This window comes from Tripterygium wilfordii, chromosome 11 (genome assembly GCF_013401445.1).
Source record: "Tripterygium wilfordii isolate XIE 37 chromosome 11, ASM1340144v1, whole genome shotgun sequence".
Classification (NCBI taxonomy): domain Eukaryota; kingdom Viridiplantae; phylum Streptophyta; class Magnoliopsida; order Celastrales; family Celastraceae; genus Tripterygium; species Tripterygium wilfordii.
The window spans coordinates 4,675,949-4,741,698 of NC_052242.1; the positions used below are offsets into that span (position 1 = coordinate 4,675,949).

The 65,750-nt window shown below is 37.0% G+C and overlaps 7 protein-coding genes and 1 long non-coding RNA gene across 11 annotated transcripts in view; 3 read left to right on the plus strand and 5 right to left on the minus strand.

Moving 5' to 3' along the window:
- LOC120008701 (MDIS1-interacting receptor like kinase 2-like) overlaps nt 1-922 on the minus strand; it is an 8,877-nt gene extending 7,955 nt beyond the window's left edge. The window contains exon 1 of the mRNA XM_038859083.1: nt 827-922. Within this exon, the coding sequence (XP_038715011.1) occupies nt 827-922 (96 nt within the window). The remainder of the gene's footprint in view (nt 1-826) is intronic.
- A 14,583-nt stretch (nt 923-15,505) lies between these two features.
- LOC120008501 lies at nt 15,506-22,315 on the minus strand. Its single transcript, XM_038858846.1, has 15 exons — nt 22,076-22,315; nt 20,332-20,455; nt 20,085-20,196; nt 19,820-19,972; nt 18,154-18,258; nt 17,642-17,725; nt 17,458-17,573; nt 17,270-17,371; nt 17,083-17,196; nt 16,879-16,935; nt 16,728-16,794; nt 16,593-16,646; nt 16,420-16,494; nt 16,305-16,340; nt 15,506-16,037 (listed from the first exon to the last, which is right to left on the minus strand). Exons 2-15 carry the CDS (start codon nt 20,349-20,351, stop codon nt 15,906-15,908), a joined length of 1,227 nt encoding a protein of 408 aa, XP_038714774.1. The 5' UTR covers nt 20,352-20,455; nt 22,076-22,315; the 3' UTR covers nt 15,506-15,905.
- A 6,895-nt stretch (nt 22,316-29,210) lies between these two features.
- LOC120008702 (serine carboxypeptidase 3-like) lies at nt 29,211-33,747 on the plus strand. Its single transcript, XM_038859085.1, has 12 exons — nt 29,211-29,530; nt 29,609-29,780; nt 30,353-30,472; nt 30,560-30,703; nt 30,779-30,929; nt 31,426-31,548; nt 32,034-32,216; nt 32,413-32,492; nt 32,671-32,713; nt 32,935-33,023; nt 33,114-33,375; nt 33,483-33,747. Exons 1-12 carry the CDS (start codon nt 29,211-29,213, stop codon nt 33,716-33,718), a joined length of 1,923 nt encoding a protein of 640 aa, XP_038715013.1. The 3' UTR covers nt 33,719-33,747.
- A 288-nt stretch (nt 33,748-34,035) lies between these two features.
- LOC120009843 lies at nt 34,036-35,917 on the plus strand. Its single transcript, XR_005470752.1, has 3 exons — nt 34,036-34,241; nt 34,741-34,791; nt 35,724-35,917. It is a non-coding gene; the product is annotated as an uncharacterized LOC120009843 (long non-coding RNA).
- A 667-nt stretch (nt 35,918-36,584) lies between these two features.
- LOC120009899 (SAGA-associated factor 29 homolog A-like) lies at nt 36,585-48,523 on the plus strand. Of its 4 annotated transcripts, none has more exons than XR_005470761.1 (10): nt 36,585-36,871; nt 37,480-37,738; nt 43,345-43,438; nt 43,672-43,748; nt 45,371-45,489; nt 45,656-45,741; nt 47,441-47,494; nt 47,679-47,832; nt 47,951-48,024; nt 48,118-48,523. XR_005470761.1 is itself a non-coding variant. In XM_038860626.1 (10 exons), exons 2-10 carry the CDS (start codon nt 37,621-37,623, stop codon nt 48,218-48,220), a joined length of 819 nt encoding a protein of 272 aa, XP_038716554.1. In that variant the 5' UTR covers nt 36,589-36,871; nt 37,480-37,620; the 3' UTR covers nt 48,221-48,523. The 4 variants fall into 4 exon arrangements, 3 of the variants coding, with proteins under 3 accessions (XP_038716554.1, XP_038716555.1, XP_038716556.1); XM_038860626.1 differs by having other exon boundaries at nt 36,589-36,871; nt 47,951-47,964; XM_038860627.1 differs by having other exon boundaries at nt 36,589-36,871; nt 37,492-37,738; nt 47,951-47,964.
- Nucleotides 48,524-49,579: 1,056 nt separating this feature from the next.
- Nucleotides 49,580-50,811, minus strand: LOC120009968 (agamous-like MADS-box protein AGL81). The gene has a single exon (XM_038860706.1). The coding sequence runs from the start codon at nt 50,687-50,689 to the stop codon at nt 49,652-49,654; it is 1,038 nt and encodes a 345-aa protein (XP_038716634.1). The 5' UTR covers nt 50,690-50,811; the 3' UTR covers nt 49,580-49,651.
- Nucleotides 50,812-53,811: 3,000 nt separating this feature from the next.
- LOC120008943 (GDSL esterase/lipase At5g14450-like) lies at nt 53,812-56,883 on the minus strand. The gene is made up of 4 exons (XM_038859339.1): nt 56,518-56,883; nt 56,217-56,426; nt 55,926-56,104; nt 53,812-54,705 (listed from the first exon to the last, which is right to left on the minus strand). The coding sequence occupies exons 1-4, from the start codon at nt 56,819-56,821 to the stop codon at nt 54,178-54,180; spliced, it is 1,221 nt and encodes a 406-aa protein (XP_038715267.1). The 5' UTR covers nt 56,822-56,883; the 3' UTR covers nt 53,812-54,177.
- Nucleotides 56,884-61,699: 4,816 nt separating this feature from the next.
- On the minus strand, nt 61,700-62,567 carry LOC120008703. Its single transcript, XM_038859086.1, has 2 exons — nt 62,172-62,567; nt 61,700-62,059 (listed from the first exon to the last, which is right to left on the minus strand). Exons 1-2 carry the CDS (start codon nt 62,565-62,567, stop codon nt 61,700-61,702), a joined length of 756 nt encoding a protein of 251 aa, XP_038715014.1.
- Nucleotides 62,568-65,750: the final 3,183 nt, after the last annotated feature.

Consider the following 65,750-nt stretch of genomic DNA (forward strand, 5'->3'; position numbering starts at 1 on the left):
ACACTTGTAATTTTCTTTTGTCACTTGCAGATTAAAAAGAGTTTGGATTTTGATATGTTAATTAATTATATTAATTGGAATTTTTTGTTTAACTTTATGATGCTCAAACTTAATTTTAATTAGGAATGTTTGAACTCTCTTTTTAATTAGCATTTGTGATACAATTATCTTTGTTGGATTCTCTTTATTAAGTCACAGAACCGAATTGTTGCCTTTATTTAAAAATAGAATTTAGTATTTGACTCTTTTTTTTTTCTTTTTTTTTTTCAATACAAGTACAAACACAATATACGACACACCACCGGATCAAGCCTATGAAAGTACACAATATACGACACACCACCAGATCAAGCCTATGAAAGTACACGTGTCAACAGGCCCCACGCATGAGGCACAAATCAAGCCCACGTAGGGGCAAACTATCAAGCCCACGTAGGGGCAGATGAAGCTCACACACCTCCTTGTAAATATTCGGAGGAGGTGAGACTTGAACCCATGACCTCAGTCAGGGACATACAAAGTAATTACCACTTAACCAATGGCTCATTTGCTAGTATTTGACTCTTGTTAGTTAGTAATAGTATATATATACATACTTAAAATGATTATTATTATTGTTGTTGTTGTTTCTATTGTCAGGACCAAATATCGTCATCACCATTAAATCAACGTTGACCACGTATCAATAGATACACAATGTATCATCTAAACCACCATTAATTCATTGTCTATCTGTTATTATGTCAAATACCGACAAACGAGGCCCATGAAGACCAAGGCCCTATATAAACAATTACGGCCCAACAATGTATTAACGCCATCATACCTTGATGTCAACGACATCGAGCACCACACATGTGACACATGCCCAAAGCAATGTTGAAAAAGAAATAGCTTCAATGGTTGAAAAGACAAAGTCCATGGTCCAACAAGAAACCAAATGACGAGCTCACGAACAACAATGACTCAAACGAACGAGATGTAAAGCCTTTGGCCAATCATCCCAGTCCTAGCATAGATAGCTCTAAAGGCAAGGTTCTTGACAATGGTTGAAAGACGTCGGCTAGCACGACTCCTACATCAAGCCTTCTAAAACGGAGAAGAATGCCAAGGAAATATACATGGCCCTTGAAAGCCACCATGTATCATTTTCCTTTGAACAAAGCTCGAGGACAAGAACCGGCGAGTCAGTGCTGCCACACCTAGATGGTTCCAACAGCGCGTCTCCTTTGTTGACAAATTTTCTCGGATCCTTCTTAACAGAAATATCACATGACAATAGAGAAAATTGAAATAAAAAAGTGAAATAATCTCAACACAAGAATATATATTGAAAACATCAAAATCGGAGAAAAATCATGGGTGTTGTCAAAAGACAATCAAAAGATAATTTCACAATATAAAAAATTTGTACAACCACATACTAACAAAAAAAATTTCATCAATAAACTCAGGCAAAATCCGAAAATAAAACCCACAACCCTTTCTTTCTCTACCAAAAACACTCACAAACCACTAGTATTTATAGTAGAACAAAAACTTAGAGTTTAACTCTACCCGTGAGTTTCTCCCCAAGATATTTTTGATTACAAATATGTTAACAATCACATTCCTAATTAGAGATCAACTTGAAAAATGAGTTTCGTCAAAATAGAAACTCTTCGTAGCACAAAAAACTCATTTCTGTCCGGACTGCTACTCGAGCTCTCCAGACAGTTATGCCTTTGTTTGCCTACTATACCTGCTTTTGCACCAGCCGTCTGGACGGCTTCCCTACAAACGCTGCTTGTTTAAATCACGCCGACATGTGAAAACTTTGTCCAAGTTATTCAGACCAAAAACCTTGTTTCATTTTACAAGGAAAACCAAGCATTACACTTTGAAAAAATTTGCCTTCGAAATTATGATCTCACTAGTAGTAGCAATCATTTAATGCTTCGTTGGCGTCTATGCAACAAGTTCAATCTTAACAGTTAACTTGTGTAGATTTTGCCTAAAAGAGTATAACAAGGAGAGTGATGAGAGTCCTATATCGGAAGATGGTGGGTTTGAAATTTAGCGTATAAGGGAGGATAAATTTTCTATTGTCAAGTAGGATTTTCAATAGAGAGTTAAACCCAAACTTGTGATGTTAGACTTTGATCCTATCCTATGTGACGGGTATTCATCAGAGAATCCCATCCTGCCATATCACTTGCACTAGTAGAATTTATTTAAAAACAAAACAACTTTCTTTGTTACCTTCCTTGGACAAAGACTATTTCCCGGTTAAACAATTTCCGAGAAGATTGAAAATCTTTATTCAAACAAGGCGGTTTATATTTCTATAAACATTTCTCAAAGAAAATCAAAATTCCAACCCCAAGTTCCCAACCCCAAAATTCCAACTTCTTAAAATATTTTATTGTTTGGAGTTAACGAAACAAAACTCGAATCTAGAAAACTTGCGAAAACAAAAGAGAGAAAGATGATACAAGATTTAATGAGGTTCGGCATAACTTGCCTATGTTCTCGGGCAAAGAACAAAGAACGAAGAATTCCACTAATATGGAGAAGATTACAAAAGAGATGAGTTATTGATCTCAAGAACTAACCCATTTCTCTAGGGACAACTCTAACTCTCACAAACAAAACCCTCCAGCTATGGCTCACTCTAAAAGTTACGTGAACATGGATTTTTATAGGCTAATACTGCACGTATTTGGACTTCCTTCTCAAAACCCAATAAGAGTCATAATTAGTTTTGTATTTCAATTTACTAATTTAACTTTGAGTCATCTTCCACAAATCTCCACCTTGGATCAAAGTTAAACATTGCAAACACGAATCTAAATAGCACACTATCCCAAAATATTCTTCAACCTCGTGAACATTCTTCCATCAGTTGTCTTCTCCAATAAAATCTCAAACTTTAGAGATTAACTTCAGCCAAGTCCAAACTCCATTTGAACTTGACTATCGGTTCCAAAACATCAACTGATCCACTAGAAGTTTGTCGACTAGTCTCACTTGCCTTGACAACTCTAGAACATGGAATCCCCATTTTCTCTGCCTTAGTAGGTGCTTCCAAAACTGTGTTTCTCATCCGAGAATGAACACGTTGTCTTCTCTGAGAATTCTACCACAAACCGAATTGGAGTACCAACCTGCACTCCACCTGATTCTCTCATCTGAAGCTCCACCTACTTTCGAGACCTCGAAATACCTATAGTATTGACTATACTACCCTAAAGAACATAAGACCATCAATTATCTTCCCCATCATTACTGTCACTGATCCCTTGCTCACCTTCAAACCTCCACCTTTTGGGGAGAACCCGCAGCCTTTGGAATCTGGACTACTCAAAGACACCAAATTCTTCTTTAAATTTGGTACATGACAGACACCTATCAAAGTCCTAATAGCTCCACCATGCAACTAGATCTGAACTGAACCTTTCCCAACAATCTTGTAGGATGACTGTGTCACCTTTGATTGAATCATATGTAGTAAATACATCCTATAAGGAGACACGTGATAGGTGCAACCTGAATCTAAAATCCACTCCTCCTTCGAGTGAACCTGTGGAACTGTAACAAATAAAGTAAAAGTTGAATCTTCATCAAAATTCGCATCACCAATATTAGCCTCTGGATCTGTCTTACCACGACCTTTGAGCTTTGGACACTCTAACTTGAAGTGCCCAAACTGTTGACAATAATAACACTGAACACTCTTCTTTGATTTACTGTGGCCTTTCCCTAAACCGTTCTTACCCTTAGCCAACAGACCAACTGCTTGATCATCACTACCCTCACCATTCAACTTGGTTTTCAACTCTTTCGAGTTCAAAGATGCCTTAACATCGACCAAGGATATTGAATTTCGTCCATATAACATGGAATTAACAAGGAAATCATACGAAATTGGTAGCGAACAAAAAAGAATAAGAGCGTGGTCCTCCTTGTCAACCTTGACTTCAACATTCTTCAGATCCATGTGTTGTTGAGTATAGTGAGAAGAAAGAATATCTCCCGCGGAGGATTAAAATATAATTGCAAATCAAATCTAATTGTGACTCGAGCTAAACGGCTAACTTAGTATAGTCGGTAAGAAGCAGAAACATTTTTGATTCTTATAAGAGAAAGAGTCAAGGGAAAGCTATCCACCACTAACAATCATGTACTGCTGCAACCTTTTTCTGTATTTCTTAATTCACGAATGACGATGTTTAAGATAAAACAATGACATGTTGATTTTATCTTATTGCTCTCTCTTAATTGGTATGTCAAGTGTATGGCATGCACTCCTTAACTTAGTTCTTAAGATGCAATCTAGAATGGCATGTTCATAGATTCAACACTCGAGAATCATTAAGCACAAAGAAGGCAAACATCACTAAATTCATAAGACGTGGCATGCATCTTATATCACCTAGAAATCAATTCACATGAATATGAACTATCTTATTCATTGGTTACTTGAGACTTTATGAAGATATGGGTGATCAATCATATCATCCTAGCAATAGAATCCTAAAACATGTAAGCGTGCACTCAAAGAAACATATCTCAGATTTCATCAACAAGTAATATAGTGAAAAGATTTTCATTCGATCTCAAGAAATAAGATTAATGAAGCATCAATACAATCATGTTCGGGCTTCAACCAGCCCCTTAACTGAATGAATATTAGCCACACATCATCTGTTTTGAAGACTAAAATACATAAGAGAAAGAGAAAACCAAATAGTAGATCTCGGTTTGCTTGCTGTTGGTTTCACCTTCTCTTCGTGCTCTCCGTCCGTCCGTTCATTCGTTCCTGAGAACGTCCAGTTTATTCCGTGAAGTTGACGAATTTGTTCAGGAACTTGACTTGGCTTCAAAATTGTAAACATATTCATCTTTTCTCATTTCACCATATTTTTACCTCTTTAGCTCTCAATCACCGTTAGGGACGTATTCCTTCAAAACTTATACAAAACACATCAAAACAACCAATTTCACCAAGGAAACTAGTGCAAAGCATAGGAATAAGGGATGCAAAATGTGCATAAATATGTGTTATCAGGTACCAGTTACTTTTGGGCATAAAAGTCCACCCCAAAACTCTTTTCCTTAAAACCACCCACTAATAGGTTAATTACATTTGTATCCTTTCCTATTGTCTTCTTCCTCCTTACAAGAATATACACAGTTTCTTCTCTCTCTCCTCCATGTTTTATTCATCTTTTAGGTTGGACTCCAATGATGTGCCGAATATATACATACATTTTTGCATGCTTTATGATAGGTATGATAATACCTATTGTTTTTGGTAGAAATATCCCCCTCTTAAGCTTTCTTTTGATAAATAATGAGTGTATTTATGTTTTGATTTGTATTTCTGATAGGTTGATTGCGGTTTGGATGAAAAGTGATGAAAAAAGGGCTGAACTGAAGAAAATGTCCACCGACCTTCGTGTGTTCAAATACTTATAACTTTTTGTCACGTTATCGGAATCAAGCGAAATAAAAGGCATTGGAAACTAGACATCTCAAGCTTTCCGTAGACGCTAAAATCGTGCAAATCGGACGTCGTATGGAGATTGTGGAATCATTCCACGCCTAGGCGCAATATTTGTGCACGCCCAGTATCACTTGTGCACGCCCAGTCCAGCGAGTTGGGCGTGAATTTGAAGTTGTGCACGCCTAGGATTGCGCCTAGGCGTGCGCCTAGGCGTGCGCCTAGGCGTGGTGCGCCTAGGCGTGAATACAACGCGCCTAGGCGCACAAGACAGTTTTTTGGTATGTTTTAATTCGCGAACTTGCCGAGCGGCAGGAGTTTTTAGACCTAGAACTGAGTTTCTGGAGAGCGAAAGCAGAGGGGGAGGCGACTCTTGGAGCTAGGAGGAGAGATTCTTCAGCTCAACTTGGATCTACTCAACTAATTGGGTTTATTCATGATTTTCTCATCTCTCCTTTTGTGTTTTTCTCTCATTATGTGTAACTAAACCTCTTGTGCCAAGGCTAGGATGAAGCCTTGGGTTTGATGACTTTGTTTATGACTTGATTTACATATATATGAGTTGATTTGGGTATAAATCTTGTGTTTCTATGTTTGATTGCAATTTCTTCATGCTTGTGGTGTTTGGCCAACACTTTAGGTTTTTGGATGAAATTGTTTGGAGAATTTGCTTAGACAATAATATGTCAAGTAGATTATGCTTCTTGAAACACTTGATTATGAATGTGTCTCCCTTTAATTAGGTGACAATTTGTATGAATTCTAATCTCCATAGAACTCCATGAATTCCTATGCATGTTTAGACCAATAAGATGGCTAGAATGTATTTAGGAATATCCGACCTAGACCAATAAGATGGCTAGTAATCGATTTTAGGGAGATTTGGCTTAAGTGCGCTAAAACCGACTTAGGTACGGATTCGTTATGCCCGAATTAGCAAATATGTGTGTGAATTTGTGTCATTGCAAGTCATTTCCCAAGGGGGATTCCAAAGCCTTGGTGTTCATCTCATTCATCTCATTTGCATTAGTTGCATCTTTATTCTAAGAAAATACCAAAAACACTTTGCTATTTGCTTGTCTTAGTTTAATTACCCAACCAAACAATCTTGAGTTGAACTTTACTTTTGTTTGCATTGTCCATACGTACATACAAATATAAATTTGGATTAGATATAACACCGTCCCTGTGGATTCGACCCTTGCTTATCATTGTGCTGTAGTCGCCGACTAGTACACTTGCTAGTAAGGTTAATTTAGACCCAACAAGTTTATGGCGCCGTTGCCGGGGATGGTAGCTTACGTTTGATCCATTTTTATTATTTGTCCATAATATTTTTTTTTCTTTTCCTTTGTTTGTACATAATACTTGTACATAATATTTGTTAACTAATTTTGCTTTTGTTGGCATATGCTTCAAGATGGAATATCCTCCACCATGTGCTTATCAGGGAGCAGGTTTTTATGGGTCGAGCTTATATTTGCAAGGATATAATGCAAGGACAACTCCTCCAAACCATGCCCCATATCCACCATGCAACTCCTTCTCCAACACTTATAACTCTGGAAGGTGTGAACAACCTCAATTCCTATGGAACAACTACCAGCATCAATTTGTTCCTACACAAGCAGCACCACCACCATTGCTTGAGCAAGCACAAGACTCATCTCTACAAGACGTACTAAATGCATTGGTTACGAGTACCCAAAAGTTGAAAGCAAACACTCAAGCTTGTAGAGAGGAGATGTGTCAATGGGCTTCACCACCACCGCTTGAGCAAAGACATGAGTCATCTTTGGATGACATACTCGATTCCTTAAATGCGAGTACCCAAACTTTAGAAGAGGCAACGCATAGGATGGTATCAAGCAAGAATCAACTTTACCAACCTATGATGAAAACAAGTGAGGGGGAATGTATATGTGAGACAACTCAAGCAGTTACATTAAGCAGTGGCAAAGAGTTGGAGCTTAAAGGAAAAGTTGAGTATAATTATGTGGATGAAGAGGAGTATGAGATAATGCTTCTCACTTCACTTTCGGAGATGGATCCACCAATGAAGGAGGGCATGGATTTCGAAGAATCAAAAAATTCTCCATCAGCTGCAGAATGTGAGATAGTTTCAATCGAACAAGAAATTAGCGGACCTACATGGGTTGAGCAAGATATAGAAGAGAAAGCTCTTGTCGATTTTGAAAAAAATTTGAAAGCTGAAGATTTGGAGAACAAGTATGATGATAAGGTGGAGGAAGAATGTGATAACTTTGTAGAGAGGCATGAGGATAACACACTCCACAATCAGGTGCTATTACCATTTGAAGCACAATTCATTGACTTTATTGGAGTTGAGGAGCCTAATGTAAATCTCAGTGCTTCCATAATGCAAATCCTGGAGGAAATTTTGCCAACAAAGAAAAAATGGAAGCTTCAACAAAGCATGGAGAGCTACATTGCAAGATCATTGAAGAAGCTTCCCCTCTACTCAAAATATCTCTTCCATTGGCATGGAAAACTACAATTTCAACCAAGAGGGCCAAAGGAATTTAGAGATAGAATCTTTTTGATGGGCACATCAAAGAAGGATGTTTGTGCCCTATTTATTGAGCCACTGCAAAGTGGTGGATCTCGTCTAGCTGAAGACAAGAGGAGGGTGCATATAGACATTGAAGAATTGTGGCCAGGCCAGCACCCCAATCCACTCGATGCATGACTCCAACCCCCAGGTTGTATTGTTTCAACTTGTCCTCTTTTTAGTGCATTATTACATTGTTATGTTTTGCATTGAGGACAATGCATTCTTTAAAGTGTGGGGTGGTGGACTGCATATGGATTATCTTGTGCAAAATTTCACATGATTTTTGTAGTAGCTGAATTTAAAAAAAAAAAAAAAAAAAAAAAACAAAGAAATTGAAAATTTAAAAAAAAAAATTTAGTGCTTGAATCTTGCATATTTATGGGAATTTTCTGTTGAATTGAGTGCTATATTGAAATGCAGCTAATCTTGGTTTGTGGAACCCATCATATCCTTCTATATGCTTGACGTCTACTCTATTGCACAATCACCGTAATTCACCTGCACGAGAATGTGTGCTTGTGGGGTATGACTTGGGTGAATAGATGTTGGATGTGGACTTTCTCTAAGATGATCTAGAACACCGTGTTAGTTATATTCTTGGCACTAGTTAATTACATGCATGTTAAAAAAAATGAAAAAAAATAAATTTGATGATGATTAAAAGCATGTTCCGCTCTTGTGATCTTACCGAGTAACCGGGGCTCTTGTCTAACCAACTCGAGTTTCGCGTAAAAAGGTAAGACAATCATGATGAACATACTAGGCTAGCTTAACTTCGAAGCCTTTTCAACTCGAGTGATTGATCCGAGGTGTGCTTTATCACATAATGCCCTAAACCAACTGGTTGGGAGTCATTGGTTGAGAACTCGTTACATGGGTTGACTAGAAAGCTTAAAGGAGTGAGCATTGCACGGGCCTAGTAAAAAAAAAAAAAAATTAAATAAATAAAATAAATAAATAAAAAAAAATAATAAGAAGAAGAAGAGAAGTATGTATATAAATAAAAGTGCCTTGGTATTACTACTTGACTGTTCTTGGAATTCTTGGAATGTGACTATGTTTGGCGCCTATGAACTTTTGGAAGCCAAATATTTATACATTTCTTCTTTGCATGCACTTAATTTAGATGAAGTGATTGAGTAGACGGATAATCTTCACTGAGTATATGTTTGGATGAAGTGTGGGGTCTCCACATCTTTTTGATTGCATGGCATTGATGTATATTGTTTCGATTCTAGCAATTTCCCTCACATATGTTTGATTTGAGTTATCTTGAAACGTTTGTGGGTGTCGTTCTTGTAAGCCCTCAGGAGACAAAACTCCTCCACTAGGGACACCTAGGGGTTTAACGGCTTGTTGCATATGCTAAATGCAATCGCGATTCCTGCGTTAGTGAGTTAGGATGTTAGTTGGTAGATGTACTTTGTTTAGTTTTACTTGAGGACAAGTAAGGTTTAAGTGTGGGGTGTTTGATAGGTATGATAATACCTATTGTTTTTGGTAGAAATATCCCCCTCTTAAGCTTTCTTTTGATAAATAATGAGTGTATTTATGTTTTGATTTGTATTTCTGATAGGTTGATTGCGGTTTGGATGAAAAGTGATGAAAAAAGGGCTGAACTGAAGAAAATGTCCACCGACCTTCGTGTGTTCAAATACTTATAACTTTTTGTCACGTTATCGGAATCAAGCGAAATAAAAGGCATTGGAAACTAGACATCTCAAGCTTTCCGTAGACGCTAAAATCGTGCAAATCGGACGTCGTATGGAGATTGTGGAATCATTCCACGCCTAGGCGCAATATTTGTGCACGCCCAGTATCACTTGTGCACGCCCAGTCCAGCGAGTTGGGCGTGAATTTGAAGTTGTGCACGCCTAGGATTGCGCCTAGGCGTGCGCCTAGGCGTGCGCCTAGGCGTGGTGCGCCTAGGCGTGAATACAACGCGCCTAGGCGCACAAGACAGTTTTTTGGTATGTTTTAATTCGCGAACTTGCCGAGCGGCAGGAGTTTTTAGACCTAGAACTGAGTTTCTGGAGAGCGAAAGCAGAGGGGGAGGCGACTCTTGGAGCTAGGAGGAGAGATTCTTCAGCTCAACTTGGATCTACTCAACTAATTGGGTTTATTCATGATTTTCTCATCTCTCCTTTTGTGTTTTTCTCTCATTATGTGTAACTAAACCTCTTGTGCCAAGGCTAGGATGAAGCCTTGGGTTTGATGACTTTGTTTATGACTTGATTTACATATATATGAGTTGATTTGGGTATAAATCTTGTGTTTCTATGTTTGATTGCAATTTCTTCATGCTTGTGGTGTTTGGCCAACACTTTAGGTTTTTGGATGAAATTGTTTGGAGAATTTGCTTAGACAATAATATGTCAAGTAGATTATGCTTCTTGAAACACTTGATTATGAATGTGTCTCCCTTTAATTAGGTGACAATTTGTATGAATTCTAATCTCCATAGAACTCCATGAATTCCTATGCATGTTTAGACCAATAAGATGGCTAGAATGTATTTAGGAATATCCGACCTAGACCAATAAGATGGCTAGTAATCGATTTTAGGGAGATTTGGCTTAAGTGCGCTAAAACCGACTTAGGTACGGATTCGTTATGCCCGAATTAGCAAATATGTGTGTGAATTTGTGTCATTGCAAGTCATTTCCCAAGGGGGATTCCAAAGCCTTGGTGTTCATCTCATTCATCTCATTTGCATTAGTTGCATCTTTATTCTAAGAAAATACCAAAAACACTTTGCTATTTGCTTGTCTTAGTTTAATTACCCAACCAAACAATCTTGAGTTGAACTTTACTTTTGTTTGCATTGTCCATACGTACATACAAATATAAATTTGGATTAGATATAACACCGTCCCTGTGGATTCGACCCTTGCTTATCATTGTGCTGTAGTCGCCGACTAGTACACTTGCTAGTAAGGTTAATTTAGACCCAACACTTTACACATAAGTTCATCCCATTTTGAGTTGATTAAGAGTTTATATTGCCTAAGAAAACTATATTTGCATATTGTAGGTGCCAAGGCAAAAAAAGGGAGGAAAAGAGTGTAAAATGAAGATTTGGACTCCAGAACTGATTTCCGATCGATCGGAGCCATTCCCGATCGATCGGACCTGCCAAAACACTAAAAAACTCGTGGAGGCAGATTGTATTTCCGATCGATCGAACAGTGTTCGATCGATTGGAGGTACTATTCACAGCACGGCAGTTTTATGAAAAAGTTCCGAATTCACTTGTTTTTAAGCCAAAACGACCCCAACTTGTTTTAAAAACGACATAAGAGTTTGGGGAAGTATAAAAGGGCATAAAATAGGGTTTTGGAGGGGTTCTTGGAGGGTTTTTCATTCTACCACCATTGGAGAACTTGGAGCTACCATTGAAGCTTGGAGAAGAAGATGGTCTACAAGGGGGTTTTCTCTCTCCTTTTCTATCCTAGTTTCTATGGTTGATTTCCTTTGTTTAATGATGTATTTTGCTTCCATGAGTGGCTAGATTTCTTACTAGGGTCTTAATGTAACCAAACCTTGAAGATTCAATAAACTTGGTTTCCTTATTTCTTGATTTCTCTCTCTCTATTGATTGTCTATGGGTGTGATTAATGCTTGTGAATGTTTGGCCATCATTCAATTGATTTGCTGCCTAGATTGAGACCGGAAGGAGATATCTAGGGTTTGCCTCAAGGCATAGATGACATAGGGTGCATGAACCATAGGAATATAGGTTTGTGGCTTATGCAATCGCTAAATGATTTCCATAGTTCTTAATGGGTTTTTGATATATTAATCTGATTGTTAGGAATAACAGGGATTTATGTTGAAAATACGTTTGATGTATCTAGGAATAGAACATTGAATAGGTTGGGAAATCGATTGTCATTATAGAGAGAGGAATTAGAGATTAAGGGACTAAGGGAATTGAATTGGATAGGTGAGGTGACGTTAAGTACCCTAGTGCTTTCCATCCTTGATTTCACACTTGTGTTTGATTTGTCTTTGTTCTTTTTAGTTAGTTTAGTTAAAAATCAAAACAAACCGCAAAACCTTTCCCCAATTTGCATAGTTGTTACTAGTTTGACATTGATTTCTATTGCCAACACATCCCTAGTGGAAACGATAATTTACTCACCTCTTTATTACTTGTGCGATTTGTGCGCTTGCAATTAAATCCATATCATCCAACCTTAAAAGTCTAAAATCCAAACGATTTAGACGACGATTCGTTACACCACCACCATCGTTAGACTCCTCTCACTGAAACGCACAATGTTCAACCAGATTCCGTTCAAAACGGCGATCAGAAATGGAAACCCGAAGTTGGCCCATTTTGCTTGTGTAATATTAATGTTTGAAACACTAACATAAACATTAAAAAGTCCATCTACGTCATATAATGTGTCGCAACCGGGGTCATGACGCGGATCGACATTGGAGGATGAAAAATGTTTAGAGTCGTCACCAATTGATTTAAGGTGCAATTGGACACCGTAAAGACCTGCGAACCAGAGAAAAGGGGTACGGGAATCGATTGAGTGTGAGGAAGGTGCTAGGCACCTCACAACTCCTGTTTGAAAACGGTTACCCTAATTAATTTAATGGCTAACTCTTGGAAACTTGCTCTTTGCAAGATATAATTGTTTTGAGAAAAAATTTGTATGAAAAATACTATCAACTTATGATAGTTTTGGAAAAAGATTTGTAAGAATACCATCAACTTATGATAGTATTTAAAAAAAATTTGTAATATTACCATCAACTTATGATAGTTTTTATTTGGAAATTCACTACCAACTTTTGGTAACGTTTAATGAAAATACACTACCAACTTTTGAAAGGTTTAAATGAAAATACACTACCAACTTTTGATAGGTTTAATGAAAATACACTACCAACTTTTGGTAGGTTAAATTTTAAATACCAACTTATGGTATAAATAATCATTTGGGAAAGTGTCATCTATCAATTTAACCTATCATTGCCAACTTATGGCAAATTCATAAATGAAATCAAATAAGGCCCATAATCCAAATAAAGAGAATCAACTTATGATTTCCTTAATTGAAATGACCTACATTCAATTCTAAATTCATACACTCATAGTAAATAAAAATAATTCAAATAATAAATGTCCAGATTATATCAGTCAACATAGATGAATTAAACTACACAACATAAGGGCCAAATATACACGGATTGTAATAAACCAGTAAAATCCTGAAATCGCACAAGCTTTCATTAAATCCGGTCCAAATAGAGTCTAGAAACCTGCCCAAAAACAGCCCCCAAATTGTCCAGAAAAGAAACCACAAACTGCCTAAAAACTGCACAGAAATATGCTCAATACAGCCCTGAAATTAATCAGAAAACTGCACAAAAATCTGCTCAATACAGCCCAGAAATTAACCAGGAAACTGCACAAAAAACTGCTCAATACAGCCCATAAATTAACCAGAAAACTGCACAAAAATCTGCCCAAAATAATATCAAAATCCGATATCGAAACCAAATATTACCATGGTAAGCATACAAAGATCCTAGCTAAGAAATCAAATCTAGATATTCTTTTCAGCAAGGCAAAATAGATGCAAAGAATGTTTACCTATGAAGAACAAAACTCAAAAGATGATAATGCCGGTTGTCCCTTTTTCTTTTCTTTCTCCCTCAAATTCCAAAACCCTCTTTTTCTTCTTTTCTTTCTCCCCAAACTTTTGTGCAGCCGATCCCTCTCTCAATTCTTATTTCTTATCTCTTTAGAAACCCTAAGAAAATAACCCTTTTTGTATTTTTCATGCCATTTGCAAAACCCTAAAAAGCTGTCACATTTTCCTTTTTAAGGTTTTATTTCCCAAAATCTTTTAATTTCCCTATTTTGTAGATAATTTCTAGGGTTTGGTTTTATTGGGCTAATATTTTGGTATTTGTGAACTTTTGAATATCCGTGGACTTGTGGATCAAGGAAATGAGTTTTTGTAGGCTTGTGGGTCCAAAAGTGGCTTTTTGAATTTTTGTAAGCTTGTGGTCTCAAGAACGGGCTTTTGCAATTTTTTGTATTTTTCTATTTTTTCCTATTTTTTTGTATTTTTTGGCCGGACAGAAACGGTTACTACATAATGCTAATATTTTGATGGTATAATTTTACAATTCAAAACATAGAGGATTAAAAAGATAAGTCAAATTATTTGATAGCATAATGTTACATTTTCAAAACAATAATATTAAAACTGTAACATTATAATTGTACGATCTCATATCTAAACTCAGTACATCTCATATTACGATTTCAAATCTCATATTACATCTCAGATCTAAGAATATGAAGACGAAAAAGAATAAAAATAAGAAGAAGAATGAGAATAAGAAAACAAAGAATATGATGGTGGAGGTGCGACGGTGTTGGAGGAGTGACGGTGGAGATGGAGGGGGACGATAGCGGTGGTAGAGGCGGATGGTGACAGTGGTGGAGATAGAGGCGGACGGTGGTAGGGGTGAAATGGAGGGGAGGTTCTTAGATATATGTCTATTGAAAAAGAAGTGCAAATATGAGAACATGAAATTGTTAGTTTTTTTTAAAGAGACACTATGTGAAAAATATGTACTTATGTTGAAAAAAGATTTTCAAGTGAACCTTTGAGTCCAACAGTTATCAAAGTTGGACACATAGATCCACTTGAAAATAGTTGTTCATTCCTTTACATTTCGTACATGGTGCTACATGTCGGTTCAAAATGAAAAGGCCGAAGGACGAGGACGGTTGCCGAAGACGTAGCTGGAGGAGGCCGGATCGACAAGATTTGTGGACATCGTCCTTTGGGTGCTTTTTTTCGATGATACAAGCAACGGTGGGTGGCGTGGAAGGTCGGAAAATGATTGTGGTGGTCGGCCGCTTCCATTTGGTGGGTCAACGGCTCCTATCGGTGGCTGAACGAAAGAGCTACAGTGGTGATGGTGGTGTTTCCTAAGAGTGGAGGGAGAAAAAGGTGAGAGAAAGGGAGGAAAGAGAAGAAAGAGAGAGTGTGACTGTTTATATAGAGACAAAATAATGATGTAACTGTTGATGTGGAATGCCATGTACGATTGAGATAAATTGAGATAAATTTTATTGGGACATTTAACACTACCGTTAAAGGCCTCAACATTCTCGTACGCTGAAATACATCATCTTTCGCCACACAAGATCAAAGAAAACGGGGAGCAAATGAAAGGAGAGAACAATTTGAGTGCCTGCATCGTCAAAGTCATGGCATCGCAGCCTAAAATTTCAGCTGTAATCAAACTGAAGCAAATTAGCTTACTAAGCAACACTGTAAGAAGCATTTCCAGGCGGATTGGCCCCTGAATCTGGAACCATTTCACAATGTTGATGAACAAATGAAATAACCACATGTAAGCGAGCATGGCATAGCATTTCAAGGAAAAAATTCTCCCAACTATTGAGAAAGTATTTTGCTTTGGGGCTGATATTACAAATAAGTTAGTATTTTTGCTTCATCACAGACAAAAAGCTCCAACCTAGTGTTACATACATAAAGAACTTGCCCTGTCCCAAATCCTTCTTCAACACATGCAGTAAGGACTAAAGACCTCCCGAACCCAAATTCAAGGTTCACGTCATAGGTTTGTGAAATACTAAAACAATAATTTTTCCTCTCCCTGTTTTGAAGGAACACTAAAGGGCATAACATGGTATCAGACTTTATCACAGAAAAAGAGCCCACCGTCTTTCAAAATCACCAGAAGACGTCAATAAAAAATAAAGTTATCGACGTAACCCTATTGAACATAAGAGTAACGTTTTAAGCACCTTACAAACAATCAATTATGTGAAGATCCCTATTTCTCCTTTGGAACACCTTGGAGAGTTGAATTAGAAGATTCAAATCCCAAATCCTCGAAATAGGCTTTTTCTGCGCTCACCATTCGAGCTTGGAATATGGTCCATTCTCTTCTACACCTCTCCCTCACCTGTTTAAAAATAAGTAAAATTCGAAGTTAGTTGTCTTCCCAAGTCAAACGTAGTTTGTGATAATGTAAAATCAATATGATATTTAATAGACATAACTCCTTGCCCCAACAAAGAAACAATCCAGTCAAATTTCTGAGGGTAGGTGTGCGTATTTGAGAGCGTTATGTTCTTAACGACAATGTACAAACAATAGAAAAATCCGTTCCACAGACAAACAGAACCCAAAAGGGAAAGAAAAAGAAAATGAGAGAGAGATTGTTACATACCCCTTCCAACGGTGTCCTCCCGGCCTCTGCTTTCCCCTGTGGAAGAAGAAAAGCTTAAGCATTTCTACATCAAACCTTAAAAATGCTCACATAGCATAGAACTGTTTGGTTTTACCTGATTCCCAAGTGAAGGAATGCCTTGATGAACAATCCATTGAGCATCTACAACTCCTATTTTCTCGTGAGCGGGCTGTTTCATCGCAAAGTCACAAGAGTTATGATGAACTTCATAATGATCATCAACAGGTACAAGTTAACCACGGCAAAAGGGTAAATGCAGACACTGACCTCAACACATTTCCTAAGAGCAAAATCTAGGCCCCATCCATGAACCAAGTCATTCTGCAATTGAAGGAACAAACTATTTTAAGACTACATAGGCAGAGTTCATTGTGGCAACTTCTTAAATATATTGCTGTCTACCTGAATCATATACCAAACACAACGCCATGCATCTCGAGAGAATACCGTGGCCATGATCTCAACAAATCTGCAGATTTTAACATATGAGATGACCTGATTAAAAAGCACTCAAAAGCAACACATTCCAACCAAGTCTAATAAGTTCACATACGCGGCACATGGTGGCAAATGGGGATCAGTGCACCAGCCTGGTCTCTCCTCAGTGTCCCTGCAACAAGAGAAACGAAATAGGACGTGGTCAAGCTACAAGTAGAACGATTTATGCATATGGAAACCACACAGATGAAAATGTTCCATAGATTGTAAATCTCAAGTTATGAACATAGTTAGATCAGAGAGCATTTTCTGTCCTTACTTGTGAACCTCACTGCCATCTCTCCTCTTTGTCATTGCCCAAGTTGTTCCTCTGTTTGGTTCCAAACCAGGCTGCGAGATCTCCAAGCCATGTTTCCTGACCAATTTTAAGTATCTGGAGAAACAAAGAATTAAACCTTCAAGTACTGTTTATGCACTAGTAACGAGTAGTGAATGTAAGTACTCACTCCTCAGCATCAAAGTGCTCCACCCCAAGATCCTCGTCCCACATAAAAATGTAGTCATAGGGTGCCACGATATCAGGGTGCAGAAATCGTTTTGCATACCACCTAGAAAAAATGTAGGCTAGGTTTACATGAGAATACTTACTATATGCAAATTTGTTAATAAATTCGTAGCGCAGGTAGTAGCTAACCATTTAGTTTGCTTGCGAGCACTCACGTGAATTGCTCGCTTTGACCACTCAAACTCATCCCATTCACTTGTTCGACCATCATAGTGAAACAACAGAATGGTGAAATTCTCCGAGAACTGCGAAAAACCAGGTTTTAGTGGGTGGGTGCGTGAGAGAAGGTAGGACAGAGGGAGCCTGGACTAACCTTTTTAACTGCTGCATCAATATTTTTTTTTTGACCATAACCAACAGTGAAGGTTACAAGATACTTTGGTTTGATGGTCAGATCCTGCAAGTGGCACCTCCATCAACAACAATTCTGACCGAAAATGCCAAAAACTATAAATTGTATCTCAGCTGTATTGACCCAACTTCTGTTTCTCCAATTAGGTCCCAAAGGCAAGTAAGGAGTAAATTAGTATTGAGATTTAAATGATTATTTGTCTACCATCCACCAACACATCAGTTTTAGGTAATTCCATGTTTCTATTTAGTTTAGTTCATGAGCAAACTGCTAATCTACAGTCAAATATCCAAGCACCATTGTTTTTTTTTTTTTTTTCGTTCTTTCATTCTCCATTCTTATAACAAATCCTTCCAGTTTTTCTTAAAACTCGTTGTCTTCTGTGTCGACTCTCGAGTTCTTCACTAGTAATATTTACACTCCTGTAGCAAACGAGTTTGAATTAACATGACCAATGCTATGAGTTAACACACCTCATTAGGCTGACCCCATAGTCGGCGAAGATAGAAATCTGACTCAGATTCAACTATACCTGGGGGTAGTCTCTCAGCCCCTCGAGGATTTTTTGTAACCCATATCTGCATCAGAAATATGAAAAACTGTTAGTCCAAACGAGAAAGTCAATAAAGAGACAGAAACATGTCATCGATTTAGGTACATAAATAACAAAATTAACCAAAACATAAAATTAAGGAATTAGATTGATAGTTTTTTTTTTTTTTTTTTTTGCCTCTTCCTAATCCTATCAATTCATGAAACAAGTATTTTTATTTTCAAATTCTTCCAGTTCAAGACAACATGCGAACATGTGGCCCAACGGTAGAGTTGTAGGGGTGCAACCTACAGGTCATTTGTTCGATTCCTCGAAACAGGCTCAATAAGGTATGTGTACATCTTGTATGTCCTTGACCGCGCCCACTGCAAGAGCCTTGTACATGGGCGTTGTTTATCTTACCAGTTGAAGATAACTAGCATGGGAAATGGACTTCCCAAAATCTTTGCACTTGAAGCCATCATATTAAGTAGAACTATGCTTCAAGAACCTAAAATGCTTCATCTAGATTAACAAACTCATGTTAACAAGAACAGTTATCGGGGTAGAATAGTGGAATATTGGAATTAAACTTTAGGAAGCACACAGAAGACAGTAAGGCCATAGATGGAAAACCCTTTTCACTCCGCTTAGTCCTATCCATAGTTACCGGGAATGCTCTACTACCCCTCGTACCCTGAATTGGGACGCACGTCTCGGAACAAGGTACACTAGCAACCTGGGATGCTCGGGAACTTGATCTGGGACGCCCAAATGGGTGTCCCAAAAATCAGCTATAGAAAACTTGAGAAATAGAGTGGAAATCAGGTACAATTGACTCAAAATTGGAAGGAAACCCCAAAATCATCACTGATTGAATATAGATAGAGAGAGTTGAGGGAAAAAGAGGGAGTGAACCTCAACATTTTAAATGCTCAAGGACATTAATCTAGATAACCTTTCAATATTTAGTGGCGACCCGAAAAACCTTTCAAACTGTATCACGTTCCCAATAAGCGTACCAACTAATCCTACCCCCCAACGTACCACAAATTAATCAAGTGGCGTATCCTATTCCCGTACCCGTACCATGACCCGGAGTGTACCATGTTCCTGGTAACTATGGTCCTATCCCCCAAGGGCTATTTTAGTGATAGGTTCTATAGGCGCTGAATGATCCCATTCCGTCAAATACCTAGTGAAAAATTGATCCGACACAATTTAAATACATATAAATATAACCTATTTCAAGACAGACAAGCCTCCAATAAGTAGGAACAATCTGGATCCAATTACAATGAGAATTGAGTAGACCTTTGCTTTTACGAAAGTGGAGTTCTATGTTTAAGCGTTATTTATATATATGAATCTGTAATTTCTTAAAGTGACTCTTTGTGATTCATGATCCACTGAAAGTGGAAATGATGCTCATATAGCATATTGGTTCAAGGGAAAAACACCCCAGAAATTTGACACTGTGTTCAGGGGCTGGAGTTTCCCCCTTCCAGTATTGGGCAGTACCAAGAAGAAACACAGTAGCATGTATAAAGAAAAATTTAACACCCAGATTTTAGAGCCACAAGGACATTTAAATAGGGAGAATATACCTTTGTTCCATTGTACTTGTATTGGGTAGAGCTGCCTCTGTTTCCCTTTATTGAAGAAAAAGAATTGAATACAGATTGGGTTGAAAGACCAGAGTACTTGTCCTCAATGTATGTGAGATCAATGGAAGGAAAAAGGCTTGATGGGAGATTCACCTATCACGTTCAGAATTTTAAAAAAAAAAAAAATTTGAGAAACAAAACTTTTAGCACTCTGTATTGAACATTGTCATGGCAAAAAGGTGAGACGACCATAATAGATGCACACCTTTGTCAATGAAAGTGTTGGGAAGGATACCCCTAAAAAGAAGCCAAAAATAACTCCAAAAGAAGTTGACATGATAAGCCTCATTGTTTCATTAGGTTTCCTCATATTCCCACTGCAGCTCAAAAAATGTAACCCACGTGTATCATGTCACTTTCAGATTCAATGAAACACTAATAACTTGTAGAAGTTCTAACTCAAAGGGGAAACAATGGGCATCTCTTTACAATGAATAGTAAGAATTCAATACCTTCGAATGGAGATTCCCATTTTACTCAAAATTTTCTGGCTTTACAACCACAAATATATGAATTGAAATGCAGCAAGAAACAGTCACTCCACGAGCTCATCAATTCTATAGCTTACAGCCAATCCTGAAGATGTAAAAATAGGTAAGAAGCTACAATTAGAAAATTGATTTTCGCTGCAAAAATTGAATGTTTATATCTTTCTGATCCCAACACTGGATAAAACACTAAATTAAATCTGTTGCAAGCTTGCATGGGCAATTGCAATAATAAGACCAGCCAATCTTGCGCAAGCAGTTTATCAATAGTGTTTGTAATAAGTAATGTTTGGGGTTGGAGGGATTTCAGCTTCTTGATGATTAACAATAATTAACTAAAACTACTAAATGATGCAATTCTATTAGGCAATTTCAGTCAAACTGATAATTGCATTATGCAGTGAGTAGAAGAGTGTTTGGTCAACATGATATTTGGTAGAAGAAAATGTTGACAATTAAAATTAAAGAAAAGGATATAACCGATTTTAGGTTAGGTTTATGGATATAGAAGAAAAATATTTCAAACAGATATGATACAAGATTTGTTAACAACTCGGAATACAATAACTCATCCTAGAAACAGCCTCACCACAATGTGGGAGTAAGAGCTGCATACCTCCTACACTGCAGTGTGTGGAGTGTTTTTAGGTATAATGATATGATCATAAAAAACCTACTTCCATCACTGTTACAAAAATCTTTTGGTCAGGACATGTTTGCTTGAAGTTAATGCAACATCTTCCATATCTATAAGACTCGATTTCAAAACAATCCGTTTAGTCATCGTATAGGCTGCCTAGAAGGAAAGAAATTTGAGAGCTTTTAAGGAGAAGGAAAACCTCATTCACATAGTTATTGACACATGGTTAGATCTCCTGGGCTTCTGTTGGTGTGGCTCAAGTAATTTAGAGCGAAAGCTGTTGATTAGTGCGAATGATTTATTTACTTGTAACTAATCGTCCACTCTGTAATGAAAAGAGAAAGACACTGAAAGACTTCAATCGCTTAATTAAGTGCCTCACTGGTCTTTGGGTGGCACCCCCTTGATGCCTTGACCCTTGATTGCATAAACTTTCCTATTTCTTTTACTACTTAAAACAAAATATTCACCATCACATGTTGCCATACTATGGTTTGCTCAAACACGAATTTTGGGCATGCCGCTGCCAGTCCAACATTTCTTTTTTGCCTTTCATCCTACCAAATGCCTTTGAATCATTTCAAGCACTGGCAATTAGGTTTTCACAGCTAAAACAAACATGAGCAATGCTATCTAATGCCATTAGCAGAATCAATACCCCCAAAAAAAAAAAGCACTTAAAATCGCTTGTCATGATTTTATGGTGTAATTCCTTCAACAGCAGGCAAACTTTAGTGAACTCAAAAACCAAATTGCACGAAAATTTTCGAAAGCAAATCTTGTAGCCAAACACTTACCACGAAATGAAATTGGTTTCAAACACCAAATACAACTGATGCCCAAATCTGTTGTAATTTTTGAACATCGAGATAGCTCAGCTAAACTGAGCACAAGCTAATTACGATGTTCTGATTGGTTAAACGGGGTCTAAAATTTCACAATTAAATACTCAGATGTAAACAGCAGCGTCATCAAAGCCCACGATTCATATATGTATATGTATACATGTCTACATACATACGCAGACAGATACAGAGACAGATATTGGAAATTGGCAGAGAAACTAACCTACACGATAGATGAATACGAGAATCCTCTGTCCTGGAAACCCTCGAATGAGAAACAGATCAGTTGAACGAAAAATGAAATCTGTTGACAAATTGGAGCAAAGCAAGCTTGATTTAGCTGGTGCTGGTCAAGTCGACGACCGAGGAGGAAGAACAAGTGACAAAAAAAGAAAAGTAATAATGAATGCCGTTGAAGAAGACGATTCCCTGTAGAGGGAAGGGCTGTCGTGGTAAATTTGGAGATTTTGTCGTCCGAATTTGGAAACCAAATTGGAATCAAGCTCAAATGCAATTTCTCCATTTCACGTACATTACGAGGTGGTCTCTGTCTTGGCCGTCGGATTATGATCAGACGTGGAGCCCACATGAATCTGGTGTTTCATTGGTTGTACTGTAAACTTCAGATTCGAATATTTATCTAGTAATAATGGGTTTGTTTGGGAATGCTGTGAGGTGCTGTGAGGTGTGGTGTGGTGCTGTAAGTTATAAAACTGTGGTGCTGTGAGGTGAGTTGAAACGTAAAAAATCTGTTTGGCGCATAATTTTTAAAACTGTGGTGTGGTGCGGTGTGGTGCTGTGAGGGGCGTTTGGCGTATATAAATTACGGTTATATTAGATGACTAATAATATTAATATAAAATCACTTAAGGTTTACCTTGTACATTAATCTAAAATAAAATAATTGACCTAATTTGATTACGTAGGACAAGTCAACATATAATGTAAGTGTTTGGGAGTGTGGTGAGATGCTGTGAGGTAAAAAGTTGTGGTGCTGTGAGGTGAGTTGGAACGCAAAAACTGTTTGGCGTGTCACAAAAAACTGTGGTACTGTGAGGTGCAGGGACGGAGCTACCAAGGTCCCCAGGGGGGCATGTGCACCCCCTGAATTTTGAGAAAAATTTTACTATGTATATATATTTGTGTAAGTATAGTACTAAATTTCTGTTAGTCTGGTGGAAATGGTGTTTAAGCTTTCACCATAGTGTCCAAGTTCGAAACTCATGAGCCGCAACCTCGTTAGTCTTTATTTTTTTTATTTTAAATAATGCTCTCTTTATTATACATGAGTTTCAAACTGGTTTGCAGCTCCGTTCTCTTTCTTTTTAAAATTATTTTGTGTTTTAAATCATTATCTCTTTATCCACAAAAAATATTTTAAGTAGGTAATAAAATTTGATTTTTCATTTATTATATCTTATACAACTTACTTATAGAATACTAATATTCTAAAATAGAAATACATTCTAAATTAATAATAAAAAAAAAGAACTGAATTTGAATTGAATAGAATAAAAAAAATGGAGTATATAGGTTTGGACATTGGGATGTTTATATATTCGAAGTTTGAGAGTCATATTTCTAATAGATTTATGTTTATAATATATTCTCTTGAAAGGACTACTAAATTAATTGTTCTACGTTGAGTGAACTATGGTAACTCAAGATCATTAAAACTAGTGATTATAATTTTTTTTTTTTGTTTGCTTGTTCTCGTAATAATATAAAATGGAAGCACTACACATCCATAAAATAAACATCCATAAACTTACATAAACATATGACATGCTTATGTGGCTTCTTTAATAAAGTTTGTTTGTTTTTTTTAATCTAAGTGACATGCCTATCAGACTTGCCACCTACATTATGTAAATTTATGGATTGGTCATCTTAGAATATAAAATATGTATAGATTTTACTATTGCATATCAAATTATATTTACTTGACTAAATTTTAACAAAAACATATAAATAACCTAAAAAAAATTTCGGGGACACTGCCCTCGAACCCCCGTGGTGCCCCTCCTCACCCCAAATCCTAGCTACGTCCTTGGTGAGGTGTGTTGCAACTGAACACAATTGCAACACACTCCCAAACTCATACAATGTGGTTGTAGCATCATTGCGTTGGGAGTCCGTTGGGTTTAGTGATAGGTATGATAATACCTATTGTTTTGGTAGAAATATTCCCCTCTTAAGCTTCCTTTAAATAAATAATGAGTGTATTTATGTTTTGATTTATATTTTTGATAGGTTGATTGCGGTTTGGATGAAAAGTGATGAAAAAAGGGCTGAACTGAAGAAAATGTCCACCGACCTTCGTGTGTTCAAATACTTATAACTTTTTGTCACGTTATCGGAATCAAGCGAAATAAAAGGCATTGGAAACTAGACATCTCAAGCTTTCCGTAGACGCTAAAATCGTGCAAATCGGACATCGTATGGAGATTTTGGAATCATTCCACGCCTAGGCGCAATATTTGTGCACGCCCAGTATCACTCCTGCACGCCCAGTCCAGCGAGTTGGGGCGTGAATTTGAAGTTGTGCACGCCTAGGATTGCGCCTAGGCGTGCGCCTAGGCGTGCGCCTAGGCGTGAATACAACGCGCCTAGGCGCACAAGACAGTTTTTGAGATGTTTTAATTCGCGAACTTGCCGAGCCGCACGAGACTTTGAGACCTAGAACTGATTTTCTGGAGAGCGAAACCAGAGGGGGAAGGCGACTCTTGGAGCTAGGAGGAGAGATTCTTCAGCTCAACTTGGATTTACTCAACTAATTGGGTTTATTCATGATTTTCTCATCTCTCCTCTTGTGTTTTTCTCTTATTATGTGTAACTAAACCTCTTTTGCCAAGGCTAGGATGAAGCCTTGGGTTTGATGACTTTGTTTATGACTTGATTTACATATATATGAGTTGATTTGGGTATAAATCTTGTGTTTCTATGTTTGATTGCAATTTCTTCATGCTTGTGGTGTTTGGCCAACACTTTAGGTTTTTGGATGAAATTGTTTGGAGAATTTGCTTAGACAATAATATGTCAAGTAGATTATGCTTCTTGAAACACTTGATTATGAATGTGTCTCCCTTTAATTAGGTGACAATTTGTATGAATTCTAATCTCCATAGAACTCCATGAATTCCTATGCATGTTTAGACCAATAAGATGGCTAGAATGTATTTAGGAATATCCGACCTAGACCAATAAGATGGCTAGTAATCGATTTTAGGGAGATTTGGCTTAAGTGCGCTAAAACCGACTTAGGTACGGATTCGTTATGCCCGAATTAGCAAATATGTGTGTGAATTTGTGTCATTGCAAGTTATTTCCCAAGGGGGATTCCAAAGCCTTGGTGTTCATCTCATTCATCTCATTTGCATTAGTTACATCTTTATTCTAAGAAAATACCAAAAACACTTTGCTATTTGCTTGTCTTAGTTTAATTACCCAACCAAACAATCTTGAGTTGAACTTTACTTTTGTTTGCATTGTCCATACGTACATACAAATATACATTTGGATTAGATATAACACCGTCCCTGTGGATTCGACCCTTGCTTATCATTGTGCTGTAGTCGCCGACTAGTACACTTGCTAGTAAGGTTAATTTAGACCCAACATTTAGTCCGAGACAAGTGTTATTGGAATATATTTTAGTGTTTTTCGATATTTGTTTGGTGTTTTTTCTTCAGTTTTGTAATTCTTTTATTAGTGTATAAGTTCTGGTTTTTTTTTTTTGAAATACCACATAGAAATATATTTACGGTTGAAATCGACTTTTGGATAAATATATGTCTAACTCAATCGATTGTCAATCAAACTATCTCTTCTTGGTAGTGTGTAGATTCTTAAGTTATTAACGTGACGTTAAGTGTAACATTTTTTATTATAAAATAAAAAAAATGTGCGTTTGGCCTGGCTGTCTCACTTTGGATTTTCCTTTGGCTTTTTGTTTTATTTTAAATTCCAAACAATGAGGTCCACCACAAACTTACAGGTCAGACTTTGAAAGCTCAGCCTGAGAAAATTCAAAAGTCCCCATTTAAGTAATTAGTTAATTTATTAATTTATAGGTTAGATTTGAGTCCCTAAATATAAAGTAAAACTACTTTCTTAATCATATTACATAATAAGAAATGTCAATGCTTTGGTTTCAAATTTAAAGTGAAAAAAAATCAGTTCAAAAAAAAAAAAAAATTTAAAGTGAAAATCATAAAGAAATAGTTTTGCTAAAACAGAAGCACTACACATCCATAAAATAAACATTCATAAACTTACATAAACATATGACATGCCTATGTGGCTTTTTTAATAAAATTTGTTTATTTTTTTTAATCTATGTGTCATGCACCTTTTGCTTGTCACCTAGATTATGTAAGTTTATGGGTGAGAAAATTATGGATATATATCATTTTGGTTGCTAAAAAGGCAACATAATAATATGTAAAAGCCCATCTGGTTATGGTATATCAATTTTTAGATTTAAATTTTATTTATTTTCCATAACCTGAACATTTGAATAAATATAAGAAACTCATAAATATAGCAAGGGAAAAAGATTTTTTTAAAAAATCAAAATCAAAACTCCACACAAACACCGATAAAATGGGTTTTTGTGATAAAATTGACGTAAATTTTAAATTTAATTCTTTTTAGTCCATTATCCTTGTTTTCTTGTTTTTTTAGGAACCTACAAACTCAAGTAAATCCATTGATTACCTTTAAAATAAATGTAAAAAAATCTTAGGTGGCATCGGAATACTATATACTTCTTTTATTCTTTAAAGCCAATTGTGCCAGTAAGACAATTGAAGGGTAAATGATACTCTTCATCCCTCCCTCATAGATGGGCTGTGTAACAACTCAATCACTCACGTTTCAAACGTAACAATTAAATCACTGATCTTTGTGAGTCGTAACTCGGTCAATTTTGGGGCAAATCCGTTCAGTCAATTTGTTGATATGTCAAAAAAATTCAAACATAACGTTTTTATAACTGATTTTACACACGTGGCATTTAGGTATAACAAAATAGTCATTGATAAATTCTCAGTATATCAAACTAGTCTCATATAGATTCATATCAGTAGAAGGAAACAATATTGAGGGTATATGGGCATAATGTAATGCCTATCAGTGGATCTACTTTATGGCTTAGGGTGATCGGTGATGTGGTTCTTCCACCAAAATTAGGTCGAATATTGCTGGAGCTAGTACCTCTGCTGGAGCTAGCACCTCTTCTGGAGTTGGTACCTCTGCCTCTGTTGTAACTATTGGAGCTGGAACCTCTGCTTCAGTTAGGTCAAAGATGGCAATGAGAATATCAGCAAATACGATACCTTGAGAGCTGGAACCTTAGGTTCAAGATACAAATCCATGCTCAATGGAACACAAGAATCAACCAATCGTGTGTCGAGGGATGTTTGAAGATACTTGAACACTATATTTTGATGATTTTGAGTATGTTAGAACTACTAAATTGTTTCTATGTCTTCATGCCTTTAGACTCATTTGTTGGATGAATGTTCCTGAAGACTTATTAATATGGTATGTGTGGAATTCGACTGATATGAATCTATATGGGACTAGTTTGATACACTGAGAATTTGTCAGTGACTATTTTGTTACACCTAAATGCCACGTGTGTAAAATCAGTTATAAAAAAGGTTATGTTTGACTTTTTTTGACAGGTCAACAAATTGACTGACCAAATTTGCATCAAAACTGACCGAGTTACGACTCATAAAGACTAGTGATTTAATTGTTACGTTTGAAACGTAAGGGACCGAGTTGTTAAACAGCCCATCTGTGAAGGACCAAAAGCATAATTTCCTCGACAATTGAAAAACCTGTTGGATGCAATAAAAATTACGCTACCAAAATAATTTTTTTAAAAGGGTACCAGAAAATACCAGGGTGACAATACTGTCTCGAGATGAAACCGAACGGACTAGACAAACAAACAAAATATTGTCCGGGAATGATCCGAACATATTAAACAAATAAACATAAAAAACAGACAAACAAAAACAAAAGTCACAAATGATCTGGATCAAGTGTATTGTGTTACCAAATTGCCTCGTGATCTAAGTCAAATTTCTCGTTGGGGAATAACTTATTGTGCAAATAAAATCTCTATCTATAAATATGTTATAATTAAATAAATTCACTAAACTCAATGGTTTTTCAAGGAATAAAATGAAAATTGCCTTCATAATGTTTATATTTTATTTTATTTTCGAGCATTAAACGTCCACCACAAGTCTTTGAAAGCTTCAGCATGAGAAAATTCAAAAAATTCCCATTAATTAATTAATTTATAGGTTAGATTTGGGTCCATAAATAAAATTCTTAATCATCTACATAATAAGAATAGTTTAAAGTCAAAATAATAAAGGAACAGTTTTGCTAAAAAGGCAACATAATTATGTAAAAGCCCATCTGGTTATGGTATATATATCAATTTTTAGATTTAAATTTTATGAATTTTCCATAACCTGAATATATGAATAAATATAAGAAATTGATAAATAGAGGAGTACTTTTCAGCATAACTCATAAAAGAATCTAAAATAAATAAATATATTTATTATATTTAAAAAAGAATGTAAAAAATCAAGTGTATAGATGCCGTATGAGGAATGTATAATGCCAGCATCATAGCAAGTAGATTAATGTTTATATCATGTGCTTAACTGTTAACTTATATAGATAATTTCAGTTTCTAACCATTAACAACGTGTTTTTCTGGAGGAGAACATCAACTCAAAGCGGACAATATTGTTGATGTGTTTCTTGAGGCTTTTGTGGTTGATTTCAATGCAATGAGGGAAAGAGACCAAAAAACACACATAAAAGAAAACGATGAAATTGGTTTTGGTGATAAATTTGATGTAAAATTTTAATCTTTTTTGTCCTTCTTTTTTCCTCCTTGGTGGGTTTTATCTTCTTGAATTCTGGATATTGGGTATTTTGATTTTTAGGATTTTTTTAATGGGGAAAAAGATTAATTGACGTTTCTTTTTTTCAAACAAATATATCCAATCACAAACTTTTTTTTTTTTAAATACCACAGAAAAATACGCTCGCAGCTAAAATCGAACCTTAGATACACATATACCTAACCCAGTCGATTGTCAACCGAGTCACAAACTTGTGATAGTTACAGCTGATAGTAAAATAATGCAAAGATTGGTACGAATTTTCAAAACACATTCCATGTTTGTTCCATTAATATTTTCAATTTAAGACAGTGAATTGTGAATTACTTTTAATTGGTTCTTCACATTTTGGCTTGATCAAAGCAGTACAATATGATCTCTCTATAAATACCACATAAATATTAGCTCTTGACAAAAATGGCTTCAACTTTTCATCCTATATTTCTTTTTCTTTTTGTTTCTTATCTCTCGTTCACTTCCTCCTTAGTGTATGCTAGATTCACCCATTTATCAAAAAGTGTTGCTTCCTCTAAACAGCAAGTAGAAAGGCTCATAAAATCACTCAATTCATTCCCAAAAGATGGTAGTAGTGTCATTCAAACTGACTCATCAGTTGTCAATGTTTCAAGATTGGTTGAACAAAAATTTAAGTTCCCTTCTCTTCCTTCTAGCCCTAATGTTGAATACCTTGGTAGCTTTGCTGGCTACTATCCACTTCCAAATACAAATGGTGCAAGGTAATCTAGAGACCCTTATATTGTTTTATATATGCCGTTTCATCCCAATCTTCACTTTTTTTTTTATAATACTTTTAGAATGTTCTATTTCTTTTTTGAATCACGGAATAAAAAAAGTGAAGACCCAGTTGTGATATGGTTGTCTGGAGGGCCTGGATCCAGTTGTAGCGTGACATTATTTTATGAAAGTGGTCCTTTTCGTATTACAGACGAAGTCTCTCTTGTGTGGAATGATTATGGTTGGGACAAGGTATTATATACTATCTCACTATCTTATGCATTAAAGTAGAACAAGAAAAATCATTGCTTTGTCAAAACCAATTTGGGAGGCTATAGAGACTTCTTGTTGATTTGTCTTGAGAGGCTGCAAACTTCTTGTTGATTTGATTTGGAGGTTACGGAGACATGACTTTGTGAAATAGAAGAAATTTTTTCAAAGAGGGTTTTTCTTTCTGTAGTCTCGATGCTCCTACTTAACGGCGACTTCTCCTTGGCGATGACTCCTATACTTTGTGGTAGTTCCGCCGTGTCGATAGCTCCTCCCACTTGGAGGCGTCTCCTCCTTGGTGGCGGCAGCTCCAAAAACTTGGGGCCATTTCTACTTCTCCAATCAAGGATTTAGAGAGTTTCTAGATAATTCTCTCTTCTTCTCCTTGTTGGTATAGAGAATGAAATAAGGCCTCCTATTTGTAGAGAGCAGCTTAAGGGCATAATAGGAATAAATAGAGATCAATTTTATGTCTTGTATTTATCCTTTTTTGAGATATTAATCTTATTTATTTTAAGATTTATTTCGGGTCAAAATTTATTTGTGAATGATAGGTGTCAAATATTTTATATATCGACCAACCTATCGGAACAGGATTTAGTTATACAACAAGTGAAAGTGATCTCAGAGACAATCATATTAGTGTTAGTAATGATTTGTATAATTTTTTACAGGTTCGCTTCTTTCTCTTATCCTATTTTCTTTTGATGCCTGAAATAAATCTAGTGTCTTACGTTGTCCAATTTCTCCTATAATTGTAGGAATTCTTTAAGGCACATATGCAATTTGCTCAAAATGATTTTTTCATAGTTGGGCAATCTTATGGCGGGCACACCGCTCCTACTCTTGCTTCTCTGATTCACCAAAGAAACCAAGAAAATGTTGGAATTCGTATAAATTTAAGGGTATATATTTGACTCAATTCTCAAACTATGATGTTTTATTTTTTTGAATTTACTTAAAAATATATGATTTTACAGGGATTTGCTATTGGCAATGGATTTACCAATCCTAAAATTCAATACCCAGCACTTCTAGATTATGCAAAGAATGAAAGTTTAATTAAAAACTATGAACATCGACGTATGACGCCGATGGCTGAAGACTGTGTATCGTATATAACAGCTTGTGGTGCGTAATCTTTTTAACTTTCTTTTTTTCCTTTTTGTATATTTATTCGATCATGCTATGTATGTAGCACCCGACCGACTCGAGTGGGCGGGACCATAATTCTTTACAGTGTCAAGTTTGGTGGGGTTATGCGAGTTATCAAATAGTATAGGGGTTAAGTCTCTTGTCCCACATCGCCCATAGGAAGATGTCAAGTATAGTATATAATTAGCTAAACTTCCTAACTAGTAACTAGGAGTGTACATCGGGCCGACCCGATGATTTTTTACAGGTCTAACCCGACCCGGTGAACTTTAACTTTTAGAGATGAAGACCCGATCCGATAACCCTGTTAAGATTTCTTTGATAATCGGGTTCTAGGCCATCAGGTTAGTTGGTTACAGGGTTTGGGTCCCTGGTCACCCGATAACACTTGACAGGCCCTATCCCACGTTCCAAACAAGTTCTCTCCTTTTAAAAACTGTTTCTATGTGTTTTCCTTTGTGGTTTTGTAAAGTGGGATTCCTAAACATCGAATCACCTCATATGGGTTCAAGATGCGCGACTCTTCCTCGTACGATCAAACACCAATATGATATTGTTGAACATCCTTTTGAGCTCACATATCGCACAATGTGTCGTAAATCCACACCCCCATGCATATCAACAATATTATCCGCTCTGAGTTGTCCGGTTCTCGTTGATACATCGGGTCCACATGACTTTATTTCTCCTTAGGTCCAAACAAGTGGATTAGGCCCAACTCACTCAAGCCTAGAAAAAAGCCTTGTTAGTGGTTAAGGGTGGACTTGGCCTTATAAATAAGGCATTAGTGCCCACATCTTTCGATGTGGAACTTTAACACTCCCCGTACTTGTGAGTTGGGTTATGTCATATCCAACCATGTCCAATTGGACAGAATTGTTCCGATATCATGTTGTAAATCCACACCCCCATACACACCAACAATATTATCCGATTTGGGTTGTCCAGTTCCCGTAGATACATCGGGCCCGCAAGACTTTGTTTCTCCTTAAGTCCAAACAAGTGGGTTAAACCCAATTCACTCAAGCCTAGGAAAATGTCTTGTTTGTGGTTAAAAGTGGGATTCACCTTATAAATAAGGCATTAGTGCCCTCAAAATGTGGGACTTTAACACAATGGATGATGGATCCGATGATTATGAGCTCTCAGTGTGGAACCTTTCATTAAAGGAGGAAGCCTTTATGAAAGACGAGAAGTTCCGTTCATCATCACAATCTTGTGTCTATCCCTTTTTATCAATAATAGAAAGCAGCAACTTATCAAGTTGATCCCGTCTAGGCACAGGTTAGGACAAAAGAAGTCCAAGTTTATCTTAAAGAAACTAGATAGAAGGTGAGATGGAGTTGCGGAGAGAGAGAGAGAGAGATAAAAGAAAAAAGTGACAATAGAGAAGAAGCCACGCAAGTGAAGTTTCTTTTGGTCTTATCTTGTAACACACCTGCGAAGTAAATTGTTATAGGTTCTGTTATACCACATCGGTTAAACATAAAGGGAAACATAGGAAAAGAGGCTTTAATTTGTTTTAGACCAGATTATCGGGTAACGCGATAATCCGAAAAATATGAAAACCTTCACCCTATGAGGAAATTAGGCCGGGTCTGACCCGGACCGATCAAAAACATTTCAAGTCTGCTCGATAAGTCGCAGGTCGGTCCCAGTTGGGAGACCCGATGTACACCCCTGCTAGTAACAAATTCTTTTCTTGGACTCAAATTAGTATGAGCTGTGCTGGGTTTGGGAAGATGAAGTTGTGCGGGCTGGTATAGATTGGCCCAAAGCAGATAAAGTGTCACTACTATGAGGGGACAGGGTGTTACCATGCATAATGTATCTATTTGTTTTTCTCCTTTTGGAAGACAAAATATTTGGAAAACAAATTATTCACATAATGATTTTCTTGTTATTTACTAAAATAATTAAGAGAGGTTAGCTCATAAAATATATGTGATGAATAAGTTTTGCACTTTTGATTTCTTATCAGACACGGGTGGCAAAGATGCTTGCCGCACCGCATTTCATTATTGCATGGAATTTTTCCATGAGATCCTACATTGTGCCGGAGATATAAATGTAAGAAAATCATGTATCGTTCTATGTATATATGTTTTACTGAGAAAAATCTGCACAACTTTAACTTCAATGTCTCGAAAATATTCATAGTATTATGATATTCGAAAGAATCGTGTGGGTTCCAAGTGCTATGACTACTCAAATTTGGAGAATTTTTATAGTAAGGAATCGGTAAAGGATGCTTTGAATGTAAGAGGAGACATACCATTCGTCTCTTTCAGCTCTGACGTCTACTCAGCTTTGAAGGGAGACTTGATGAAGAATCTTGACGTAGGAATACCTGCTTTACTAGAAGATGGAATCAGAGTCCTTATCTACGCTGGAGATCAAGATTTATTGTGCAATTGGCTTGGTAAATCTCCACAGTTGAGATCTATTTTCCAAGTTACAGGATCATTTGTTTGGTTAATTAGCTGAATTCTAATTTGGAAATTTTTTTGTGGCATTTGATTTGATAAGGAAACTCAAGGTGGGTGGATGCAATGAAATGGTCTGGGGATGTTGATTTTCGAAGAGCTCAAAATGTGTCATTTTTTGTTGGTGATTCAGAAGCAGGAGAGTTGAGAAGCCACAAAGGGTTATCTTTTCTCAAGGTATTTCAAGCCGGACATATGGTTGCGAAGGATCAACCAAAAGTTGCCCTGCGCATGATACAAAGTTGGATGCATGGACGACTTGTTTCGCACTTGGATTAAACATGAGTTTTCGTGAAAGAGATATGGATATCAATCATTCACTCACCCATATATGTAAGGTTGCAATCTGATTACCAAGAGTTTAAATTTGTTACTAGATACTCATTTTGAGTTATTTTATTAATCATTAAATGTAAAACCTTACACTTTTACCTAGGGGGGTAATTGAACTCAGACGAAAATTTTGGAGGAATTTTGGAACGTTAAGTCAATAGGGTCAAAAATAGAATTTTGATAATACCCAAATACGTAGTTTACGATATAAATACATCTCGTAACCCTTTCTCTTATACAAAACCTAAAACTCACCAAAATAACGCAGCCACCCAAGGAATACTAAACTAACCTCAACCTCAAGCGCCGAAGGACATCACCCAGAGTCGACGGTACGGGGTATAGGAATTGGACGAATTGGTGACTCAGAGATCAAAGGGAATCGTGAAATACAATTACATGGTGGATTGAGACGGAGATCGGGACAGTTTATTTTATAATACTCGTGACTGCGTCTGGAAGAAATTAGGTGAGTAATTCATCTTTAAGTTGTTGTGTTTGATATACACGACCTTGGCCACCATGAATAGTCTTGCAGTGTGATGTCCATAGAAGCGTCATCAATAAAGAGAAAAATAAATTGGTTGGGCTTGGGTTTTGTTTTGTGATCACGTGTGTTAAGTCTGGTGTTGGTTTTAGAGGTTCAAGTGAATATTGGTAAAAGAAAAGTCTATGCATAGTGTATTAATGGTTTTGTTTAAGTCTTTAGGTGTGCAGGTGGTGAACAAAGGCATGTTCTAAGGTGTTTTTAAAATGAACCATAAAAGGGTGGATTTAATAAAAGGGGAGTGAGGTCCACGGGTCAAGGGATTCATTAATTGGAATCAGCCAGGTCTCGATAAATCTGTCCAGAGAATTTGGCCAGTTGAACTTACGGGCTTATTTAGATCCTTGAGTAAAATTTATTTTAATTAATCTAAAAGTTTCTAGACAGTCTCTTAACCTATTATATGCCGGTAATTGTTTAGGGAATCGAGGAGACGCGTTAGACGTTTAACATTGATTGCACTGCTATCGAGGTAGGGGTTCTTCATTTATTGACCTCTATTACCCGATATTACGTGTTCTACAATTTTCTATGTTTTCCTCGCGTGTTAAATACCTGCCTCTTGAATCATTCTTTGTTGGCTCTTCATTGATTCGCATTTCTCCGTGCTTGACTATAATCTTTCCAGCATGTAGATAGGCATGTGAAATTTTGGCTATGGGAAAAAATGGTTGATTTGATTTGATTAGGACTCTTCGTAGAGCTTTGTGCCCCATTTTTCTAAGGAAGTAAAATATTTTCTTAACTAGTTTGGAAATGAGTTTTGGATGCATGGAAAAACTTATTGTAATACATGCATCATGATATATGTTGATTGTGTGTTCGGATTGTGGATTTTGTGGAGATGGGTGGTTGTGATAGCCTTGTTGCTGTTGTCTGGCTCTGGTTTGTGTGGTGGTTGTGACTCGCGACACACCACCTTGAGACGTGATCACTGTCTGGGATTTGTTCTCCTTAATCTGTTCCCATGTGATTATACGGGGATTTGAATGTCGCGGCCTCCGAGGGGAAATCCGGACTGTTGTGCGACGTGATTGTACGGGGATTTGATTGCCACGGCCTCCGAGGGGAAATCCGGACTGCCGTGTGCCGATGATTGGATGTGGATGATTTGTGGCGCTATGCGCATTGGGAGGAGATGTGTGTTTGCATATATAATTTGCATGTTTATATATATATGCATATTGGGTTGTGATTGTGACATGAGCATAATCCTTTTGTTCCTGCCTATTCTTGTATTACTCTTGAGCTGATTGTTGTATTTGTAGACTAGTTCTACTCTTTGTCATATCGTATGTGATTCCCTCTCTCGGTATTCGCATCATGGATATCCGAGTCCTTATCGGGTACTATACCCCTACTGGGCTATTTAGCTCAATCTCTATTTTCTTCTTTCCCTTTCAGGTGAGTACGTAGATGGTGGCCAGCTTCTCGAGGCGTGAGCGGTGTCCCCATGGATACAGTTGTGGTTTATGGGTAGCATAGGGTTTGATTATTAAAGACTTCCGCTTTGTTAAATTTTAAAGACTTATTAATTATCTCTCAATGGATTTCTAAATGCATTTTATTCATTTTTTTTGGGATTATATTAAATGATTTTGGAGGATTTACATGGATAGTTTATGTTTTGGACAAATTGGTAATTCCGCAGACCCCCCTCCGGGACGGGTCGTTACATTAAAAGATTAATTTCATTTTCATTTGATCACTCAAAATGAGTTATTGTAAATTTGTAATAAATTTAAATTTCAATGAAAAAATTGTAATTGAAAATCTTTGAGTGAATGAATGATAGTTATCCCTCTCTTTCAATGACTAGTACTTTTCAATTTATTCCATTGAAAAATAACTAACATTAAAACCAATGTTATTCTTATTCATCAAAGAAAAAAAATAAGAGTCATCTATCCAACCAATGTTTGCGTCGAATATTTGGTATAAACCACTATCAAACACGAGGCAAAGCATGAAGCTTTGGATAAATCATTTAGGTCGTTGCACAATGTTACACACCATGAAGTTTTGGATAAATCATTTGGGTAATGACACCATGTTGGTTCAATTCTTATTGAAACTAATATTTTTATTGTCACATATGTATTTTGACTTAAATTATTCTGTCATTAAATTTGAAATTTTTGTGCGCACAATTTTGACTGCCCAAGTTGGTTAAAAAAAAAACCTTTCGATTAAAAGTAAAAATCTTTTGGTAGTAAATATAGAACAAACACAGTGTTACTCGCGTGTCAACATTTCCCATGGGGCTTCACGTTCGATTAAGATCTAACGGCCTCGACTGAAACCACCGTCTTAACGAACCGCTAAAAGCCCCCCATCGGAAAAATTGAAGAGAACCCCCAAAAGACAACTTTTTTCTGTGTCTCACTTTGTCTGTGTCATCATCAGACATCAGCTTATGTAATTCATTGGTTCCTCTAGAAGCATTGGACCAGCTACGACTCGATTTGGTTTGCTCGAATTCTTCAACAAGTGATCGCTCTCTCCTTCGAGGGTTTTTTTGGGCATTGAGTATCATGTGTTTTCATTTCCATGTAAGTTGATTTCGTATTCTGGAATTTGCGTCATATATGTATATAAATGCGAAATCGGGGCTTCGATTATGCAGCTGTTGTTTACACATGAGTATCTGTTTGTGTAATTATGGTAAATTTTATGGATCGATTTAACCTCTGAGAAGAATCGCGTGACCAGAATTTGCTTTGTGTTGGCTGCTGAGCTGTTTTGATGTTACAAAGAAATAACAGATAATGAGCATTAATTGGGTTGAAAAGGATTGAAGAATGTATTAATGGGTTCGTGATTGGTTTTTTTTGGAGGTTATCGATGGTTTGATGGGTTAATGTTTTAGTGTTTTACCACAGGCAGGTTCCTAGGCTCGAAAAAGAAAATCTGGGTTGGAACCTTGGAATTCCATTATTCCAGTTTTGTCCAAAACGTTTGGGTATTTATACTAAGTTTCAGCACCAAGATAATTAATAATTAAAAATTGAGAAAAATCTCTATTTACCTTCATTTATTTTGCATTTTCCACTATGTTTTATTTTTATCCCTAAACCATAGGATTGCCATACACGCTTGAATGATAATTTTATATCAGTTGAGTTGAGAATTTTTTTTCTTTATTTTTGATTTCATTTAGGTGGTGCAACAGAAAGAACTACCGCTAACAACATGAAAGACAATTGAAAACTCCAAATGTAGCAAGGTTTGGAGCTCCTATAATCTTCTATACATATAATTGGCATTCCGATCTTTTCGTCCGAGAGCGAATCCAGAAGCAATGTCATCTCCAGACATTGTTGCAATCTTGGAGAGCTCTAGGGAACTCGATCGAATAAGGAAAGATCAAGAGGAGGTGCTAGTCGAGATAAACAAGATGCACAAGAAGCTCCAAGCAAGTAAGGCTCTCTAATGTAATTGTGTCCTTATTAAGAATTTGCGTATCTATACTTGCGGGTAACGATTACTCATATTGATCATGGATGTTGCATGTTGATATTTGGTTACCCTAATATTTACATATATATATATATAGATGCTGGTATTTTTTTTCAGGTAGCTGTTGGGGTGCACTTTTGGGATTTTCCTGCCTTGTTTTTGTTTTTTTGAATTTGCCCCTTTTAGAAGGCTCAGTGTAGTCGTATTATTATTATCTTCAAAACTTTCAGGACATTAATATATGTACATCTGTGTCTGAATAATTGCAACTTGATATTTTATGCTGTATTGATGTTTGGTTAGTCTTAAGATTGATGGGTATAGGTGGGACTAATAAATGCTGATTTCGTTGCCATGCTAAATGTGGGCTTTTCTGTGTTCTGGTTTGTTGAATATGTGCATCTTTAGGTTATTATTGTTAAATGTAGCTTGAGTTGGAGGGTTACTTGATGGATCTGTATTGTGATAGTGTTAACTCCTAGATTGCTGAATGGTTTCACTTTCTATTTTATGCTGTTGTGGTTGGATTCAGATAATTGGGGGCAGCATTGATTAGTCAATAGTCACTCAGTGTTCATATTAAGAAAGTGGATAATGAAGGATTTCTCTAGTTTGTAAAATAGAAGGATGGAGAAATATTGCATATAGGAAAAGAGAAACTAACATACTGTGTGGAAACTGGATGATCGTTGATGATATATATGTTTCTCCTATCCTCTCTTTTTCTTTCTTTGTCCTTTTATTTGGCCCAGGTTGTTTTGCACAGAGAAGTCTACCAGAATTTCCTAATTCTGGTGAAAGAATAATATATATGACTCAAGGGTTATAGATTGTTAACATATTGGGCCCCTTGTCCAACCCCTTAAAAGGCCTATTAGGAGGTAGGAGGAAACCCTCATTTAAACCACAGACCAGCCCTCTTTCCAACCGATGTGGGATACTCAACATCCCCCTCACGTGTGGGTTGGCCCAACTCCGAGAAGCCCACCACGTGAAAGCCCATCGCGTTGGACTGGCTCCGATACCATGTTAACATATTGGGCCCCTTGTCCAACCCCTTAAAAGGCCTATTAGGAGGTAGGAGGAAACCCTCATTTAAACCACACACCAGCCCTCTTTCCAACCGATGTGGGATACTCAACATAGATTATGCCCTTTTCTTCTAGAAACTTAATTCAGTTCGGTTCAGAAGAATTTGAAAGAGATCGGCTTTATGTTAATGTTAGGCTGGAACTTGTTCGTAGAAACGGTGAAAGAATTTGTTTTAAGATTGCACATGGAAGAAACTGATATGGAACAATGGTGTGGTTTCTGTCTTCTTAGATGTCCTAACTTCTAAATTTTTCTTTTTGATGGTCAACTTCTATACTATTTGCTGACTTCTATCCCTTTATGCTTGTTTGTTGAAATTGCAAGTGAATTGTTGATGCTTATTCTATTGCATCTGGTCATATTATCATATGTGAATTGTGAAATGGTTAATCTACCTTATTTTGTGATTTACTTATTGCGTCCGACTACTAACTGTAAGAGTTTCAGATTATTATGAATAAATCTTAATTATGCCATTTTTTCTTGATAAATAATTTGCTTTCTTGAGATTTTTTGAGGCTTAATTTGCACAATTCTGTACTTAAAAGGAGGCGCAAAAGTAATGGTTAATTCCATAGGTCCTAATTTCCAACTAGATATGGGCTCATGTTTATTTAGACACACCCACTCACAATTGCAATATGATTTGATCAAACTGTCAAAGACCAAGGCAATGAAATTGGCAGAAATTGAATGATTGCAGTGGGTCGACTACTCAATTTCCTTTTGTATAAATTGAAAGCTTCGTCTGGTTTCAGAACGATGGTTGTAATGCAAAACACAGAGAAAATCTTATGGTGTGGGAATATGATAAGGAGCCCTCCAACCACCCTTATGACACTTTTTCCGGTGATGTGGGATGTGCGTAATGGTGTATCAAAACCCCTCTCAAAGTTGGGGGGATAATTTTAGATGTTTGCTTCCACGTTGGAAGAGGGGGAAGGATCAATTTCTGGGATGATGTTTCAGATTTCTTTCCACTTTCCAGGATATTTATAGAATTCCAAGAAATGAGGTGGAATCAACACTACATAAGCCGTGGGAGACGGACATCAAAATTATAATCAATGGAAATACTGTGGATTGGGAGATTGAAGTTTTCAGTTATTTATGGTTCATATATGCTACAATCCTTAATCCTTCAGAGAAAGACCGCGTAGCATGAATATCTCATATGCTTGGAAAATTCAAGGTGAAGCCTCTTTATAATCTGCTTTCCAAAGAGGCAGTGGGGACCAGGAAGAAAAATAAAATCCCTCGGAAATGCATTTGGAAACCAGAATTTCCTCCTAGGATAGCCTTCTTTATAGGGGAAGCCACTTGGGGGAAAAAAAATTCTTGCTATCAAAATCTCTGCAAAAGAGTATAGATCTTAAGTTGGGATGTCGCAGTCAACCTTCTTGCAGTATCTTGGGTTGCAGCTGAAAGTTCGGAGAAGGAACTAAAAGCCTGGCATTCTATTTACTGTGCCAGCAGACTAGGCAATAAGAAATGCTGTACGACATGGTTTTTGCAGGCACATCTTGAAGGAAAGGATAAAGAGAACTTTTGATGGTGCTGAAGGTCATTTGAATAAGATCTTAATTACTGTTTCAGCTGCATGGGCATGTACTTGGATGGCACCGGCTTGGAGCCTTTGCTTTAAACATATTGTTTTTCCTAGGTAAGAAAATGAAAAACTGTGTTGCAGAATGTAATGAATGAGGTAGTTCTTTCTTCATAAAACCCACAACACTATTCGTGCGCAATGAGCTACTTGAATAATCACGGGTCACTGGCAATGGAGACTTGTTTTGTTCTAGATCAGACTCTGAAAGGGGAGTTAAAAAGGGGTGGCGAGAGGAGAGAAACCAGGTTTTGTGGAGTTGCAAATATTGGGAGGTTTTGGCTCCTCGAAAGCCAATAGGAGGCTATTGGTTTGTCGAAAACCAGATTTTCTTGTTCAATCCTTTGCAATTTCAGTTCTATTCCATATATTTCCGTTAATCAGTCTCCAATTCATCTCGCTGGCGTATTTGGGTGTGTTCTTATAAATTGGTATCGGAGCGGTTGATCCATGGCATGGTCAAGATGAAAATGGAAGGCAGAGCAGAGCTATTAGAGATTAGAGAAAGATGTTACCGAATTGAAGACTAGTTTTACAAGCTTGAAGGAAGACATGGATGAGATTAAGGCATGTGTGTTCCAGATGCGAGATCTGTTACGCCATAAAGTTTCCCCCGACAAAGGCAAAGACAAAATTGATGCGGAGTCCTTGCACGTTCGAGATGCTAGTGTGGAGAGAGGGCTACCCATAGAGTGGGATATTGGCAGGAGGAAGCTCGAGTTACCACTATTTTCAGGTGACTTTCCATTTGGGTGGTTGTTCAGAACGGAACGCTATTTCATTGTCAATTGAGTGACTGAGGAGGAGAAAATTTCAGCAGCCATCGTGTGTCTCGAAGGCAAGGCCTTGAGTTGGTTCCAGTGTGTGGAGGCTCGTGCCCCCATTGTAGTCTGATCATTTTTCAGATCTGCCTTGCTGCACCGTTTTTAGAATTCTCAGGATGGCAGCAAATACGAAAAGCTGGCAGATTTACGGAAAGAAGGCACTGTTACCGATTTCTGAGAAGGCTTTGAGTTGATCTTGGCTTCCTTGCATGACGTTGGCAAAGAAATGTTAGCAGGGGCGTTTATTAATGGGCTTAGGGAGGAACTACGAGTTGAGATAACGCTTACGCTGGCAGGCTTAATGGAGATGGCCCATCATATTGAGGAGAGTCAGGAGGAACCTAGCTTTGGCCAGTGCGAAGCAGCTGAAAACGCATCCTTCCACCTTCACAGCAGTTAGTCGTTTTGTCGGCAATTTAGGAAGACCACCAGATTCTTCACGACCTGACACTAAACCAAGCGACAATTCATTTTCTTAGTTATGGCTGATGGGGAGGCTGAAGGATGGCGAAGGTGTCTTGGAGGGTGAAACTGTTACGGAAGTCAAACCTTGAGGACAAGGTTGCTGTTTTAGGGAGGGGTATTGATAGACAAGTGCCTTAGTAAGAGGGTAAAACTTGTAGGTCTTATTAGGTATTTTGTTATTCTAGTATTATCTGAAAAGGGGAGTTAAAAGGGGTGGCGAGAGGAGAGAAACCAGGTTTTATGGAGTTGCAAATATTGGGTGGTTTTCGCTCCTCAAAAGCCAATAGGAGGCTACTGGTTCCTCGAAAAGCAGATTGTCTTGTTCAATCCTTTGCAATTTCAGTTCTATTCCATATATTTCTGTTAATCAATCTCCAATCCATCTCTTTGGTGCTTGTATTTGGGTGTGTTCTTATCATCTATGTTCTAATTTTATGGCATGTCTCCCTAAGGCACTAATGTCTTGTATGTTTCTATTTGGTCTGAAGGTACTTTTTTGTCACTTACCTCTTTGAGCATTGGTCTTACGATGCTTGTCAACATTTTTTGTAGCATTATCAAATATCAACCATTATGGTGTTTTACGTCAGGTTTTTTTATAGTCACATGCAATGATAGCCTTCTCTATATGTCACCAAGGACAAAGCTTCACTTACATGCCTTGGTAGATTTCAGCGATTTAATAGCTCTAGACAGAGTTGGTCAAGAAGGTCTCTGTAGCTAACCCTAAAATTTGGGAACAAGGGTGGAAGGTGCAGTCAAACATGGTCGGTCTGCTTAAGCACTTTTCGCTCTGCATGAAATACTTGTGCAACTCTTACAGGCCACTGCCTGGCAGAATTATCGTGCGAAAGGCAAGGTCTTAGAGGTCCATTGAGTTGTCGACCACGAGCTATGGCATGACTCATAAGTGACATAGAAAGAAACTAGATTAATATATTTATTTTTCTATATCATAACGAGGCCATAAATACCTGTTTTGTTGGGATACATGTAATGAAAAAATTGCAATATAAATGGACAAGAAATAAGAAAGAGATCATCTAACATAAATAATGTTTTAATAGATTATTTTGCATTGTAGGTTCATTTCATGGTTTTATACGCAGGGCCGCGTGTTTGTATTGATCCAATGGAATTTCATGTACATTTAAAAAAAAAGAATTTTCAGTCTACGACGGTGTAAAGAATCGAAAGAGAAGAAAGTTCGATCATTTCCAAAACTAAAGTGACTTTTTGCATCCCTAATAAATGACATGGACACGGCCAAGAGTTTAACCGTAACGTCATTTTTAGGTTTTCTTGCTATCAATTGTTGTATGATAGCACATCCAAGTAACATCTCACTTTATGAAACATTAGATTAATCAAGTTGAGTTTTTTAAATTATTTTTTTACATTTTTTGAATTTTTCTTGTAGATGGTCAATCAACAGGTAATACAGTGTGGATTACTAGCTATTCCTTTTTCCATGAGATTTTGTTTTTTATGTTGCTTGTCCATGTTTCTTTGCTATTATGGCTTGTCTGTGGCAATTTGTTATTCTTCTTCTTTTATTTATTTATGCATGTTAATGCAGCTCCTGAGGTGGTTGAGAAGCCTGGAGATACTTCATTAGCGAAGCTAAAGCATCTGTATACTCAGGCAAAAGACCTTTCAGAAACTGAAGTAAAGTATGTTTGAGTTTTTAATTGTATTTCAATAAAAAAATGATGATAATATAATTTGATGCTAGGGCTTTCAACCGTATCAGTAACTAAAGAATCATTAGTAACTTCTTACAAAATATGTGAAGTAGTTTGACTTGAACTTGTTTTGAAGTTTTTATTTGACTCTGTTACATACTATGGTTCATAATATTGAATGCCATGCTTTTCGGCAATCGCTTCTTAATTATTTGATGCAGTATTTCCACTGCATTGCTGAGTCAACTGGATGCTTTGCTTCCATCTGGACCTCCAGGGCAACAACGAAAGAGGATAGGTGTGTGCTCTAATCTATGGCTTGATGAATAAAATGAGTTTTATGCCTAGTAATCTTTGAATCTGTTTTAGCATGTAAAGTGTGCATGATTCAATTCCTGCACTAGATAATACATTAACCACTCATAGGTTCCATTTGGCTGGAAGCTAAGATAACTCTTTGAAAAGGTGTATGAGTCCCTACTTGACATAGATTTATTGTCTTGTTGATGATATGAAGATGTACATGGGTGGCACTCTCTGGGTGCCTGTATAATGTTCACACCCTAGGTTTTTGTGTAAATAGCTAAGTTGGTCACCGGAAGATATGACTCGTTTCAATTCAGTCACCAAGTTTTTAAATTTCTCAACTTGGTCACTCACTGTTCGTTTTTTTCTCACGGCGGGTCACCCGATAGCCGGAAAGTGACGCGTGGCCTCTGGGGTGATGCGTGGCAATTTTTACCCAGTCAGCAACTTATGTGTGTTTAAAAAAAACGAAAAATCATTTCTCTCTATCCACGACTCCATCCCTCTCTGAACAAAATAAGATCTAAGCGCTAGTGATCCGATGGTCCTCCCTTTCTTCATTGTCAGAGTCTCACTGGTCTCAGAATCCTCCTTTCCCACTATTACCGTCCATCCTCTTAACTCTTCAGTGTATTCACTCACTCGTTGAACAATCTAGCCCTCCTTCTTCGCTGGCGACAAACTTTAATTTGTTTTTTTGATCATTTTTTTTCTTATCCCATGTGTGAGTTTTTAATTTTTTTTTCTTCATTGTCAGAGCCTCACTGGTCTCAGAATCCTCTCCTTCCACACTCCTACCTTCCATCCTCTTTAACTCTCCAGCATATTCACTCACTCACTGAACGATCTACCCCTCCTCCTTCGCTGGTGACAAACTTTTATTTTTTGGTCATTTTTTTCGTTTCCCATGTGTGATTTAAAAAAAATTTTTGCCTTGATATAATTAATTTTTTTAAACTAAATACATGTCAGCAGCTGCCTGGATAAAAAGTGACACGTGTCACTCCGATGATGCCACGTGACACTCAGGTTGCCACTCGACACTCCGGTTGCCACACTTCACTTTTCAGTGACTGGGTGACTTGTCGTGAGAAGAAATTCAATAGTGAGTGACCGAGTTGAGAAATTTGAAAACTTGGTAACTGGGTTGAAACGAGCCATATCTTTCGATGACCAACTTGGCTATTTACTCCTAGTCCTGGATTTTTTTTCTCCAGTTGTGACTTTGCCAGTCAGGGAATGACTGGTATACATGGCTGCTAGATGATGCAGAAATCATGGAGGTTGCCATCTATCTGCATCTCCTGTAACTTAAGTAAATCTATCCTCTCCCTCAGAGTGCGGATGTTCCATTGCTGCTTATTTTTTGCTCCATGGGAGTTGAAACTGTGTGCTAGTATTTAATCAGAAGTTGATACTTAATTTGGTACTGAATTACGTATATATTAATATCGTTCACTGCCTTAATGTATCAAATTGCTAACTGCATTTTCCATGGCTCAGCAGTTTTGATTGATTATAATATTATATGCAAGTTAAGATTAGATGAACTGGATTATTCACACAAGTAATTGAAAAAGCCACACTATATAGTCACCTGATTGTTGACGTAAGTTGCAGAAGGTGGGAATGAACAGAAAAGGAAAAGAATGAAGACTGATTCAGATATCTCAAGGCTCTCTCCATCAATACGAAGTCAGCTTGAGGCCTGGGCTAATCTAAAGGGTGAACAGGTATGAGTAAAGCTATTTCCCAAATAGTTATTGATGGTTGGTTGATGTTCTAGAAGTGGCATAAACCTACTTTATTTGTTTTCCATTAGTTTTAAAATTATGATTCATGAGGTGAATCGTAGAATTCAGTTTCATCAAACTGAACAGTTCATTCTGATATATGTAGGTAGCGGCTAGAGTTACGGGAGATAATTCTGAAAAGGATGAGTGGTTCGTTGTAAAAGTGATACATTTTCATAAGGATATGAAAGAGTAAGTTTACTGCTTCTGCAACACATAACATGACTTGCTTCATTGAAATTGGGTCACTAATGTTCAAATTTACATGGATTCTATCTCCTTGAAATGTAGATATTGAGAGATGTCTTTCATACTAATTAATTTTCAAAATAATCAAATGGTTCAGGATTTTGTGAAAGTCTCCCTAGTCCCTACAAAGATGACTACAGCCATATGGATGGTGGATTGAATATTTTTTGCTTCCTTAAAAATCATTAATATCCAATCATAGAGAAATAAATCCAGATTCAGGCGGATTTTTCTGGTCAGGATATAAATCAAATTATATAAGTACTAACAGTGATTATGTCAATGTCTTTTATTCAGTAAAAATGTATGACAAGTGTACCGATTTTTTAGCGGTAAAATTTATAACTACGTAAAGAATCTTTTATACCTAGTGATTGCGACAGGGTACTGGCAATTATGGTTAGATTCCTGTCGCTAATTGTTATTGTCTTGCAGTGCCCTTTTGATACTGAGTTTGCACGAGTTTTCTTAGTCTAGTACATGAGCGATGAGTATTTTTCTTGTGTAGTTCCTTTCATTTTATCTTTTTCAGCAAGGCCATGATTGTATTATACTGCAGTACTTTTTTTGGTTACTGGATGTTGCAATTACTGTGATAATCCAATCAATGTTAGCTTTTCTCTAGATACATCTAGCCAAGCATATAGGGTGAGCTTCGGTTTGCATATTTGCTGATACATCTTCTGTGGCAACTCCTAGTTGCCTTTTCAATACATTGTATTTTTTTCTGATGCTCCATGATCGTATTCAAGTCATGAATGAACTTTACCGGAGTTTCAAACTCAAAGAAAGAATGTTTGGTATTGGCTTGCCATTTATTAGGTGATGATTTATGCTTGTCTGCTTGTGTGACTTGATGAAAAGTTTCCTAGCTCAAGCATCAGAGGATATCAATTTGCACGATGGACTTTCAAGATTTTTTTCCTTAATAAAATTTTGATGGCTTCATGTATCCAAGCTAAACTAATTTTTATTTGGTTGGCAAGTGTTGGTGGGGAGGGGAACCGAACACCTGATCTTATGGTCATGGGGGTTGGGGTGTGACCATCTCTACTGAGGTGACCATCCCATGATGATGCTGGAACAAATATGATGTGCCACAAGTCCTTTTATCTCCAGTTCTCAGTTTATACATGCCTAGTATCTGCAATCATGTTTAAGGTTCAAGTTGAGCTTGAACCTGAGCCTGCTTTTACCTATTCGTCGAGGAAACAACTAGCATATCAATAGCAAATGGGTGGGCTGAAACCTAATGCCTTTTAATGTATTTTTTAGAAGCGCCGGATGCATTGTAGTGGTATTAGTGAGACGGATTGTCTAGTGCGACATGGATGTGTCTCTGTTTTTCTATTGTATGTGTATCTACTCGAAATTTGCACTTATTGATTATCTTATAATACGTATTGAGTACCCTAGTTCAGAATTTTGGCTCATGGGATGGAGTGAACTAGCCTTAAAGAGCATCCTTTGGAGTCGACATGGAGATGCTTAACAATTTTTTTTTTTGTTTCTTTAAACTCATAATTTGATATTTTGTTTTCGATTTCGGTAATGAACTTGGTGGTGGTAGGGTACTGCTTAAACTGAACTTACCTTTTGTTATGGATTTGTTCTTTTCTGTAACTTGTATTGGCATGTGCAGATTTGAAGTGCTTGATGAGGAGCCAGGTGATGAAGAAGAGGGCAGTGGCCAGAGGTGGGTTTCTCAACTGATGCTTTGTTATTTGTTTTATATTAAAATAACCCTGTGGTACCGTGTCTCATCTGTCTTTTCCCTTGATGTCTTGTGGTATTGCCAATTACTTTTGCTCACATTCTTCGTTGCTTCTTTTTAATTAAACTCACGTGGGCAATGTTCATTTATGTCACAATTACTCCAGAAAATATCATCTGCCTATGTCACGCATCATACCGTTTCCAAAGCGAAATGATCCTTCCACTGCCCCAGATTTCCCTCCTGGAAGACAAGTTTTAGCTGTTTATCCAGGAACTACTGCACTTTATAAGGCAACTGTTGTTAGTCCTCCGAGGAGGGTAAATATTTTCTCATCCAATTATGCTTGTAAAGAAGTCACAATTATCGGTATGTTTATGCTACTGACCTTAATTGTATTTGTGCATGCTGTGCTGTTTCCTTTTGAAATATGCGTAGAGGAAGACGGATGAGTAAGTAATATCTTCTATTATTTCCATCTGTCATTTGTGCTATATTTTTCCCAATACGGGGTTTGTGACTATCTGCATTATCTTGAACTAGAGTCGAGCTGATTAGTTCATTTGGCATGGTATCAGATTGTAAGAAACGTTTTTGTTGTGCAGTTATTTACTGGAATTCGACGATGACGAAGAAGATGGTAAAATGCCCCAGAGGACAGTACCTTTTCACAAGGTGGTTGCCCTGCCAGAAGGTCATCGTCAGTGAATTATTTCTGTTTATAAATGTGTGCAAATACAAAGTTGTGCAGTGTCGTGTACCAACATGCCCCTATGTATGTATGTATGTGTTTGTTTAGTCGGTAATTGCTGATCTAAGGATCCAAAATCTCACTCCACTTCCTCATCTACAATGGGGAGGAGATTGGTGAGTAGACTTTTAAGTTTTAACCATAAGACCTACGTAAGTAAGTTGAGGGTTAAATGTAATTTATCCTTGAAGATTTTCAGAATTTGTTCTTTAGACAAGCAAGCTTAAATGTAATTTATTGTTTATCCACTTCTTTGTATTGATCTTATATGAATCATACGTAATATGATTTGGGAAATGTATTTATTCTTCAAAAAAACTGTTTATGATGGGACTCATCTATAAATTAGCTTTACAGGGTTAATTAAATTTTTGATCACTGAAAGATTTAAAATTTCATTTCGGTCACTCCAAGACCAAATGTTTCAAGTCAATCATCCAATAGTTTTTTTGGCTACACTTTGGCTGGTGGTGGAGGAGAAGACGAGAGTGAGGAGGGAAGAGAGTGGTAGAGCTATGGGTTTAGTTGTAGGGCATTATTAGTGTTAAGTTTGAGGTTGGAGAGGAAATTTAAGTGGTTCGATCAAATAGGTTTATAGGTTTGATTTTGTCATTTGGATAAAAAAAAAATATAGTTATTTTTCATTTTAGATTTTGTCAGGTCACATAAGTAAAAAAAAAAAGAAAAAAAAGTTTGAATTAACCGTCAAAGTGACAAATTATTTGGTTGACTGCCCATAATCCTCATGATCTATCCAATTGGTCAAAATGTAGTAAAAAAAATTATTAGGTGAAGTTGACTTAGAACATTTGATTTTTGGGTGGGTCCCATATTACCTACGGGATCGTTCTGCATCCGGATCAACATACCAATTATTACCTATCAAGCCCTCATTAAACACGTGTCTCGTGTTAGGTGAGGTGGGATCCATAAAATTTCCACTACTTGAACACTGTCCTTCGGGATCTTCTCTAAATAGTACTTGTTCCGATTCCCTGCTTTCGTGACAGCCAAATTGAACCAAATTACCCCCGAAAACTCTTGCCAGAATCAGCCCCATACAATCCTGAACCCATTTAAACAATCCTAAAAGCTGTGAAAGATCATGTAATTCCAGGCATTACACAGTAGCAAAAGCCCATTAAAAAAAAAAAAATCCTGTATGATCATATATCAGTGATAACATTAGATTGTTCAAGAAGAACAATCGGAGAAAGAAAAAAAAATGGCAATTCAATTCACTGTAACTAAGAACAAGAAATCTTAAAACTAGGGTTATGTTTGATGAGACTCCAGAGGCTCCCATGCTTTCAAAATTGAGACTGGACAAGCTTGATCAAGTGACGATCCTTCCGACAATACCATGTTACGACACAATAACATTATTGTTATTTATCGCTCGTAACATTGTTACTCGCATCTTCAGACCATAGTGATGGACAATCAAGGTTAAGGAAGGCATCAATGTCTTCGTCGTCAGTCCAACCCACTGAAATCTCATCCAAATTCTTGGGCACCAAATCATCATCGTTAGTCTCTGTTGTCCCAATTTCATTCCCTGAATAACCATAATCCGACAACCAATCTTCACACTTTTGTTCATTAGACTGCATTGTAGAATCATTCATGAAATCAAGAGGTGGGACTTCTGGGTCAAGTAGGAGAAATTGTAAATCAGACAAATCACCATTGTAGGTATTAGGCGAGCCCATTAGTGGGTTTTGCCCAATTTGTCCATCTCCATCATGATCAGATTGAGTTAATTGTGCTACATCATGATGTGATTGCACCTTTTCTGAACTAAATAAATCACCATGGAAGGAATTAGAAGAGCCCATTAATGGGTTTTGCCCAATTTGTCCATCACCACCAGGTTGAGCTGATTCTACTGTTTGGGTACTAAGCAAATCGCTAAATTTGTACACTTTAATAGCTTTCCCCTTCTTTTCCCTGATCTGGTTTTGAAGCGAATTAATCCTATTATACACAGCTTGAGATTTGGACTCCAATTTACATCTCAAATCAACCAATTCCTCTCTAGAAAAATTGCCCACAAACTGTTTGTTCAAATTCCTACCCTTGATTTCTCCTTCAAACTTCCTCTTTTTGTCCCGCAAAACGCGCAAAAAATCGTAGCTTTGTTTGCACTTATTGTCCTCTCCAAGTCCTTGGAACGTCCCAATAATGTCTCTCACAGTTGTCTGATTTTCCGGCCATGTAACGACTTCTCCGTCGGGTCCGAAACAGACCCAACAAACGGTGACGGGACAGAGCTCGGCGAGCTCGCAAGCTTTCGTCTTCAATACCAACATTCGCTTCTTGAAAGCGCGCCTTCTGGAGGTCTCTGCTCCAGATTGTTTGGCATTGCGCTTTCTCTTCCTCTTTGTCCCTCCTCCTTGCCGTTGATTCAATGCAGGACGACCCATTGAAATTAAGTTTGTATTCTATGCAGTGAATGAACAGAAATCCTGGGTTGTTGTAGTGATCAGTGTTTGGAGGGGGCTCATTCTCTCTCACTCTCTTTTATATAGTAATTGATTTTGGAGAATTGCATTGAAGGAAACTTTTGTTAAACTTCTTAATTCAAAACAGTAGCGTTCAGACTTAACTAGTTACTAATTAGCAGTTTCCGTTAATCTCCTTTACGACAGAATGCGACCGAGACACTGTCCTTTGTTGGATTTGACCTCCTTTCCTTTTTGTCTTGCCTACCGAATGAAGGAAAGATGATCGAACTATATCTTAATGAAGGAAATATTAATTTCTGTTAAAATTTAGCAGGAACATGCAAGATATTTGGGAATTTGCCTATCAACTGGCCATTCGTTGGACTGAGTGGTTTCTAGCTTAAAAAAAGAAGTAAAGACAATTGTTTATACACAATTTTCTGCTTCTTTCTCATTTGGCATTTCATGTTGAACAGAAATACACTCATCTTCGCCATGCACCCACCCAGAAGAATGCACATAACTGAGCAGCTGAGAATCTGGAGATATTTGGATGGGATTCAGTGAGTCTTCCATTTTTATTCACGTGAGCCTGCATAACAGCAAAATAGAGCAAATTAAGTTTTTTGAAAACAGAATTAAACATGAAAGCAAAATTGAAGTAGCATATAAATTAGTCACCTGGCATTTGCCTCTCGGCTTTAGAAGAGAGAGTCCTGTTGTCATGGATAGCAACGGATACCGAACGACAATCCTGAATAAAGTATTTTAAAAGAAATCAAGTTAGTGGCAACAGAGTGAAGTACACTGCAATGGTGCTAATACTTGAATTACCATTAAATTGTAGTCCAGTTGTTGTTGTTGTCTCCATAAGCAGATTAATCTGAAGAAATAATTAACCCCATGAAAAAAAAGAAAGGAATTACACACAAATTCACAAAAGATAGAAAGCTATGTGAAATTCTGTAGTGTCATCCGCCCAAGTTGATCAAGAAAATTCAAGAACCCGAACAAATATAGCAGCAAAATAAAGAATAACGGAAGAATAACAACACATAATTTATCTTGGTTCGGACTCAAGACGAGATCATACGTCCAACAATGATGTTCTTTCATTCTACTATGATTTTCAAAGAGTTTACAAGATCACGAGTACAAGAGATAATCCTCACAAATCTCAAAGGTTATCTTTACCCCTTCTAGTCTCTCTCTTAGTCGTATCTTTTACTCTCTTTAGACTAGTTTTCAAAACAATAAGTTTCTTCCTATTTATATCAACCCTGCTCTCGCGTCTAGTTACGATTCTGCTCGAGTGGGGTCCCTTCCGCTCGAGTGGTTGCATTGCTTTTAGGTATGAGCAATAAGTCTTTCTGCTCCAGCTCTCCACTAGTCTGCTCGAATGCTACGCCACGGGTCTGCTGGACTCTCGTCCTGGTTTTCTGGGTTGATCTGTTTGTTTGGGTGGGTTAGCCTTTATTTCGGCTCTTCTGGGTCAGCCTTCGTCGACTAATTGTGCTGGGTTAATGGGTTTCATCCTGGTTGTAAATTGTTCTATCTTTCTTCCCTTTATAAAATCAGTCATTCTATTAAAAAAAAACACTCTAGTAATTTTCTTCTTCTTGATTGCTACCTCCACATCTGTATTCAACATTACTTCTGTCCACCTAGACTCTCCAATCTCCACAAGTGGGAAAATTATCTAGGTTAGCATGCTCTTTACTATACAATACGCAATCGTTAGTGCACGCATGAATGTTTTCGTAGCATAGGTCAAGGTCTCGAATAATTCTTTTAGCCTCATACATTCATTCAGGCAATTATGTGTTTGGTTTTGGCAAGGCCCTCTTACAAGGTCCACGTAAATCATCGAAGGACCCAACGAAGGGTACTCCGTAGAGGTCATTAAATTTAAATATTTAAATTTCGGATTAGTCATTAAAAGATGGATCTTCTAAGGCAGAGTATGGCAGTGTGTGTTGCCGATTAAAGTAATAAGGAGTGTAGACAATTGGCTCCGTTTGGTACAGCGGAAAGATTGATTTTCAATGATAGGGGAAAAACTGTGAAAAATATGCTGAGCTTAAATCTGTGAAATATGCTGTGAGGCGTTTGATGAATTAAAAACTGACGCTAGTGAAAAAACTGTTAAAATAAAATATTATAATATTAATTTTTTATTTTTATATTAAAATTAATCTAATAAATATAATTCTTATTAAAAATCATTTTAAGTATTAATTAATAAATATTTTTAAGTATTAACTAATAAATATTTTTTTATTTTAAGTATTAAAACTGTTAAAATACTTTTATAGTATTAAAACTGTTAAAAATAATTTTAAATATTAAAATATTTTTCATAATTTTTTAATCATTTTGTTATTATATTTAAGCTAATAAGTATAATTTATTATTAAAATTAATTATAAATTGTTTTATATCAAAACTGAAATTAATGTTTTAAATATTAATAAAAAAAGTCAAAGAAATTAATGTTATAAATATTACTAAATGTTATCATTTGTAGGATCCACATTATTAAAAAATAATAAAATGTAATAATGATGTGGGGTCGACATCATTAAAAAAAATAGAAAAAAGAAGGGAGGCATTTAGCCTCCCGCTGTGGAAAGAAGCTCCCTCTGGGAGCTTCTTTTCCTCCAACGGATCCGCTGGCACTTTGCCAGCGGATCCGCTGCTTCCACTGCACCGTTTGGTGCAGCGGAAGGTGACAGCGGATCCGCTGCACCAAACAGGCAGAATGTGATGAGAATCCTACATCGAAAGATGATGGGTTTGAAATTTAGTTTATAACGGAGAGCAAACCTCCTATTATCAACCTGGATTTTCGATAGAGAATTATGTCTAAATGTGTGATGTTAGACTTGACACCACATCACGTGTGGCAGGTATTCATCACAATGATTCCACCCCGCAACCTCTAGCGGAAGCCGATCTAATCGATCCTGCAAACCAAATTCTTATTAAGGGTATAACAAACTCCTATTAATTGTTTTTGTTATGAATATTATCATTACGACATATTTTTAGCAAGTCTAATCGATCATTCAAACCAAATTCTTATTAAGGGTACAACAAACTCTTATTAATTGTTTTTTGTTACGAATATTATCATTAACACATATTTTTTTTTTCCAACGAACAGAATAATATGAATCAACAATGCTAACATGGTGTAAATATATATAGCATACAATTTTTTATTACATACGTTTATTAAATAAGTAATATATATATATATAGGAATTATCCTATAAATACACAAAGTAAGGACCTAAAATAAGTACAGTTTTTTGACCATTGATTTAAGTGAAATGACTAGTGGGACACACTATTTTGGGTCTCACATATTTTAAATCAATGGTGAAAACATGTGTACTTATTTTAGATCTTTATTTTGTGTACTTATAGGAGAATTCCTATATATATATATATATATCTAATGCCTATATATGGCATTGGCATGCATTTGTAAGGGGAATTGGTGGATCAGACAATGAACCATTGATTATATGATTAGCAATCCAATGATTTGCAGCTTCAGAGTAATGAACACCATCCCAACTAATAACCGACGAAGGATCTTTGCAAGAACCCGCGTAGATTTCAGAACCATTGACGTTAGCCTTATTCCCACACCAAATATCTATACCATTTTCATGGTATCCACAACATATCGTTTTCGGATCAGCAAATCCTTCTTGTTTTGCATTTCCAATCAATCCATACTTTGCGGCATACACATCAACGTATGCTAACGAGGCATTCGGAAGCTTCCCTCTTAGTTCTACTACTTTTTCCTTGAGCTGTCTATTGAACTCCATCGATATCTCGTTTTGCTCTTTGACACAACCAATTTGGTCAAGATAGCCCGGTTGTGGGTTAGTACTGACGCGGTGCATAGTTACTGCCAAGCAACCATAAGGTGCTGTGTTGTGAATCCAGAATGTCCTTGCCCCTAAACCATGTAGGTACTGAGACGCATTTAAGATATTAAGATGATTGTTAATCTCTCTCTCTCAACACGCGAGATTGACATGATAGACGAAAATCATAGGGTTAATTATACTTTTCGTCACCGAAAGATAAGCATTGTTCACTTTTAGCACCAAAAGATTTTTTGTTACAAAGTCGTCACCTATTGATTCAAAATGAGACATATAAAGGATTCGATCAGATTTGCTACAGTAACGGGCAGAGTCAAAGCTGATTTGGCATATAGTCAAGTATTGTAACATTAGAAGTGTTGATGTGTATGCTTATTTGGCATCCAGCTCAAGACATGTCATTAAAATGAACTTTAAAAGATCCTAACATGCTACTCTCTCTCCTAGCTCTCCTCTCTCTCTCCTTATCTACAATTTCTCTCTCCTTGCCACCATTCAACACCTGATCCGGGCGTATCTCCATCTTCTCCGACCAAATCTCTACGAAAATAAAGCACTCATATTATCATATTGTGCTAGCTAAAGCCTAGGACTCAAATAGGAGATGAATTAAACTCAGATTGTGCTAAGGTTCCATGTAAGATTGGAGGGGTTCAACTACTCTCCAATTCCACCAATTGGTTCTTGTTGAAATCAAGTTGAAACTTCGACAACTTGTTGAAATCTTGCCTCTGCGCTGTGTGGTGTATTCCAAGAACATTTGAAAACCCATCAATGGAGAGATCTTGAATAGATCGTGAAATACCCATCAATCAATGGAGGCTCACATAGAAAGATCTTGAATATTGGGTCTTTAAGGCTCTTGAACAGATGTAATGGAAAAGTAAAAATATGGGAGTCAGAACAACAAAAATGGTGAGATGAGGGAGTTGGGGTTTTGATGGAGGGAGTGGTGTCCGTTGAGGAAGAAGATGACAAAAGGGGAGGGGTATGTTGGAAATTTTAGAGATTTATGTAGCAATATGTAAGGATTTATTTTTATTTTTCTTCCAGACAAACATATATTGACGAATGAGCTTTAACTTAATGCCACGTCAGCGGAACCCTTGACCTAATTAATGTCACATTAGCAAAACTCTGACCGAATCCCTTAAATGTCTCATTTTGAATCAATGGGTGACAATTTTGTAATAAAAAATCTTTCGATGCTAAAAATGAACGACGCCCATATTTCGGTGAAGAAAAGTATAATTAACCCAAAATCATATGTGATCAATCAGTTGACGAGTACTGGTAAAGGAACTTACTTGGATGGCAGAACCCAGTTGGCTAACAATGTCGGGGATCGTTGTACGAATTTCTTCATAACTCATCTGCGCACGATAACCAGCAGCAATATCATTCATCCCAATATCAAATGTATAAAGAGCCTTCGAGAACTCGTCAGGTCTCGGGAGTCTACTTTTCTCACATTCATTAACATCAGCTGCGACGAATTAAACCACATGTGTTTCCATCATAAGAAAAATTATTGATCCTTCTATTGGAAAATATGTATCAGATTTTCATTTGGGCAATATAGAATTAATTGTATTTACCTTGGTTATAAAGATCGGTCGTCCTTGACTTAAATTGGTTGAAATGTTCAGTTTGAATGTCGAGAGGAAATGGGCTCACTCCATTCAAGAACCATGATTCATTCTGGTGCCTAATGGTGGCACCCCCAGTGGCAAAATTAGCACCATGTCTGAAATTGGTTCCAACTGAATCAAGATATCCACTCAAATAAGGCAGTCCCAGGTGTTTAGCTGCACATTTGCAAACAGTTTATAGACATTATCGATATACACATATAAATAGAAAATAGAGAGCTAGAGATAAGTAATCATCAGTTGTTACCAATGAAGTCGATTATGAGGCGTCCATCGGAGCCCCTGCCAGAAGGCTTATGGAAGAAAGTATTGCCTGATGGTGACGCCATTGGATAAAACGCAGCAGCCATTCCACCAGTATCTGAATTTGAATCCCCGAAATTATAAATTGCAGGGAAGTTGCAGGGTGATAATCCATACAACCCTTCTTGGCCTCTCACACTCATCATAACCCATGAAAACAAAATCCAAACAATAATACCTCTCACAAACACCATGTCTCCTGTGTGTGCCAGACCCTCTTTTGCTAGCTCAACTATTGTTCTATACATGATGTTCGCGTCTTTATTTGGTCACTTACCTTAATGGGATCATGTTTTTGTTGCGTTGAAGTTTTTACAAATAAATGGCTTGACTTGATGATATACAATTATGTGCGCCTGAAGGGACTTTTTCTTTTGTATGTGGAACCTTTTTTCTTTTTGTCCTATATAAGTAAGGCTATCGTCACTACAGCAATCACCTCTTTTTGCCGCTTGCTGCGACATATATCGCGGCAAAAAGTATTAAATGTCGCCGCAAAACAAAATATGGTCGCCTAATGTTGCCGCAAAATACCGCGTTACAAAAGAGATTAGCGACGACATATTAGGTCGCAGTAAAAAGGTTCTCCTATTACGGTGACTTTTGGCGCCGCATGTCAATTAGGCTTTAGCAGCGACAAAGACATTGCCGTAAATTCCAATAGACCTTTAGTGGCGACATGTATGTCGCCGCTAAAAGTATTTTATTTAAAAAAAATTAATTATTGCTACTGCATTTTGTAAAACTTGTTCAATAGAAGTAACTGCAAATTGGAACGGAACTGGAGTTTTGGAGTTTCTATTTTGTCTTGTAGTAGAAACTGAGTCACGCATCAATGACTGGATTCAAAACAGTAAATTGGTTGTTTGCTACAGTTGCACACTGGGCAATCCATGTGACTATAGTGAACGCATATCATTTATTTAATAAAAAAAATCAGCTCTCTCTCTCATCCCACACAAGACCGCGATACGCAAAAAACCACCTCTTTATCTTCAAAACTCGCCGATCGATCTCTTCTCCAGTTTTGGTTGTTTTCCGGTGACAACGACAGCCCAACATTGGACCCATCTAGAAATCTCAGGTATCGATTAATATTAATATAAATTGATTATTATTTAATATAGTAATATTTTATGTTATAATATGTTGTAAAATATATTAACTTCAAATTATTAAAAGTAGTTGTAGAAATGAATATTTAAATGATTTAGAGTGTGATTTAGAGTGTCTGATGAGTGGATGTACTTTTTGAGAAACTGTAAAATTGTGAAAAGTGTGCCAAAACTTTGTATTTGGAGTTTTTGTTAAGAGTGTCTGATGTGTACAGTTTAACAAAAGAATCCTCAAAGTATTGATTGCAATCATTTAATGTAGATACAAATATTTTTCTCAATTCTACTAAAAAAAATTAGATATGTAAAAAATTAGTTGTGGTGATTCAAACAAAATGATTAGAGTTTGTTAATATCCATAACTCGATAAGCAAGCATTATTGATAATTATCATAATAATAATTTAGAGTTTGTTAACAATAATTATGATTGCTTATAATATATTATCGAATTATGAATATATAATTCTTATTCTCAATTATTTCAAGATTCGTTAAGATCTTGAATGTCACTTTTTTAAGTTTTGGAGTAGGTTGAAAGTTTGAATTCCATCTCAACCTAAAAAAAATTATAACAAAACAATATTATTTATAAAACTAATATAATTTAGGGTTCTTTACTTCTTAATCTACAATAATTAATCGAATTATGAATATATAATTTCTCAATAATTTCAAGATTCGTTAAGACTTTTGAATATGTCACTCTTAAGTTTTTGACGTATTAACAATGACACCAAGGAAATTGTACAACTCCATGTGTTTGAAAATCATCTTTTGAGTCGCTATGGCTTAAGGAAACTACAATGACAGATCTCCTGTCATTTGGCTCTTAATAAAATGGAGACTTTCCTTTCAAAAGAAAAACTACGACAACGAGATTATTGAAATCCCATTTCAAACTACGTCAAAAAATTAAAAATATATCAGAACACGTTTATGTTAGTTAAAATTATACGTGTATCACGCGAGCTCTCCTCTTAACTTTTTCAAAAAGTCAGGCCGAAATCGTCTGTCATTGTAGAATATTATCGTTTGTAGCAATTGGGTATACATCAGTAGTGCTTATGTATTGAGTACTCCCAAAGCATGCACGACCATTTTTTATTTTTTTTGAGTTCTTCTATTTCCCACTATCGATACTAATACACTTTAACTTTCTTTACTGAATTTGAATATATAACAACCAAACATATATATATATATAAAAGTTGTTCTATGAGATCCTAACTTTTAAGGTTTAAAATATAATTTTTTTATATATTTTGATCAGTCTTACGAATCAAACGATACATTTTTTGTTCGAAACAAAAATCAAATTCAACATGAAAAGTGTATGATAATTTTGTATCTTTGGATATAAAACAAAAGACATATCATACAATTCTCAAGTTGCATTCGATTTTTGATTGGTCTTACGAATTCAACGATATTTTTTTGTTTTGAAATAAAAATCAAATTCAACATAAAAGGTGCATGATGATTCTGGATTATTAGATATTAAATAAAAAAATTTCATACACTTTTTAAGTTGTATTTGATTTTTGTTTCGAACACAAAATATATTGTCGGGTTCATACAATCGATCAAAATACAAATATATTTTTTTTTTCAAATTTTAAAAAAATATTTTGAACCCCAAAAATGAACTATAAAAGTTAAGACCTCATAGCAGAATTTCTATATATATATATATATATATATATATATATATAATTGAGACACTCCATATGGCCTATATAGCTTTTGAAGAATCAAGTCAAATAAATAATTGATAGTTCTCATACATTTTTTTTAATGCAAATGGAACCCTATGATATAATAGCTGGCTTCCATCATCATCATCAAAACCTTATCCCAAATTAAAAATTTAGTAATCGCACTAATCTGTAAGAAAAATTAGTAATTAATGATTGTATCTTTTGGATTTATTACCTTGCGTCTACCATAACTGTAAAAATGTTGGGTATAAAGTTGTGTATTCATTTGTACGTTACAAAAGGTTATATACAAGAGAATGGATCTCTCTAGATCCTAAAGGTCAACTCCACGATGAGTGCCTTACTCTAAGGGAGTATAATCAGCTTCCCTTGACCTATGCCTTGACACAAGATATTACAGAATCAACTCAAATATACACATGTAATGGAAAGAAATCAATTACTCCTAGAATCACTCTCAGCATCTTTCTAACAATAACCCTCTTCCTTGATTTGGGCTTGTGACAGATCCTTAATATTACTTGATGAAGCTATCTAATTATAATTAATAGTTACTTCATTAGTCTTAAAGACTTCAAATGTGGTGTAGTTTAGGCAAATTAAAATGGGTTGTACTTGTGGTTATTTTAATTACAATGGTTTTTTTTTTTAAATATCATTCGATATAAGAAGATGGTGCAGAACCTCAGAACTGCCGAGACCATAAGGTCTCAAAAAATCTACAACCAGTGGAACACTACAAATAACAAAATAAGAATAAAGCTAAGAAAGAAAACTAATAGAATAAGACCAATAACCATATGAAAAGAAGCACTCCCCAGCTTGTACATGATGCACTTCGAACTTCTTCCTCCTCCACCATAGTTGATATAGATGTAGGAACTTCCTCAACCCATACCAGGAACTCCATAACAGATAAAGAATATTTAGCTAACATATGAGCCACCTTGTTTGCTTCTCTTGGAACATGTTGGGCTGTAAATGAATGGAAAGCTGAAGCACGACACTGTATTTCTTTGATAATTGGACCACACAAAGAAAGATACTCATGATCCTCTGAGATGGCTTTGATAATATTTCTACAATCTCCTTCAAATATAATGTAGCGAAAGCCCAGTTCAGCAGCAATTTTCAGAGCATGTAGCCCTGTCATGGCTTTAGCAAGTGTTGGATCCAGTTAATCTTAACAAACCCCTCCGGAGGTGGTTCCCATCTACCTGCAGAGTACATTGTTTGCGAATTAACAGGGCCCACATCCTCATCATGAACATTTTTATATTCAATAGCTTGTAGAATCCCCTGTTGGGCTATTTGAGTAGGATGACAAAACTTTCCTTCATGTACCCATAAATTCCTACGCTGCCAAACCAATTTCATTGATATGGCCAGGGTAGCAAGTTCAATTGCTGAGATAGCCATTGTAGCCTTGTTCCATAATTCCTCAAAAGAAGAAGCTCCATCTAAGGCTATTTTCTGGATTCTTTTCGAACTCTTCCCCATAACATCCTTAGTTGTAGGGCACTCCCATAGATCATGTACGAAAGACTCAGTTGCATTTAGACAAATTGGGCAAAAAGGATCTGTAGAGATGTGTCGAGAAAACAAGAAATCCTTCGTTGGTAATATTTGTCTAGAAGCCCACCATATAAAAGATCTTGTAGAAGGAGGAGTTTGTAAATTCCAAATGGTTTCCCACGACTGATGCGAATCTGTTTCTGAGGAGGAGGATGAAGTTTCTCTACTTTGAATAGCCATAAACCGATGATAACCGCTACGTACAGTATAATTTCCATTACTAGTACCATCCCATAATAGCCTGTCCATCGAAAAACCCCTCGCCATGGGTTGTTGTAAGATTAACTGAGCATCCTCACCATCAAAGATATATGAAATAAGAGACGAAACAGTAGAATCTCTTGAGAAACCTAAAAGCATAGCCCTGCCATTGAAAGCTAAGTGTCTTGGTAACCATTTATCCATCCAAATCTTGATATTACAACCATCACCCACTCTCCAACGTGAACCATCACATAGAAGACCTCTTGCTGCCAATATACTAGTCCATACATAGGAAGGATTACACCCTTTATGCGTTTCGAGGAAGCTAGAGTTTCTGGAATATTTTGCTTGTAGTACCCTACTTAGCAGAGAGTTCTGATACGTCATAATTCTCCAACCCTGTTTTGCTAAGAGAGTCATATTAAAACCATGAAAACTTCTGAAACCTATCCCACCATCTGTCTTGGATTTGCAAAGTGTTGTCCACGGAAGCCAACACCCCCTACCTTATCTCATGTGCTTCCCCACCACAACTTCCTTACAATATGATCCAGATTAGCGCAAAGTGAAGCAGGGAATTTAAAAAGCTGCATAGAATACATTGGAATCGCTTGCAAAATTGATTTTAACATCACCTCTTTTGCAGCAAAAGGAAGAAATATGCTATTCCAATTATTTGCTTTTTTGTCCATCTTATCAACCACAAATTGGAAAGCCTTTTTTTTACCGACCAATAACTGCAGGGAGCTCGAGATATCTTTCATAAGAATTCGCCTCTTGCACTCCAATGGATAACAAAATCTGCTCCTTAATAGAATGATGTGTATTCTTGCAAAAGAACACTGATGTTTTTGAAAAATTAATCTTGTGACCTGACACGCTTTCATACCAATCAAGAATCTATCTCAAACAATGTCCCTCCTCCATTTTTGCACGACAGAACAACAAGTTGTCATCCGAGAAGAAGAGATGAGATACTCATACACTACCATTTCCAAAAGGGAATCCCCAATTATACCGCCGTGTCTCAGCTTGAGAAATCCGACTACTTAAAGCCTCCGTGCATAAGACAAATAAAAGGGGGGACAAAGGATCACCTTGGCGGATACCTCTCTCAGGAAAAAATGTTGTTGATTTATGACCATTGATCACTACAGAATATGAAACTGAGGAGATACACTTCAGTCGGTTTTTAATGAAAGCGGATTGATTTCCAACAACAATGTGATGCAGAATATTGTTTAATCTTACTGCCAGAAGCTTGGCAATAATTTTGTACAATACATTGCAAAGGCTTATCGGGCGATAATCAGATACACGAAACGCTTCCTTGGATTTCGGGATGAGAGCGATGAAGGTAGGATTTACTTCTTGATCCATTGAACCTCCCGCAAAAAAAAATGGATACAGCTTGGAAAATATTTTCTTTCACAGAGTCCCAATTTTGTTGATAAAAACTAGCCGAAAAAGCATCCGGGCCTGGTGCTTTAGACGGCTCAATTGCACTAACAGCCTGCCAAACTTCCTCCATTGTAATAGGACGACAGAGAAAGGATTTCATAGATGAGTCTACCACTGGATGCAAAGTATCACAAAAGAATAATCAGGAGACACAGTAGTCGAAGCAAATAATTCTATAAAATAATCCACAAATGCATCTTGGATCAATTCAGTAGAATCAACTACATTATTATTTAAATCTGAAATACTAGAAATATGATTTCTCTGACGACTTGGCGGATACTGTTATGAAAGAATCTAGAGTTCATATCACCCGCTTTTAACCACTGCTCCTTGGCTCTTTGATACAGTAAAGCCTCTTCCTCCTCCCGGATCTTGTCTATTGATACTCTAACCACGGCTATCTCTGCTTGATTATGAGCACTTTCAACTTGTAACAGTTCAGAGAGTTTGTGATTTAGCTATGTAGATGTTCGAGTTCGCTCCTGTTTCTGCTTGACTACCCACTTTTGAATCACCTTCCTACATCTGGTCATTGTTCGATTCACCTCATGTAAATCTGTCAAAAAAATGGAAGGATTAACACGAACCCAATGCTGCCGTACAATATTTTGGCACTCAGTATGATTGGCTGACGCGGACGTCTTTGACTTGGTGCAATTTCTTGCGTTGGAAATTAGTGTCTTTATTGTTTTATTTCCTTAGTTGCAATTTACTAAGAGTCCTTCGTTTTATTAAGTAGTTTCCTTTCCTATGTATGGGCAATTTAGTCCTTAAGGGTAATTGTTGTTAGGTCTAAAAGAATAGTGGGATGTCTTGTGGGTTATTATTATTGGAATATTAAAAAACGAGTCTTGAGAGGGTTTTCTCAAATTGTGGTTCTTGTGTTCCTGGGATTGAGCGTTGGCTTGATCCTTGTGGTATATTCAGCCTGCGTCAGTTGCTATCGGAGCTTAAGGAATCGCCTTGGGACGATGGCCGCCGACAACGGAGGAAGAGGTAATATTCTCGTCGATGGGGATAGGAATCTGAACGCTGTATGGACAGCTATTGAATCTCATCAACAGCAGATGACGGAACTGAGAGGTATGTTTGAGCAGATGATGGCTTGCCTTCCACCAGCACAACCGCAGCGAGTCCAAGATCTGATTCCTGTAGTGCGAGGCTTGCATCCTGCGGGTGGTAGAGGTAATCGGGGTCGACCAGCACAAGCCAGGTTTGGTGCACGACCAGGAGTGGCAGAATCTGATTCTGAAGAAGAGGATGGTCTTGAGGAAGTTCGACCAGTCCGACATCGTCCTCTTGATGACTATAAGTTCAAAGCTGAAATTCCGGTGTTCAATGGTTGTATGCAAATCGAGGATTTTCTTGACTGGTTATCAGAAATAGAGCGCTTCTTTGATATGATGGAAATCCCAGAGGAAAAGATGGTGAAGCTTGTGGCGTATCGACTCAAGAGTAGCGCTGCTGTTTGGTGGGATCAACTTCAGTTTAATCGACGGCGGCAAGGAAAAGAACTCGTAAGGATTTGGAGGAGGATGAAACAGTTGTTAATGGGGAGATTTTTACCTCCTGACTACGAACAGTATTTATTCCAATCTTATCAAAATTGTTTTCAAGGAAACCGATCAGTTTTTGATTATACAGCGGAATTTAACCGATTGTCGGCTCGAAATAATCTTTCTGAGACGGAGATGCAGAGAGTGGCTAGATATTTGAATGGTCTACGACCTTCAATTCGTGAAAAGATTGGTTTGCAAGTTGTCTGGACGGTCGATGAAGCTTATAATCTAGCCATAAAAGCCGAGATGATGGAAAAACATCTAGGAGGTCGAAGAGGCAGTGGGGATACTTCGTATACTACAAGTAGGGAGAAACATCCACAACCACCAAGTACAATTGCTGCATCTTCTTCAAGCAGTCAGATGACTTCTGGAAGCACTCCAGCTCAGCGCCAGACACCAGGCCATATTGGAGAAGGAAGCAGGTCTCGCGCACAAGTCAAACCAATAAATCCGTATACCAAACCAGCCCCTACAAAGTGTTATCGGTGCAATAAAATTGGTCATAAGTCCAATGAATGTCCTGATCGCAAGCCGGCAAATTTGGTGGATTATGGAGAGGAGAATGAAGAGTTTGACGAGGAGGATCCGGAATTGGAAGGAGTTGATTACACGGAGGAAAATGGTGAAAGGGTCAACTGTGTGGTGCAGAGAGTTTTGATTACACCAAGGTGTGAGGATGAGTCACAACGGAATAAAATATTTAATTCGCTTTGCATGGTGGAGAATAAAGTTTGTGATCTCGTCATTGATAATGGGAGCTGTGAGAACTTCGTAGCAAAGAAACTTGTTGAATTCTTGGGTTTACAAACATCTAGACACCCTCATTCATATTATGTTAGGTGGCTCAAAGATGGTCCGTTGGTGAGAGTTACAGAGACATGCCGTGTGCCTCTTTCTTTGGGCAAATGGTATCATGATGAAGTCCTTTGTGATGTTATTGAAATGGATGTTGGACATGTGCTACTTGGGCGCCCCTGGCAATTTGACGTTGATGCCACACACAAGGGTAGAGCCAATGTGTATCTATTTTCGTGGGAGGGCAGGAAGTTAGCTATCGCACCAATTGACAAGAAGCAGCCATTAGATGGTGTCTCACAAGTGGATGACAAGTCTTTGTTGATTTTATCTAGTTCAGAACATGAAATAGAATCTGAATTTAAACAGCAAGGTGAAGTGCATGCATTAGTAATGAAGACAATACTTTTGGGTCCGGCCGTGGAAGACGAAACAGTGACGGAACAGCCAGCAGAAGTCCAGGCCTTAATAGCTGAATTTCGTATGCTATTTTATGATGATTTACCGGATGAATTACCACCTCTAAGGGATATACAACACCAAATTGATTTAATGCCAGGGGCGAGTTTGCCTAATCTACCACACTATCGTTTGAGCCCAAAGGAGAATGAAGTATTGAGAGAGAAGGTGGAAGAACTGATGAAGAAGGGTTTTGTCAGAGAAAGCATGAGTCCGTGTGCCATACCAGCTTTATTAGTTCCAAAAAAAGATGGTACGTGGAGGATGTGTGTGGATAGTAGAG

Coding starts and splice junctions, on each gene's coding strand:
- LOC120008501 (XM_038858846.1), bottom strand. CDS start 20,351: ATGGGAATCTCCATTCGAAG. Junction 17,574..17,641: donor TTGATGCAGCAGTTAAAAAG/GTTAGTCCAGGC, acceptor GGTTTTTCGCAG/TTCTCGGAGAATTTCACCAT. Junction 17,372..17,457: donor GCTCGCAAGCAAACTAAATG/GTTAGCTACTAC, acceptor CATTTTTTCTAG/GTGGTATGCAAAACGATTTC.
- LOC120008702 (XM_038859085.1), top strand. CDS start 29,211: ATGGCTTCAACTTTTCATCCTATATTTCTTTTTCTTTTTGTTTCTTAT. Junction 31,549..32,033: donor CACATATCGCACAATGTGTC/GTAAATCCACAC, acceptor CTTATAAATAAG/GCATTAGTGCCCTCAAAATG. Junction 32,493..32,670: donor GTTTTAGACCAGATTATCGG/GTAACGCGATAA, acceptor GACTCAAATTAG/TATGAGCTGTGCTGGGTTTG.
- LOC120009899 (XM_038860626.1), top strand. CDS start 37,621: ATGTCATCTCCAGACATTGTTGCAATCTTGGAGAGCTCTAGGGAACTC. Junction 43,439..43,671: donor CTTTCAGAAACTGAAGTAAA/GTATGTTTGAGT, acceptor TATTTGATGCAG/TATTTCCACTGCATTGCTGA. Junction 47,495..47,678: donor GAAGAGGGCAGTGGCCAGAG/GTGGGTTTCTCA, acceptor CAATTACTCCAG/AAAATATCATCTGCCTATGT.
- LOC120009968 (XM_038860706.1), bottom strand. CDS start 50,689: ATGGGTCGTCCTGCATTGAATCAACGGCAAGGAGGAGGGACAAAGAGG.
- LOC120008943 (XM_038859339.1), bottom strand. CDS start 56,821: ATGTATAGAACAATAGTTGAGCTAGCAAAAGAGGGTCTGGCACACACA. Junction 56,427..56,517: donor CCTCATAATCGACTTCATTG/GTAACAACTGAT, acceptor GCAAATGTGCAG/CTAAACACCTGGGACTGCCT. Junction 56,105..56,216: donor GACCGATCTTTATAACCAAG/GTAAATACAATT, acceptor AATTCGTCGCAG/CTGATGTTAATGAATGTGAG.
- LOC120008703 (XM_038859086.1), bottom strand. CDS start 62,567: ATGGATCAAGAAGTAAATCCTACCTTCATCGCTCTCATCCCGAAATCC. Junction 62,060..62,171: donor TCCCTTTTGGAAATGGTAGT/GTATGAGTATCT, acceptor AAAGCGTGTCAG/GTCACAAGATTAATTTTTCA.